We start from the raw sequence: 72089 nt of genomic DNA, 5'->3' as shown, positions 1-72089 counted from the left end.
ACTGACCGTCAAATAGAGCTAGAGTGAACTTTCTGCATGGCTTGGTGACAATGTGGAAATAAGGACAGATTGATGGGCTATGAGTTGCTTTTGACAGCTATATATTTTCTGCTTGTGAAGTGCTGAGAAAGGCTTGAGAGGACAATCTCAAAGAGCAATAACAAGTAATAATATGGATAATTATTTCAGATGGGAATGGGATAATATGAAGGCACAGGTGATAGTCTTCCAAGATCAGCACATGCTGCACCGTTTGACTTCAATATATCAGAAAATGGTTCATGGGACTAGTTGGAGAACTTCCAAGCAAGTAGTTTGTGAAAATTCAGAAAAGAGAGAGAATGACTCAAAGGGAAAGGAAGGCAAGAATACTATCTTATTGGATTAAGCTTGGAGAACCCATTACAGCCATATGGACAATTGTGGCTATTTAACTGTAGGGGGAAAGACTGGGGAAGGCATTGTTACTGTACCTGCTGATGAAGAAAGTGTGGTTACATGTGGTGAAAAGCCGAGGGGTGCAGCATGTAGACATGTTTGTTTTCATGTCTGAGCAAAATCTGGCCAAGCTACATGCTCACAGAGTTGGGGGTGGAGAGGATCCTTGAGAAATCAGTCAGACCAATACTCCATCTCATTTCAGAATTATTGCGCCTCCTCCCTTTTCAGAAACATTACTTGATACATTATTCATTAATTTTCATTGATTGTGTTCCTGACTGTTTGAGCTGTTTAGCAGTGAAGCAGAATGCCTCAGACTGTGATGGACTCTTATTTAAGCTGAGGCTGGATGGCCACCTATCCGGGATGCTGTAGCAGTGGGCTTCCTCCATCAACAGGGGTACTGCCCTGATAGACACAGGGCTGTCATCTCAGGCATCCATTCCTGGGGTTAGTGGAAATCCTTTCAATTCTTCATGTCTGAAGGGGCAACAGAACTTTCACAGTTCAACATATTCTGTCCCATGTGTACGGTGTTCTGTGTTGGAAAGCCAGTCTCTTTGATAAGGTAAATGACTTGTTCTTAGTTTTGACCATTAGGGACAAAGTTAATGTGACATCATTCATGTATTTGCTCCCAATGTGCTTGCTGTATACAAATAGCCAGTGGGAAGTGTGTGGGGGAGGGAGCCAGCTCAGGACTATGGTGTGGGGTGCTTTAACCTTTGTTCCCGATCAAAATCCCCCCTGTGTCCGCTGTTCACAATGGAAGGACCGGAACCATAAATATTAGTAAGAATAAATTAAAATGTATTATTTTGGGGAAATTGCTTTCAAAGATGTGAATTATACAGCCATGAGAGTGGCTGTACACTATAACCAGCATGGAATTTTCACATTCTGCCATGTTAAATTGAAAATACCCCTCATGCCATTCTGCTGCTTCCCATAAACTCATTTCAAAACAAAATCTTAGGAAACATATAGTCCTGAACTCAGAAACACTTGCTTAACAACCCTCTACGTTTTCATGATGATACACAAAACACTCAGAGACAATCTAGAGTTCAAAGTGTAAAACAAGAGAAAAAAATCCAGTCCACTGTTGGATTTTTTCTGTCAGTGGTCTTATAATTTGAAATTAATTAAAAATCAGCCATGTTCAAAGAGTACCTGTAATCCTATTACTGGCTTTGCCCCATACTCTGACCATCATCTTCTGCAGTTTAAAAGTTTTTTAAAAAGAAATGCTTGGCTGATTTTTAATTAATTTAAGAAATTTAACACTGGAGTCTATGATAGCACAGGCATTTTCAGCAAGAACCTACTGTCAGTGTTCTAAAAGCCAGACTCACAGCTGTTTGGCTTGACTAATCGGGGCCACACCCACACCAGACATTTTAAACAGTCCTGGCTTCTCACAGAGCATCCTGGAAAGTGTGGTTTGTGAAGGGTGCTGTGCTGTTAGGAGACTCCTATTCCCCTGACAGAGCTCCAGTGGCCAGAGAGGTTTAACAGTCGGCCCCTCTTCCCAGAGAATTCTGGGGATTGTAGCTCTGTGAGGGGAATAGGGTGTCTCCTAACAATTCACAGCACTCTTCACAAACTACACTTCCCAGGATTCTTTGGGGGGAAGCCATGACTGTTTAAAGTGGAAAGAATGTCTGGCGTGGAAGTGGCCAGGGATAGCTTTGGTTTAAATTTGGGTGGGAGAGTACATGTGTCTGCTGTAAAATAAAAAGGTGGGGGAAATCCTGAAAAATAATGATACTGTTAACAATCATGTTTTCCTTTTGGCAAGGAAATGAGCTTTCCATCTGCCCAGTGCCCACCCACTCAATCTCCTCCCTCCCGCTGCCTCCCTCTCCTTTTCTCCCTCCCTCCCCCTTCCCCAGGTCATTTTCACCTATCCTAAGCATGATTACACAGGAGTAAATCCCATTGAACTCAATAAGCATGCAAATGATCAGATCTGCCTTTCCCCTCCCTCTCCCCTGCCCCTCTCCTCTCCCTTCTTCCTCTTCTCCCCCTTCTTCCTCCTTCCTCCTCTCCTGCTCACTCCAGCTCTCCCTCCCTCTTCCCCCTTCTTCTCCTCCTCCGTGATCACTTTCATCTATCTTAAGCATGATTGCATGGGAGTAAATCCCACTAAACTCAAAAAGCATGCAAATTATCAAACCTGCCCTCCTGCTTGCTCCCATCCCCCTCCTCTCCTCTATCCTTCTTCCTCCCCTCCATCGCTCTCCCTCCTCTTCCCCCATTGTCAGTTTCATCTATCCTAAGCATGATTTCAGGGGAGTAAATCTCATTGAATTCAATAAGTATGCAGATGAGCAATTCATTCTCAGCAAACTTGCACAGGATCCCATTTCTTACCTCCAAGATTAAAAAGCAGAGAAATTCACAGTAAAAAAAAAAACCTTGTGGTTTAAAAACGTACCTATAGCCAACAGATATTTCTATCAAACCTTAAAAAGCAGGGAAATTGGGCAGCTATAGTGAATGCACCAGGGGAGCGGGAGACCTGACCTCCTCTCTGAGATATTGTACTGCCCTAGAAATCTGTAAAAATGCAAACACAATTTGGCTTGGTCTTTCACAGTCCAATCCACTTCCTGTGTAACTTGGAAGAATTTGGTAACGTGCCTCTGAGTTTTTTTTGCCTGTTAGTGAATATTAGTCAAAATTGCGTAGAAAAATGTGTTTATTAGGAAAAATGCACACTAAAATGCCAATGAATTTTCATGAGGATTTAAATCATTATCATCATCATCACAAATCATTGCAGAGATGTGGAGAACTGAATTTAAGATTGGGAAAATAAGAAACCTAGAGAATGGAAACTGACAGATTTGTCCATGGAGGATGTGAGGTCCCACTATCTATGACTTTGGCTCTGTATGTGGATGTCAATGTCTGAATGGGTGGCGGAATCCAGATACTGACTTGCCATTGGAGTGCAATTTTGCTCTATGTTTACAATGTTAACAGAACATAAAATGCTGTATGACTTTTGCTTATGCCTGCACAGCTTGGTAGCAGGTATGTACTTATTTACAACCATAGTCTACTGCTCTGAAATGAACAAGAAATTGCTACAGGTTTGGTGTATTAACTTCCGTTAAGAGGCTGTAGTGCAGGATGACAGCATGAGGCCCTCAGTAGGTGGCATTCCATTGAATACCAATTGCTGGGGGTCCAGGGAGATCATGGCCTTCACACCCTGTTTATGGGCCTCCCAGAGGCATCATGGTGACTGCTGCGAGCAGCAGGATGCCTGACTAGATGGTCTTTTGGTCTGATCCAGTAGGACTCTTCTTATGTGCTTAAGGGTGCAATTGTTTACACACATACCTGGGAGTAATCCTCACTGCAGTCAGTGTGGCTTATTTCTAAGGAGACATGTATAGGATTGTACTGTGTGTTTTTAGTAAGCTGAAGGCCACCTTAGTTTAGATAGGTGAGCATATCTACAGAAGGGAAAGAGGAGTTTAGTCTAACATCAATTAAATACATATAAAGAGCTTCAGCAAACACCACCCTCCAGACTATTCTGTCCTCAACTGTGATTTAGCATGAGACGTCAGCATACTCCTTTATTTTAGCTATAAAGATGTAAACTGAGAATTTGTCCAGATTGCCAGGAATTGAGAATTTGATGAATGGACATTTGCTGAACACAGTAAATTCCCAGATAATTGAAAGCAGAGAACAAAAGTTCTGCACCCACCTTAGAAAAATATTGCTTTCTTAATAAATAACTGAAAATGGCAAACTCTTGACATATGAACTAAAAAAAACCCTTGTATAAATCTAGAAGTAATTCCTGTCATCCACATTAGACTGCGGTAAGCAGTTGTACTACATGGGAAGGGTAGAGGTCATAACTCATTGTGGATCACATTTGTAGACACCATAATATCAAAATAGAGTACAAGGGACCATGATATTATTGGTGCCTTGCTACTATTCCCTTTCTGTTTGATGTGTCTTTGAAATGTCATCACAGAAGGAAACATGGAATTGGTAATTCTCATTTGGTGCTAGTAGCAGACAGTAAATACAAATGAATACAAATTTAAATTGTATATTTGTTTTAATGTTTTTGATTGCTGTAAACCACCCAGAGAGCTTCGACTATGGGGCGGTATACAAGTGCAATAAAATAAACAAACAAATAAATAAATAAATAAATAAATGGATACAGAGATAAAACCCTGATTCAAACTTTTTTTCTCAGAGCTGTAATATTTTCATGAAAGACTAGCACATGGAAAGCATTCCACCAAATGTTGGTGGTACAGACATTCTCAATGAGCAAGACAGAGATAGGTCAATGGATAAAAAATCAGTCCTTTTAAACATTTCATTATCTCCTCAGATCCATGGCCATATATGAAGACTACAACATATTGTACAACCAACAATAATTCACAATGCAATCCTGTACATGTCAGCTCAGAAGTAAAATCGCATTGGGTTCAGTAGATTTACTGTCAGGTATGTAGGTATAGGATTGCAGCCCCAGTGTCCTCAGTATGGAGTCAGAACAGGGGTTGTCAACCTATGGCCCGCTACATGTTGGACTTTAGCTCAGTCTTCTCCTAAAAGAGAGTCTTTGGCCCTTCTGGCAAACATGAAGTTGAAGGGCAGGATTGCAGCTTGAGATTGATAGACAAATAGTCAAGGAATACCTAATCACTTTGAAGGAGTTCAGATCTCCAGGGCCTGATGAACTGCATTGTAAAGTATTGAAGGAACTGGCTGAAGAATTCTCAGAACCACTGTCCATTATCTCTGCAAAATTGTGGAGTATGGGTGAAGTGCCAGATGACTGGAAAAGGGCTAATGTTGTCCCTATCATCAAAAAGGGCAAAAAGGAGGAACCTGGGAACTACAGACCAGACAGCCTGACATCAATCCCTGGGAAAATTCTGGAGCAGATTATAAAGTGATCAGTCTGTAGGCACCTTGAAAACAATGCAGTGATATCTAGAAGCCAACATGGATTTGTCAAGAACAAGTCCTGCCAGACTAATCTTATCTCATTCTTTAATTGGGTAACCTTTCTGGTAGACTGTGGAAATGCTGTGGACATAATATATCTTGACTTCAGCAAAGCTTTTGACAAAATGCCCCATGTTATTCTGATTAGCAAGCTATCTACTTGTGAGCTGGATGGAACAACTATCAAGTGGATCCACAGTTGGCTACAGAATCGTCTCAAAGGGTGCTTATTGACAGTTCCTTCTCAAAGTGAGCGGAGGTAATGAGCAGGGTACCACAGGGCTCAGTCCTGGGCCCAGTGCTCTTCAACATTTTTATTAATGACTTGGATTAGAAGGTGCAGGGGACACTTATCAAATTTGCAAATAATACAAAATTGGGAGGGATAGCTAATACCCTGGAAGACAGAAACAAAATTCAAAGTGATCTTGACAGGCTGGAGCATTGGGCTGAAAACAACAGAATGAAATCTAACAGGGATAAGTGCAAAGTTCTACACCTAGGAAAAAGACACCAAGTTGCACAATTATAACATGGGGATGCCTGGCTCAGCCATACTACATGTGAGAAGGATCTTGGAATTGTTGATCACAAGCCTAATATGAGCCAACAGGGCGATGTGGCTGCAAAACAGGCAAATGCTATTTTAGGCTGCATTATCAGAAGTATAGTTTCCAAATCACGTGAAGTATGAGTTCCCCCTATTTTTGGTACTTGTTAGGCCTCATCTTGAGTACCATGTCCAGTCCTGGACACTGCACTTTGAGAAGGATGCAGAGAAACTGGAACAGGTTCAGAGGAGGGCAACAAGGATGATCAGGGGATGGTAAACAAAGCCCCATGAGGAGACACTGAAAGAAGTGGGCATATTTAGCTTTGACAAGAGAAGACTGAGGGGAGATATGATAGCATTCTTCAAGTACTTGAAAGGTTGTCACACAGAGAAGGACCAGGATCTCTTCTTGATCATCCCAGAGTGCTGAAGTTATGGAATAATGGGCTCAAGTTACAAGAAGGCAGATTTTGGCTGAACATCAGGAAAAAAGCCTTAACTGTTAGAGCAATATGCCAATGGAACCAATTATCTAGGGAGGTGGTGGGCTCTCCAACACTGCAGGCATTCATGAGGCAGCTGAAGAGCCACCTGTCGGGTATGCTTTAAGTTGGATTTCTGCATTGAGCAAGGGGTTGGACTCAATGGCCTTATAGGCCCCTTCTAACTCTACGATTCTATGATTGAAATTCCCATCAGCCGAAGCCAGCATGGCCAATGGTAAGGAATGGTGGAGTTGGAGTCAAATAACATCTGGAGGGTATCTTGTTGGATACCTCTGAGTTAAAGAATGGTTCAAAGGTTGCACTCCTGCAATGAGTCACACTGGTTTCCAACACAAAGCTTAGATTATGACCAGCTGCTCTTACAGATCTAAACTGCAGCTCTTACTTCATTAAGGATGCAAACTTGTTCACTCTTGCTTGGGAACAAGCCCCACTAGACACAATAGGACTTGCTTGTGGGAGGGCTGGACAAATCTGGCAGTTTCAGTTTCACCCAGTGTCTCATGTTTCCAGTCTTAAATTCAGTTCTCCACATTTCTGTATCAGTTTGTGGGTTTTTTTAAAGTCCACATGAAAATTCATCAGAATATTAGTGCAAATTTCTCCTAATATATCCATTTTTTCAAGAAATATTATTTTCACTTTTCCCTAACAGATCCATTTCTGTACACATTTTTGGTTGAAGAAATGCATAACATAATTCAGAGAAGTGTGAATTTTGAAGGATAGCTGTGTTTTGGTTTGCATATTGTTTTGGAAAGTGCAAATTAGGTAGGTTCACATTAAAAGCAGAACCGCACCAAATTTCACCTCTGTCTCTACTTATGAGTAAGCATGTATGGGATTGTATTGTAAGTGTTCATGCAGATTTAAGAGAGCCTATATCATAGGAGTATATATATTTATATATACATACTGAAATTTTATTTTCTTCCAAAATGAAACCAATTGCCAAATAATTGTCCCTTCCCTTGATTATTGCATTCTAGCCATTCTTGACTGACAACCTCTGCACAGCCTACCTTCTCTTAAATGTCACTGGTTCATGAAGCATGAGGTGGGTCTTCAGTAAGCCAGATTGTCCAGTAAAAAACAGGTTCAAAGTGGCTTGTAAATCTTGAAGATAACCCCACAATTTATAGAGAACCTAAGGATACTAATTCTTGCATATTTGTCATTCCAGAGCATGACTTGGTAGTTAGCATTTCCCCCCCACCCCAAGCATCTGCATCAAGAGAGATAATTTTCCAGGCTGAATTGGGGAGTGAGAGAGTTAAATAGGGAGGAACATCAGAACCACTTTCTCATTTCCCATCCTTTGGCCCTCTAACACCATCATCATCAATCAAACAAGAGTTTTGTTTTATTTTTGGCTAGGATCCTAAGTATACTTTTAAAGAAACAAACCCCATGGAAATCAATGAGATTTACTTTCAAATAAAAGGATTTGGTTTTGAACCTCCAGATGCAGAAAGACATTGCAAAATATCCGCTTGCACAGGAGGAAAGTCCTGTCACTTTTAAGTTAGATGTTAACTTCATAGTGCAATCCAATGTATATCTACTCAGAAGTAAGTTTCATTGTGGCATCAGGCCTAGGAAATCGTGTTAACACCCCTGAGTGCTAGTACTACTCAGAGTAGACCCATTCAAGTTAACAGACATAACAGGTTCATTAATTTAAATGGGTCTATTCTGAGTAGGATTTAGTTGAATACAACTCATTGATAATACCTAATAGATAAACTGATAAAGTCAACATGTAATTTCGGTTTTGTATATCTCTAGCTCTGTCATGACCTTGAGGAGTCTATCTAGTATTTTTTTTATAACAGCAATATCCATACAAAAGACAGAATCACATTTAATTCTGGATAACTTGCTGGATCCAATAAATTTGCAACCGCAGGCAAAGCAATAAGGCTATAATCCCATACCCACACTTACCTAGGAGGAAGTCTCATTGAACTTAATTCTGAATGGACATGTGTATGATAGACATGAATAAGCCAAGACATGAATACAAATTTGCCTTCATTCACTGATGCTTTAGGCTTAATCTCATATCATTAATACAAGCAGACTGGGTATCATTTAACCTTGCTGTCTTTGAAAATGGGCATGGGAACTTCCTTAGTGAAAGGGCTGAAAAATGCCAGCTTATGGATTCTTTTCATCCTTGTGGATGGACAGCAACCTAAATAAATTACAGAGATCTGGAGGGGAAGGTAGCAGTCTCATAAATTGGTTTGGCTTAAGCTCTTTAGCTATCATTTATTGCCTTGGATGCATTTCAGGAAAAGAAGGAATACAATTCTTCAAATATTAAAAACATGTCAATCAGGAGACCAATTTTGCACCCACACAGTTTTGATTGCACTGGTAGCGTCTCTAAAGTGTGTATAAGATGTGGTGCTCCAGTTACTTTTAGGAATGTGCCTGCATCCTGCATGAAGCAAACAAAAATGCTATCTTTGTTTATAAATGGTTTTCTATGCTTTCATATGCATGCCTTCCTCTAATCCTCTCCATATGCCAATAGTACATCAGCCAACTTCTTCCACTTGTTAGGTTTTGATGACCTCTGCTTCTCAAAAGACAGCAATGTGTTGTGCTTCCTATTTATTTCTCTATCTTACTCTGTAAACACACTCTTCATTGCATTTCTGAGGATGTGTTCACACGTGTGTGCTTTTGCAGATGACTTCTCTTTGTGAATCAGCCACTGACAGTCATGGACAGATGAAGATTTCATATCAACTCAAGCACAATAGCTTTTAATGGAAGCCATTCACAAACCTGCAAATAAGAGAATCATGAGTAATTGAACAATGTGGGTTTAAGTGACGTATATGTATGTCTTCTTGTGTCAGCTCAGCCTCATCTTTCCTTTTCCTTTCAAATTTCCTTCTCTTTCACATCTCTCCTTTCTTCAGCTTTCCCTCCATCTACCCTTACTTCACGTTCTGTTCTCAGTCCATTGCATAAACTGCACTCTTTCTTTAGCTACCTTGCCTCCCCAGACTCTTTGCCCCTTAGCTTATCCTCTGGGATCTCTACAAGTCCTACACCCTGCACTTCTCCCTCAAACCTGTGTGATGCTTTGATCTAAGCCAAATGGCTAATTTCCCCTTCTCTCCCAGCAGTTTGGATTGTTAGCAGCTTTGTTATCTAAACAGCTGGAATATTCATGAATATTCTGTGTCATCACACCAGCCCATTCCAAGGCTTTACTGCCACATGCACAGTATAGCATGGGTTAACTTTAATTTCAATCATCAAGTGAGGAACATGTGTGTGATTACCTGCAATTTCCTCACCTTGTACTGCAAAGTATAATAAAAACATTAAAGCAAAACTCTGAATATTGTTATATAGTGAGAATTTTGACATTCATTTGTGGGTTTTATGTTTATATTTTAAATTTTTAGAAGTCCAGAACTGTAATGTGAATGAAGACATCACACCCCCTACGTATAGCAAGAAGTTATTGTGTCATTATGACAACAGAGGCGAATTCAGAAATAATGAGAAATGGTAAGGGTATCACAGTTTCATTATCACATAGTAAATATATGTCTGGCCAAAATCAGACCAGTATTATAAAATGTTGTAGGTTAAACATACTAGGCATCAAGACCCACTGAACACAGTGGTACTTCCTTCGGAGCAAACATGCATAGGATTGCACTGTGAATTATCGTTTGGAAATATTCTCCCATTTCAATAATGCTTCCATTGATTTAAAAGTCATCATGCATTTCTGTAGTGAATGAGGGAGAAGATGCTTACCCCAATTGCCTACCCCAGATGCTGGGCCATAGAACTCAGTAAATAATCCTGGATCCGATTCCATAATATTGTTATGTGCTTGAAACTCTGCCTTTACATATTACCTACCCACTTAGCCCCTAGCAGAGCAAAGCAATTGCTTTTTATGATACAAGACAAGCATTCTTGTCAATTATTCTTCTATAGTATGTTGCCAGTTTGTGTATTTTTTAATACAGCCACAAGAGTGACCAGCATGGATTTTTTGCATCCACCATGTTAAATTTAAAATACCCCATGCCATTCTGCTGCTTCCCATAAGCTCATTTCAAAACAAAACCTTACAAAACTTATCGTCCTTAACTCAGAAACGCTTGCTTAACAACCCTCTACGTTTTCATGGTGATACACAAAACACTCAGAGAGAATTTAGGGTTCAAAGTGTAAAACAAGAGAAAAAAAATCCAGACCCTTGTTGGACGTTTTTGTCAGTGATCTCATAATTTGTTGAAATTAATTAAAAATCAGCCATGTTCACAGAGTACCTGGTATTGACCTTGCCCCATACTCTAACCTTCATCGTCTGCAGTTTAAAACTTAAAAAAACGCATGGCATTAATTTAAGAAATTTAACATTGAAATCTATTATAGTGCCAGGCATGCTCAGTAAGAACCAACTTCTCAATGTTCTAAAAGCCAGACTCACAGCTGTTTGGCTTGACTAATCAGGGGGCCATACCCACACCAGACCTTTATTTCACTTTAGACAGTCATGGCTTCCTGCAAAGAATCCTGGGAAGTGTAGTTTGTGAAGGGTGCTAAGAGTTGCTAGGAGACTCTTATTCCTCTAACAGAGCTTCAGTGGCCAGAGGGGTTTAACATTCAGCCCCTCTTCTGTGGATCGTAGCTCTGCGGGGAGAATAGGATGTCTCCTAGTAACTCTCAGCACCCTTCACAAACTACACTTCCCAGGATTCTTTGGGAGAAACCACGACTGTCTAAAGTAAAATAAAGGTCTGGTGTGGATGTGGCCAGAGACAGCTTTGGTTTAAATTTGGGTGGGAGACTACATGTGCCTGCTATAGAATAAAAAGGTGGGGAAAACCCTGAAAAATAATGATACTGTTCATAAAGTTTTCCTTTTGGAAAGGAAAGGGGCTTTGGCCAGTAACCATTCACCCAATCTCCCTCCCTCCCTCATCCTCCCTACCCCTCCCCTTCCTCCCCTTTTCTCCCCCTTCCCCCTCCCCCAGGTCATTTTCACCTATCCTAAGCATGATTGTACAGAAATAAATCCCACTGAACTCAAAAGCATGCAAGCAATCAAACCTGCTCTTCCCTCCTTTCCGTTCTCTCCATTCCTCGTCCTTTCTTCCTTCCCTCCCCTCTTCCTTCTCCACTGCCCACCCCACCCTCCCTCCCCCTTCTCCTGCTCCCCGATGGTCAGTTTCACCTATGCTAAGCATGATTGCAAAGGAGTAAATCTCATTGAATTCAATAAGCATGCAAATGATCAATCCATTCTCAGCAATCTTCCACAGGATCCCATTTCTTACCTCCCAGATGAAAAAGCAGAGAAATTCACTAATAGGAAAAAAAACCTTACAGTTTAAGAACATATCTATAGCCAACAGATATTTCTGTCAGACCTGTTTATTCACAGGTAAGTGAGTTTAGGATTGCAGCCTAAGTAATATTTTTCAGACCAATACAGTTGTGTGTTCTAACTGGGTGATGTGTAATGAGAGATTCTGAGAATGAATTCCCGCAGTGAGCTATATACACTTCCTAGATGTCTTAGGATCCTTCAGGGCATTTCAGCAACAATAACACCTGTGAAGTTTTCACTATCTGTAGATAGATATCTTTTGCCTTTTAGCATAAAATAAATAACACCAAAAAATCTCTGTTTCCTCTTACAGATTTCTATTATTTATTTCTGTGATCCCTTGTTTTAAAAATACACTGGATTTTGTATCAAAAGCTTTTATTTTTGCCTTGCTTATTTTTAATATTTTTATTTTTAGCATGCAATGTCCCATCCTGTCCAGAGGCCACTGTTAGCAACAATGTGGAATGCATGGAGTATTTTCCAATAGTCTATGTTTACATGCTTCGTCTTATCCTAATCAGTTCACCACTTTGGCACTTTGATGACAATCTCAAAAATTATATTGAATTTCAAGATGAGCTTTGTACTCACATTCCACTTCGACAGTTTACACACCAATAATACTCATCTCATTGCTAGCTATTTGTGTTTTCAGCAAGTTGCTAAACTGTTTGTTCGGTATCAGATCACCTAGTTTCCCGTATTTGTTTCATTAACTCACTTACCTCCTGCCAAAAAAACATATGCTTCAAATTATAGTGGGCAATAAGTACGGGAAAACCTGGCTGAGCCCCATTGGTTGTATTATATCACCTGCATGTAAATTATGCTTGGAACCAATATTCCTGGGATTGTAAGTGCCTACTACTCACAGTGTCACTGTGGCCCACTCCATAGATTACTGAAGAGGAGTGGAATGACCTGCTTTCCTATGGCCTGCTTCCATACTGCTCCACTACCCTTTGTAGAAAGAAACTGTGTGGGTTGGTCAATGACATGTTGCCTTCCTAGGCTTTTGTCACACTTCCCTGGGAGCCAGCTATATTGGTGTGGGAAGGAATCTTGTTGGCCAGACACCACACATGATTCCTCTGTACATATGTTTCACGAGCAGCAGGGACCAGGCTATAAGAAAGTATTTCTCACACCATTGTGGTAATGCAAGGGCAGGAGAACTTTTGCTACCCGTGGGCTGCATTGCCTTCTGGGAAATCTTCTGGGAGCCACATGCCAATGGTGGGCATGGCCAGAAGCAAAAGTGGGTGGAGCAACTAATGTAAATATTACCTTTGTACAGTAGGCTGGGTTCTATACACATTCGCACTTTCCTCTCTGTCCTCCATCCAGTCAAGGAAGAAGCATGAACTGTGTTCAAGGGCAGGTTCTAGCTAGGCAAAAACACTCAAGGAGAGTGCAAAGCAGGGCTGGCAAGAGGTGTGATCTGGGGAGAAGGTGTGACTTGGAGAGGGGCCTGAGGGCCATGTAGAGAGGCCTGGAGGACTGAGATTCCCCATCACTGCAGTAAAATGTCTACTGAACCTTTGACCCATACCATTGGGCAGAGCTTGGAAAAGTTACTTTTTTGAACTACAACTCCCATCAGCCCAATTCAGTGGCCATGCTGACTGAGGCTGATGGGAGTTGTAGTTCAAAAAAGTAACTTTTCCAAGCTCTGCCATTGGGACTGAAGAAGAGTACAGGTCACCTCAATAACATCTTTGTTCTGTAATTTTTCATATTATTTTTATGCTGAATTTTTTCCCTTCTTGGTTTTTCTTTCATTATCTATTTCTGGGTGAACCAACCTCACACTATTGTAACTATTACTGGTGTGAGCATGCAGAGCTGGTTTGGCACCCTTTCCCCCTACCTTTAACTTCAGAAGGTGGTGGGAATGAATCTGTGGTAATGAAGTATGAGTCTCCATTTAGTCTTGATGAATGGACAGTCATCACAATTTGGGGGGTGCTACTTTTCAATTCACAGGTAGACAACTGTGATTATTTTGCAAGCCCTTTCCCCCAAGCTCACTTTCAGTGGAGTGTGTGGTGGGAGAGAGTTACACTTATGACAGTGGGAAGGACATGATTGTGGTGGGAATATGGATCCCCAGAAATACCTGGACGGAAACTCACCTCCACCACCAAGGGCTCCTTTGTGGGGGGTGAACTTCTGTTCTGCCCTCCACCATTTCTTGAGATCCAACCTCTTCTTTCTCTCACCATTAATTTTCATTGAGAGGAGGGACGGGGGAGAAGTTCGATTCAGTTCACATTTAAAGCCAAATATAAGAAACCTGCACTTTCCAAAACGTTACGATAACCAAAACATAGCTGTTCTTTGAAATTCACAAATATCCAAATGCTGTAATGCAGTTTGGAGTGTTTGAATTTGGATCCTTGCCTTATGCCAGGGCAACCCTGCGTACCTGGTGTAAGCAGTAAAAGTTGTGACCTATTTTAATCCATACACTGGCCTGAGTTGCCTCATTTCCTCGTTGCTCCTGGGGCTGTTGCACCCTTGCATATTCAGCACAAATGTTACCTGCTCAGCAAGGACTTTTGAGGTAACAGGGTCCTTGCTGGGGAAGTGTGAGATTTTTCCCTGCTCAGCTGTTCCTGGGGATCCATCTTCTACTTTTTCTCTTCCCCTGTGCAAACGGATGGAGACCGGGCTGTTAGCATTAGCTTGCATGAACTGTCTGGGCATTTACAGAGGTTGGGAGGTGCTCCTGCATGAAGGTGATTTTTTAAAAGAGGTGACCTTTCAAGCACTACCCACTTCCCACACTACCTGATAAAGGAAGCCTCTCCCACTGTCTATTGCACTTCACAGTGGAATGTAGCACGGAATGCCATTTTGAACAACAGAGGAACAAAGGAATCCGTTTTATACTGAGTCAGGCCATTGGCCATCTAGCACAGTATTGCCTACACTGACTGGCAGCAGTTCTGCAGGGTTTCAGATGGGTCTTTTCCAGGCTGCCTGAAGATGCCCGGGGTTGATGCAGCATTGTATTCCACACAGGGCACACAATATTCCATACGGGGTAGGAAATCTTTTTCAGCCCAAGGGCCACATTCCCTTCTGGGCAGCCTTCCAGGGGCCACATACTAGTGGTGGGCAGGGCCAAAGGTGAAAGTAGATGGAGAAACAAGCAAAAGGCATGATCAGAGTGCAAGGATACATTCCAGCCAGGCAAAAACACTAAAGACGGATGTGAATCAGGGTCAGTGAGGGGTCAGCGGTGTATCTGGGTGGGGAGAGGTTGTGGCTTGGCAAGAACCTCAAGGGCCAGACAGACAGACTCAGAGGGCCACATCTGCCTTACAGCGAGAGATACAATGTGTCCCATGAGCAGTAAATGCATTTGCAAAAAATAGCAGTACAGCACTGACTCACAAACTAAAGGGTCTTCATTGTGGGTTGTACCTGTGAGACTACCCTCAGGAATTTAATAACATCAGTAGTAGCGACTAGTCATTCCTGTCTCTTCCAGGATGCAAACTATCAGAACCTAATTTTCTCTTCAACAAGTACTCCCCTTCCCATTTGGTGGACTTCCTGTCATTTGGCATGTCGTGGGAACCTATTGGCTAGTGCCCAAACATCACTAGTATCTAGAGCAGGAATGGGGACCACAAGTTCACAGACCAAATGTGGCCATACAGGCCTCTTTATCTGGCCCTTGAGACTTTCTCGAAGCGACACCCCCCAATGCCTCTCCCCGCACCACACCACTTACTGGCCCTCCCTTGCAGCCTCTTTGAGTTTGTCCCTGGCTGGAATGAATTTTTGAACTCCAGTCGTGCTTCTTGTTTGGTTAGAGGGAGGATCGAGAGGGTGTGTGAGCATGCCTACATACAAACAATTTACATTTGTTGTTCTGTTCACTTTTGCTTCTGGACCTGCCCACCACTGACATGTGGCCCCCAGAGGTTTGCCCAGAAGGGAACGTGGGCCTTGCGCTGAAAAAGATTCCCTACCCATGATCTAGAGAAACAACCCTCATGGCCATTCCACTTTAAAATTTCATTTTAAAAAAAATTACATTTCTGAAAGCTGTGTGCTTTCTGTTGGTCAACTCTGGCAAGAATACTACAGTATCCATTCAGCATTTTAGGAAGGGCAGGATATACATTTAATAAATAATAATATGTATTGGAATAGTTTTTAGATGTTTTCATTGTTTTATCACTTATATGTTTGCCGCCCTGGGCTCCTTTGGGAGGAAGGGCAGGTTATAAATTTAGTAAAAATAAATAAGATTTTTGAAAATAAAACCAACAAACTGGCAAACAGCAGCAAGAATTTATCTTCTCTTGCTACAGAATTCCATTTTCTTCATCTTGCTACAGAAATCCATTTTCTTGATTAGGAGCAGGGAATTTCTGTGGAAAAGTCACCTGTTAACATTTTGGCTGGTTTTGTGGCCCCTTCATTATTGCCAGTGTCTGACTTCTACTAAAGGCTTGTTTCCATGCATGCATGCTTTCCTCACAGTCAGAGCACACTATGGGTTTTGTAGTCTAGTGAGTGGGTTTGTTCTTCTCTGCTGCTCTGTATTTTCATTTTTCATTTTAATTTAGTTATGTTTTTAACTGCCTACTACTTTTTTAAAAAAAACTTTATCTGCTCTCATCTGATTTCCATACGGTTTTGTTGTGTTATTCTTTGTATGCTACATGGATTGGTTGTTTTCTATTATGGATTTATTATTGTTGTTAATTGCACTGGACTCTGTGTGTGAGTGTGTGTATAAATATAAATATAACAATAAATGTATAAGTAAAGAACATTCTCCCCAACTGTCGCATAGTGTCAGCCATTCCATTAGGCTGCAGAACGGATGGAGAGAAGAGAAACAGTTCTATTCCATTGCATCTACTGAGATACCAGCTGCCTTTGGCCCTCCCTCAGCTGTCATCTGGCATGAGCCATTCCATCATGCTACCCAAACTGGTTGCATCCCACGTGGTCACAATAAGAGTTGTAACTTTAAGAACTGGTGCGTGAGCTCATTTTTTCCTCCTCCCTCCATTCTTCCTTGTGTATCATGTCTCATACACTGTAAGCCTAAGAGCAGGTACTGATCTTTGTAAACTGCTCTAGGAGCCTCTCAGAGGAAAGAGTGAGATGAATGCTTTAAAAATATAAATAATGCTTGCATGTTTGATTTGTAAGAATAAGAGAAACAGTGAGAGTGTTTTGGCACAATGAAAATGTTTTGGCACAAAAGAGAATATCACAAGAATGAAAAAGGTTTACATATCACAAGAATACAGACATATTGTCACGCATAACGGAATACAATGAGAATGTGTGTTTTATGTGAATACATGATGGTAATGTCATGCCATAAATACATTTGTTGAAAGCCTGGCAGGTTTTTGGAATGGTCACTGAGATGTTCTTATCAAGATTCAGCAGTGACAGGATCACAATACATTGGTCCAGAATTCTCATTTTACTGAATTTTGAAAATCCAGAGATAAAAGCTGTACAAACCTAATAGCAGAGCCCAAAGCAAGTACATCCAATGGTGCTGAAGAAATAAGGTTCATTTTAAAAGGCCAATGTCTTCCTTTGGATCTGTCAGAGGAGGGTAGTCTTTCTTTCTTTCTTTCTTTCTTTCTTTCTTTCTTTCTTTCTTTCTTTCTTTCTTTCTTTCTTTCTTTCTTTCTTTCTTTCTTTCTTTCTTTCTTTCTTTCTTTCAGTGTACTTATTATCTCTCGGACAAATGTGCTAACAATGTGTCAGTCATTTTAAGAATAAAAGCACTTTCTACAGTATGTTTGGATATAATTCCACTGGGTTTTGGCACTGGATTTTGGCAACAAGTCTACCTGGCAAGCCAGTTGTATGTGCAGTGGGCCAGATATGATTTATGCGCAAGTTTCCTGAGGAGCAGAGTTCATCTATATAGTAAGTCCCTGCAAAAGGATCATTATCTGAAGGCATCTCTGGACACCTCCAGACTGTCAATCCTTTTGGATGGGATTCAGTCACATACTGGCAAATCCAGGTTGTGGCATTAAAGATGATTTGGTGCTCTTGCACAATAAATCCTCCCCTTCCCATTGAGCTTTTTGTAGTAAGGAAAATACACTGGAAATTGTGAGATAATAAGTGCTTGATATAGCATCATCTAACCTCCCCACAAAGGAATCAAAAGGAATGTTAAATAAATAGTCTAATCTCCATGCAAACTTCATGCAATCAAAATGGGATGAATGCTCAATAAACAGGGCTTCTGGAAGTGGCCTCAATGTGAGGAGCATGCCGATCCAGGTGCTAGACTCCTTTTCAAATTTCCCCACAACTCAGCATGAGGTAGCCATTATGTCACCACATGACAAGGGCCATCTTTTTTTCACTTGACTGCTAGCCTCCTGTATGAGGAGGAGCAGAATTACTGTCATGTTTATAGTGCATGGTGGGTTTTGTGGGATAGAAGGAAAAACATGATCAGGAGAGGGAGTATCATTTAGGCCACAGAGTTGTGGAGACCTGCAGTGTGGGTTAACAGAGATCCTCTCCCCCTCCATTTTTACACAGCATTTGCACTTGTGAAAATTCAAGTAAAAGGCTCTATTATTTGTCTTGGAATGGGCACTTTGAAATCCCTATCAGGAACTGGCCCTCTGGCAAGAACTTCATACACAATTCTATACTCAGAAGTAAGTCCCACAGAGTTTTACTGCTTTTACTCCCAGGTGAGTGCAGCTAGATGTCTCCTATGAAGATGCATACCTGCTCTATGGCTTTTGAAGTTGTTGCTCAGAAGATAGCCCTCAGCTAAGCTAAGCTCTTATTTTGCAGTAAATCTGTGTGTAACCAGATTCAACAGGAGATGTCAGGGCTCCTTTAATAATTCTGCAGAAGAGGCAGTATATAAGTCTTTTAAATAAATAAATACAAGTAAAATTTCAACAGGAACAGTTTTCTTCTTGCCTGGTATACTCTGTAACACAATAACAAGCAGAAACGACTTATCTGCACAATGACTGAAAGTACAGAGACCTAACCTCTATTGCAGGGGTGGGAAAACTTTTTTAGCCCAAGGGCCACATTCTCTTCTGGGCAACTTTCCAGGGGCCACATTCTAGCGGTGGGCAGAGCCAGAATCAAAACGTGGGCAGAGCAATGAATGCAAATTGCACCTTGGTACAGGAGGCTACCTTCCTAGGGTTGCCAGGTTCAGGGCCTGAGACTGATCCTGTATCTTTAGGAGAGGAGAAAGTCAGCCAAGTGTAGGTGTTCTTGCAACATTATAATGGGGAAAACCACAAGGTGGAATTCTCCCTTCCCCCTGCACAACTTTTAAAGATACAGAAGACCTCTTGGAGGCTGGGCCTGGCAACTAAGAGGTCTTCTGTATCTTTAAAAGCTTTGCAGGGGGAAGGGAAAATTCCACCTTGTGGTTTTTCCCATTACAGAGTTGCAAGAACACCTGCACTTGGCTGACTTTCTCTTCTCCTAAAGATACAGGATCAGGATCAGGCCCTGAACCTGGCAACCCTATTCCACACACCCTCACATACCCCTCTTTGTCTTCCATCCAGATAAGCAAGAAGCATTGTTAGAGTTGAAGCACACAGTCCAAACAGGCAAAAACACTCAAGGAGGATGTGAAGCAAGACCAGTGAGGTTGTGTGGCCTAGGGAGAGAGGGTGTGGCTGAGAAGGGTTGTGTGGCCTGGGGAGAGTCCTAAGGGCCAGAGAGGGAGATCTGGAGGGCCACATTTGGTCCCAAGACCTGAGGATCTCCACCCCTGCTCCGTTGCATCAGGGCATCCTCGTCATCTCTTCTATTCTGCTTTAAAACATCATAAAAATAGATCTTAAAATACATTAAAACAAGACAGTGTTAAAAACATTAAAAAACAACTTTAAAAAAGGGCTAAAAACATAATTAAAAAACATATTAAGCAATTCTAACACAGAGGCAGACTGGGATAGGTCTCAACTTAAAAGGCTTGTTGGAAGAAGAAAGTCTTCAAAAGACACCGAAAAGATAGCAGAGATGGCGCCTGCCTAATATTCAAGGGAAGGGAATTCCACAGGGTAGGTGCCACCACACTAAAGGTCCATTTCCTATATTGTGCAGAACGAACCTCCTGATAAGATGGTATCTGTAGAAGGCCCTCACCTGCAGAGCGCAGTGATCGACTGGGCATATAAGGGGTAAGACGGTCTTTCAGGTATCCTGGTCCCGAGCTAAATAGGGCTTTGTACACCAAAACTAGAACCTTGAACTTGGCCCAGCAGCAAATGGGCAGCCAGTGCAGTTCTTTCAGCAGCAGGGTGACATGTTGGCGATACCCTGCCCCAGTGAGCAGTCTCGCCGCTGCATTTTGCACCAGCTGCAGCTTCTGGACCAACCTCAAGGGCAGCCCCATATAGAGAACATTACAGTAATCCAGCCTTGAGGTTACCAGTGCATGGACAACAGTGGTCAGGCTATCCCGGTCCAGAAACGGCCGCAGCTGTCTCACCAGTTGAAGCTGGTAAAAGGCACTCCTAGCCACAGAGGTCACCTGGGCCTCTAGCGACAAAGCGGATCCAGGAGCACCCCAGGCTACTGACCTGCTCTTTCAGAGGGAGTACGACCCCATCCAAAGCAGGCAACTGACCAATTATCTGAACTCGGGAACCACCAACCCACAGCGCCTCCGTCTTGCTAGGATTCAGACTCAGTTTATTGGCCCTCATCCAGCCCACCACCGAGTCCAGGCAGTGGTCCAGGGCTTGCATGGCCTCTCCCGATTCAGATGTTATGGAGAAATAGAGCTGGGTATCATCAGCATACTGCTGACACCTCACCCCAAAGCTCCTGATGACTGCTTTCAAGGGCTTCATATAGATGCTAAATAGCATGGGGGACAAGATGGTACCCTGCGGCACCCCACAGCACAGCTGCCAGGGGGCCGAAAGCCAGTCACCCAACGCTATTCTCTGAGAGCTACCTTGGAGATAGGATCGGAACCACTGTAAAACAGTGCCTCCAATACCCATCTCACCAAGTCAACCCAGAAGGATACCATGGTCAATGGTATCAAAAGCCGCTGAGAGATCAAGTAAGAATAACAGGGTCACACTTCCCCTGTCCTTCTCCCGATAAAGGTCATCCATCAGGGCGACCAAGGCCAATTCAGTCCCATAACCAGGCCTGAACCTAGACTGGGATGGGTCAAGATAATCTGTTTTCATCCAAGAGTACTTGCAGTTGTGGCGCCACAACCCTCTAATAACCTTCCCTAAGAAGGGATTATTTGCAACTGGTCAGTAGTTGTCACAAACCAATGGGTCCAGGGTGGGCTTTTTCAGGAGTGGTTGGATCACCACCTCTTTCAAGGCATCTGGAACCGCTCCCTACCGCAATGATGTGTTGACCACACCCTGAATCCACTCAGTCAGACCCCCTTGGCAAATGTCAGTTGCTGGAAACCACAGGAGGGGAGAGTGCCCTTGCACTCACGTCCTGCTTGTGGGTTTCCCATGGACAACTGGCTGGCCACTGTGAGAATAGGATGCTGGACTAGATGGGCCATTGGCCTGATCCAGCAGGTTCTTCTTATGTTCATATGTATACATTCTGTTGAACTCCATGAGACTTACCTCTGAATAGACATCTATAGGACTGCACTGTTAAAGACTTTACTGCAGTAAGGTCACCCTATGGCTGAGATAAAAGAATCTAAGAAATGGGCTCTGTGGCTAAACGTCCTCCTTTATCATCACATGTAGATGTTTTAATATGAATCAGAATTTATGTGAATAAATTCCTGTGCAAATAGTACTGACTTAGAGGCTCCGTACACCAACATTTTATTCTAGAATCAATGGAGGCTTAGTACTGGGGAGGGGGGATCTATATAGTCTACACACATTCTAGATGTGTTGCATATTTTTTGCCCCTGAAAAGTGCTTACTGAGAAACTGGTTTCATTCCGAAAATAAAAGCTTAGTGCAGATTGATTCTGCATTACCCCACAGTGTGTCTATTTGAAAACAGATGTAGATAGGCCTGGCAGTGGTGCATGTATCCACACCTGCCCAATGACATTATGGATAGGTGTATATCAAGATCACAATCATCACTTTGTTCTTCGTTCACCTGGGACATTATGCAGGGAGGAAAAGGTGTGGATAACCTAATCAAAGGAAGGGGTTTCAAACGTGTATCAGTCAAATAACCACACCCACCCTTGTGGACAGCAGGATCTAGAATCAATTTAGACTGAAAGCAGAATGTTGAGGATGAGCACAAACAATTCCAGATTGAGAAAAACTACATTTTTGTGCTACAAATGGGTTAGTGTGTAGTGTACACAGTCATAGTGTATGGGTGCTTCACTATGTGGGGCTTAATATTGCAAATGGGCCACTCAGATATCGCAAACAGGTCACTGGCCACAGATTTTTTGAAAAATGCAAATCTATATTAAATGGAAAATAATATGGGCTGGCATTTTGTGCCAAAGACATTGGACTCTAGGAAAAACCACTCATTCCACAATATACAACTATTAGAACCACTTTAAGTGGGACTATCTCAAACCACAGACAACCAAATGGAGTTCTTGTTCTTCTCCACAGGTCGGGATTGCTGTGTTACAATACACAGGCCTAAGACTAGAGGAAACTGATTCTCAATCAGATTCTGGGATTTGACTGTAAACTCTGACTTCAGGCCTCTGATGCAATTGAATAATAATGAAAAATCAAACGGTGGCAATTACTCTCATTCTACAAAGAACATCAGTCTACTGGGAACCTTTTCAGCCTAGTGGGCAGGATTCTTATCTCTAGTACCCCTGGCAGGCCACTCACCTGCCACTCACCTGATATCCTCATGACATCAGGTGACCCATTTTTCCTTTGCAGCATGGCTTGAACTCAAGCCGTACTGCAAAGGAAAATCCCAGCTGATCCAAGCAAAGCTGAAGTCACCGCCAATCAATTGCCAGTGACTTCAAGCCGTGCTTTTGGCAGGGTGTGATTTCACTTGGAAGCTCCAATTGGGAGCTCCAGAGTGAAACCAAAATCAACCAAGCTTGAATTTGGTGCCAAATATAAAAGATAGTGTATGGAAGCTCTGCTTGCAAAGGTAAACTGGGGAATGCATTTTAAGGTTCCCAATTGTTCTTTTGCAACTGCATCTTCTCCTGCCCTACACTTGATGTAATATAGTATGTCAGACATGAGGTGGGTGGATGTGGCTTGGGGAAAATGGCCTTGCAGACCAAATTAAGACCCCTGCCAGGCCTAATTAGGCGCACAGGCCAGAGATTCCTCACCGTTGCAGTACAAGAACATGATTTTTTTTTAAATTTAATTATAAAAATGTAGAACACCACAAAGACTTGGGCAAAATATTACAAAATTATCTGTACTTAGTTCACTTGCTTTGGGGTTTATGGTCTTAGTTAGGGCAGACTCATGCTTCATTGATCCGAGATCTGGCATGAGTGCCAAGAGGTAAGCCATTCTACTCAGGCCATAAGCCTCCATTGTACATGGTTGTTGTGGCTGCATCTTCTCCAGCCAGCAGAATATCACCAGCAAGACAGTAGAGGGTTAGCACACTAATTCTGGAACTGAGAAGTATGTGAGTTTGCTGCTTGGCAGTGCCTACTACCAGGGTAGTTATCTGAGTCATCCCTAAGTGACAGTTTTCCCATGAATCTTTCTGGCAAATGGGATGGTGACTGGGATTTGGAGCAAAAGCCGTGGCTTAATGCCTCCTGGGAGGTGCTGCACCAATTTTAGCTTTTATTTGATGCAACTGAACCGGCTCCATAAAAAGACACGCACTCACGAAGGAGGGGAATAAAAAAGAAAACGCTATCTTTTTTTAAAATAGCAGTATGGCATTGTTTTAAAGAGGAAGGCTGATTTCGTTTTGAAGTTCAAAGATGCTCCAGTTTTTATAACATCTTGGATCTTTAGTCTGTTCTTTCCATAACTCCTTTATCTGATTTATGTCTGAAGTTTGAGGGATGCATCATATATTTTTTTTTAAAGTTCTTTTTTCTTTGAAGAACTTTGTAAAAATTGCTCAAGAGGCCAAAACAAATGGTGCTCACTTGAGCCAGAACAATGACTCCTACTTAATTCATTATTTTAGGTTTCTGCTATACCGCACAGTAATTAAACTCATCAGGTTATGATGACAATATAAACTGGAAGACAGAGGAAAACACAGCTTCCCAATGTTAGGAGAAAGGTTTATGAATTTGGTCTGCTCTCGAGCAATTACTGGAAGAGAGGAGGATACAAAGCATGTCTGGTAAATGAAAGCAGAGGGAGGAAGAGGAGGAGAATGTCTGAAAAAATCAAACTCCCTTAAATACTCCAACCCCCCCCCTCCAGCCTATGACTGATAGTTATTGGAACCACTATGCATAAACAGGTATTCCACACTTATTAGGACTATCTGGAATGCTGACAGCTCTAGAGGGTAAAGCACAGTCAGAACTACAAATCAAGGATTTGCCAATGAAAGACAAACTGGCATTGGAGTCAAGCCCTGCTTACCTGGATAGGAGAAGGAATCTAGCAGGCTCCCAAAGAAAAGAAAAGCAGAAGCCAGACAGTTGGGGGAACACTCGCAGAAGGCAAGGTCAAAAGCAGGAGCAAGGATGGGTCAAGGTGAGAGCACAAACTGGTCTGGCATCTGAGTAGCAAACAAAAGCAGCTGTCATGTTGCTTAACTTTTTTTTTTTTTTTGCTTTCTATGTGCCGTTCTATAGCCTCGGGCAACCAATGGGGAACCATGAAGTGCTGATCCGTCATGGTGTGAGGATGTTGTGTGCAGTTGCTAAGGCTATTTGGCCTTAGCAGAACAAAACAGTCAGTGAAGGAGATTTTGGTGATGGCATGTCATGGTTGCAAAGTCTGACCAGGCTCGTCCTCATGGGAATCCAGTAGCAAAGCTTTCACTGATTTTACACTTCTGTGCAAAATCACAGGGAGGATTTCTGCAACATTATCTCACTCAAGCTTTGGACGCAGATATAAGGGGCTTATATTTGAGGAGGAAATGTGCACAAAGGAGAGCACAAATAGAAGAAATGCTATGCAAATGTCTGTCAACCTATCCTGGCACTGAAACAGGTTAAAGGTGCATTATTTCTTTTCCAGAACTAAAAGGAAATGTGACGTTATACCATACCCCAAGTTATTTATTTATTATAAGGCATTTCAATGTGTAAAATGCTATACTGTCATATACAGAATATCTAGACCATACATCATTCTCTTCCCAGCCCTGTTGTGACTTACAGTGTAATCCTATGCATGTCTATTCAAGAGGAAGCACTATTGAGTTCAATGGGGCTTACTCCCAGGTAAGTGTACAACATTGTAGACTCCCTAAGTTGCCATTATGCTGATGCAGAATTAACACTGAGGTCCAATGTTAATTAATTGGAATTAACATGGCAAGGTGTTAAGTTACCTTCCCATGGGGTAGCATCTCTTTCAACCACACCATTGCAAAGATCCTGGGAAAAGGCTAAGGAAACCTTAATCTGTGGAAATCAGTTGGGTTTCCAGAATCACTCACACCTAGAAGCAATCAAACAAAGATAAAACATGTGGTTCATTGTGGTTAGTTCTTCATCTGAGGAGAGTTATCAAAGTCAATACTGGTCTGAAAGTACAAAGAGTGAGATTCATTTTCACCTGGCTAGCAGGGATCAATGGTGTTTTCGGGAAAGAGACAGGAAAGGTGTATGAGGAAAGTGGAGATTGCCAGATAATGTTTGTTCTTTGGAACTCCCTCCCTCTTGAAATATGTCAGGCTGCAATGATTGCGGCCTTTCAGCATATGCTGAAAACTTTTTTCTTCACTCAGGCTTTTTAGTGTTGTTAATCTGTCCACTACCAGTGTTTTGAATATTTTTGAATATGTCTGAAATCTGTTTTATTATGCTGTTCTGTTTTGTTGCTTATAGGATATTTCTTTATTTATTTCTTTGTACGCTGCTTAGACAGTTTTGTGTTTAGCAGCCTGAAATGTTTGCAAAAGAAATAAAATGTATAATAACCACCATCTGGAGCTGTAGGTCAGAAAAACCAGGAGGTCAAAAGAAGAGATTTGAAGTTTTGAGGTCTGTATGGGCATGGGATAACACAGGGCTCCCCCTGTCTCCTGGCACCATGCAAATAGCTCTAGAGAAACTGACAGAGCAAACACACTGACTCCTTGATGGTGCACTGGGGGTGGTCCGGTTCCTTGTCCAACCTGTCTTACAGCCCGGAGCAGATGGTAACGGCCAATCACATATCAGAACATCTGATGTAAAGCCATCCCACAGATTTCCACTGGTGCAAATATAGAGATAGTTTCTTAACTAACTAACTATCTACTACTACCACTATGGATTGTTATCATCATCATCATCATCTCTAGGTGACTTTCAATCCACTTTAAAAACTTTTCAAATTCCATCAAGGGCCCTAGTGAAGAGGAAAGTCTTAACTTGGTGCTGAAATGATGTCAGCGTTGGTGCCAGGAGGGACTCAGGAGAGCATTCCACAGTTAGTTAGGGCAGGAGCAGAACCGAAAAGGCCCTCTCACTTGTAGCCACCTTCTGAGGCTTACTTGGAGGAGGCACACAGAGAAGGGCCTCAGATGACGCTAGTGTAGTCTGGTTACATTCTTGCTAGGAGAGGTAGACAGTCAGGTACTGCAACTTTGAGCCGTACGATTATGATTCATAATATGTTGTGCACAGGTGTTGTATGCACAACTGGCGAAGCCATCAGCTGTATTTGATAGGCCAACATTTAGACATTTGCTTTGTCTTTTTGCTGTTAATGTCATATTAATATATTTCAATATCTGTACCTTTTGGTCTAAATATCCACAAAGCAGCTAGCAAAATCCTTAACATCTGCAAAACATATTTAAAACAGCATCAACAAAGCAAAATTAGGCAATAGCTAATCAAGCAAGAAATGCCAGCAGTCCCGTTGATGGACTGGTAACTCAACCAGAGGCAAATGCTTAACAAGCTAAGGCTACAATCCTATACACACTAACCTGAGTTAGTGCAAGCCTCACTGAATTCAATAGGATTTACTTCTGAGTAGACCTGGATAGACTTTTAAAAACATTTTAAAATGATACAGTTTTAACATTTCATTTATAAATTTAATTATGTGTTCCGAGCTCCAGAAGGGCTCCAAATAGGCAATGACCTTCTATACATAATAATTTGGTCATGTATAGTCCATGATTCTGAGAGAGAGAGAGAGAGAGAGAGAGTATTTTTCTAGGGGAGGGATAAAGAGAGGATAGACCCTTCCTGGCAGTTAATAGTAATGGATTCCAGTGCTGCTGTTGTTTTAATGACACCTCCTCACTTACATTGGCAAAATTGCCCTTGCAGCCATTTGTGAAGGCTGGGCAATAGCCAGGCAGTGGAAGACAGGAGTGAGAACCTGGATCCAGGAGTCATGCCAGTAATCCAAGCCAAGAGGGTCAAGCCAGAAGTAAGAACCAGAAAACAAGCCAAGTGCCCAAAGAAGCCCACAGCCAGGAAAGACTATCCTTGCCCAGGCACAGTTCCAGCCTGAATAGGAAGCCTTTATGGCCATTCCTGTTGTGCAGAACCAATGGCCAGTCTGGATGCCAGCAGAACCTGGAAACATCTTCTTCACTGCCTAGCGAGATGCTCCTCTCTCTAGTGTTGATGGCTCACTGCCTAGGCTAGCTATGCCCTGAGTCATAGGTTCCCTCATCTGGCCCCAGCAGCTTCCGACACAATCCTGGGCACAGATAATGGGCTGCAGATCCTCCAGTAAAGGAGTGGAGCTGTTCCATCCCATTTTCCTTCCAATGCTGCAGCTCTCTTCAAAATTATATCCCATAATTTTGTGTATATTTATGCACAAAATCACAAGTGGGAAAGCAGCAGCCACTGTAACATGCCCCCCTTCAAAATATAGAATTAGTAGGGACTGATGGCATGTACCACAACAGAAATGAACAGGAGGTCTGCAGTCCTGTGCACGCTTATTTGAGAATAAGTGCCACTGGACACAATGGAAATTGCTTCTGAGTAGTTATGTACAGGATTTCACTGTTGATTCTTTGCTACTGGCAGCATTGGTTCTCTCCCCGCCCCCTCGCCATCCCTCATTTTCACTCCCATGCTATCATCTCAACATAGCATAAATATGCATATCATTTTCATGGAACTAGATGGTAACATTGCTGTTGCTCAGATATGCAAGATGCATTGCACTGAGTGTATTTATTGCAAAGATTATGGATACCTCATAGGTTCTTGTTATGAAATATTATATTCATGTAATATTTAAACAACACATTTTCCATGAGTGGGAAGCCCTGTCTAGAGCTTCCATTTTCATACCTGAAGGGGGTTTGGTCCTCAAAACATATTATTATAAGTCAATTCATCGATCTCTAGATTTATTTCAAGTACACTCTTGTAGACTGTAGGATAAGGGCCACTCCTGACTCGTGTTTTATTATAGGTGTATTCTGCAACATGTTGTTGACACAATAATAGAAGATTAGTAGTGGGTTTGTTCTGCTTCATTAGAGTTGTTCTGCAATGCTTCCCCAATGGTAACATTGCTGTCTGGAGGAGCTATAGTGCAACAAAATCAGGACAAAAAATAATAATCACGCAGTACATTTGTGGGATGGATAGTTATGAGATTTCAGCAGCAAGTTACAGAATAGGCACTGGTTGGAAACAAAGTAGTATGACCACCCCAAAACGTTTGCAAGCAGGATCGCGTATGACTGCCCTAATAGCATCATAAGCACAAATCATCACAAATACAAAGGATGTCTGGAAGGACCCTTCATTTAAGAAAATTCTGACTGCATTCAGAGGAGTTATTGACAAGTGGCTTAAAATTGGTGTGACCTTTTCTTAATTTACAGTGCAATCTTAACAATGTCTACTCAAAGGTATGTCCTGTTGAATTCAGTGGGGCTTGCTACCAGGTAAGTGGGCTTAGGATTGCAGCCTAAGAGTCTTATTTTATGTAGACCACAGTTCTACATAGTATAGGGTGAAACGATAATGACTCTAGCTAGAGATTGTGGCGGGTGACTTCTTCTTTTTTACCACCTCCCCATTCCTGACGCCTTTTGTCAGTGACCGTGGAAAGGTGGATCCCAGATTTATCACAAAGGCATTAATGAAGAGTCACTGCAGAAAAAAGGACAAATTAATCATTTAATGAGGGGCTGAGGGGGATGGGAGAAATGGCTCAAACTCAAACTAAGCCCATCTAAAACCAAAGTGCCCCCCTTGCTTTCCATCCAGCCAAATCTGACTGTACAGATCAAGCCAAAGAATGTTTCCTTTGTTGTGTTCATGATGCTTACTCATCTACAAGCCATTCCCCTTTTAGAGGAGACTATTTTTACAGCATAATTTCCATCTGTCTTTTGATCTTTTACCACATAAGAGGCTTGGATATTCACAACACCCAGCCTGCCTGAACCTAAAGAGACTGTGACAGCATTGACTCAGGAGGACGCCTGCCCATTTGGGGGGTCCGGTCTCCTGCTCAGATAGCACTTGTAAATGGCAAAATGTGTTCTGTCTGCACTCTTCAGCCCTGAGCACAAGCCTTTATTTTTAATCAGCTCAATGGCTTTGTTGTTGTTTGTGCACTGATATTAATCCTTCAAACACTACAGAAATATATTGTGGAATTGATAAGGTCTGTGGCAGTAGAGCAAATTATATTTCATTTCTTGTAAGCCTAGTGGGACATGGTTTTAGTGTTCCTGTATAATTTGAGAAATATGAAGGGGAGTCAGCTTAGCATCTGTTGTATGGTGCTTTTTCTGTGGTTTAGTTCCATCTTAAGCATCACTAAAGTGGATTGTTAACATTGTCCTCCTGACACATAGAGCTTAAGTGAAAAAAAGTTTAAAAGAATGAACAAAGTTTTAAAATTCAGAGGGGGGAAATGATGGAAACGTTTGCAAGTATGCATTGACTTTGGATGAGTTAATCCTGTCTTTCTGGTCATTAATATGTTAGTCCTGGAGAATGCTTGCTGAATGCAGACTCAAACTAGCAGGGAGAAGCATTTTACAAAGATGCAAATGCATGCCTGTTCATTCAGTTTAATGATGGGCAATACAATGTGCCCTGTGTTTGATCGACTGCAATAAGTCAGTGCATCTCTTACATCTAGGATTCTCAAATAATAAATCTAGCATAAATAGCTTGAGTCACTCTTCATACAAAACCTTACTTGCCTAATCAATGTGAATAATCTGTACATGAAAGAAGTCGCACTTGGTATAGAGAATTTTCCTGAAATGTATTTCTCCCCCCCCTTTTGAAATAGGAAATGGTTAGCAGAGGTTTACATGAGCTTGTCTCTGATCGAGTGATCTGGCAAATGGTCCATTTATTTATGATAGAATTAAGTTTGTACCTGAACACTCCAGCCTTGTATGCCATCACATGAGACATCCTGAGATTTCACTGTATTTGCATCGTTTTTCAGTTCTCCAATGAGAAGTCTCTGCAGAAGGCAGCTTGACTGGTGGTGTTTAGTGATTTCTCAGATAACAAGCGCTTCACATTTCTGTGGAATTCCCATTTGCTTGTTGTGAGCTGCTGCCGCCGCTCGCCTGATTGATATATGACTGCAATGGCACTTTTCCATTTGACATTCTCTCTCTCTCTCTCTCTCTCTCTCTCTCTCTCTCTCTTTTAAACAACAGCCCTAACTTTTTTGTGTTGCAAATATAAAAGGCAAGCCATGTGACAGGGGGACAGAAGAACAAAAGCATTTGGAAGTAACAAGACCTCTTTTTCTGCTCTGAGTTTCAGGAGTCCAAAAGAAGATAGGAGCAACGCATTTTGCAAAGGTAAGCAGGCATGTAACGGAGAGCTTTGTTCCGAAAGTCAAAGATTTCATGTACCTAATGTGAACAATTTGCCTTTTGACAGCCCTGTGTCCTTTCAAGATCCTTTTTATTGTTCACAAAGCCAGGTTTAGTTAATGATTCCCTAAAGTTTCGTTGCCTACCTCTTTTGATTGCCAGGGTGTCTTTAATTATGTTATCTTCTGAGGATGCCAGTATGCAGTCAATGGGAAACCAAGAGAGAGACTTTCTGGAGATAAAATGACTGCAGCATTAAATTCATGTCTTCCTCATGCAGAGCTTCTCTTTTGTGGCTTTGCACTGACCCTCATTTATACAAGGCTTAACTGGAAGGGGGGAACATGTAGGAGTGTGATGTGAGTTCAGAAAGGGGCTAGGGGTATCTTCAGCGGTCTTTGTCCCGTTACAATGGGACTTCCTGAACACAGGCAAAGCTTCTGGTTGAAAAACGGAGATGTTTACTTTTATTACAACTAATGTATGCTGATCCTCTGCCAGTCATCTGCTGGAGTGCTTGGAATAATTTGGAACAATAGGCAATATTTATTTCTAGGGTTGGGTATCATCCTTTACAAGGTTTTTAGGTTTTGTTCAGGATTTTCCTTCCTTTTTTTTCTTTTTCTGTTTCTTTTTCCTTTGGTATTTATCCAAACTTCTGGGAAGTTTTGCTATGGAGACCACAGCACTGGTTATGGATTAGGATGGATTTAATATGTGTGTTTGATTGGTTAAAAACAGTGAGGAAATCCACAGTGTTTGTCTTGGCTGCAGAACAGAGGAGATATATCGAGCAGTTGGCTTACCCCCTCAGCCCAACCATTAAGGCAATGTGGATAGTTGTTCGGCAGATCAAACCCAAGGATGCTCATGCAGGCAGAGCCTCCAGAAAATAATTTGCCAGCCCTAGAGTACCTGCTACAGAAAGATGTTTCTGCTACCCTGGAATAACTGGGTGATACAGCTCACTAAATCATATTCAGAGTAGACTTCTTGAAATCTGTGGGCTTAAGTTAAGTCCATTGATTTCAGTGAATTATTCAGACTAACATTGAATGTCATCCATTTTGGGTGGTGGGGGTGGGGGAGAGGTTCTCATTTCAAGCATCATAAAAAATATAACAGGATTTTAACAAGGGTATAATTGTAAACGTGAATGTTAAGGTGTGAGAAGTGTAACAGGAGTGCCTATGTGGAGGAAATCTATTGTACATATCCCTGAACAAACCTTTATTGACAAGAAATGGCATCATTTGAGCTCAGTGAAACAGTGCTACTACAAGGGGTTGCAAGCATGATCGCAGCATAAAGAAGACGGTGGACACTCTCTAAAGGCTGCTTTCAAAGGTGTCCTGCTGGCTAGTCTAAGATTCAGAAGAAAAAAATAATCTTGTTTCAGAAAGTGAGTGAACTTATCTGGCTTAATATCTTCCCCTGAAGAAATAGGCATAGCAGAATAAATTTACTGCAAGTGACAGAAGATCATTTTTAAAGACAACATTTCCCCACCTCTATATGAAATGTGAGGCTTGCAATGAAAAGGTGTGAGCCCTAGCAAGGCAAACAAACACAGTAGAAAGAGTATACCAGAAAATAACTTTAGGAAAGATGCTTTAAATCTGCAGCTGAGAAGCCATCTTCATTAATGCTGGCTCCATAATAGGGGCAATCAACCCAACTGCACAGAAATATTGTGTAACATAGCAATAAAAGATGCAGTGCAGTTGTATGATTTCATTTTTTACAGGATCTCCTACTCTTTCTTTTTGTCCCAGAACATTAGAGAAGAATACCACCCACTGATCCAGATTAAATGAGTGATGTGATCAAGATGGGTGAACAAAAAATAAGCATTTGGATTTAAGTGAAAGTATGCTCTCCAGTTTCAGTTAAAGTCATGTAGCCTGAACCTCCCCTTTGCACGTACTTTGAATGGCAGGGGGTGGCAACCATTATCGCTATCACTGTATACTTGGAGGAAGCAAATGCATCAGATCCAAGGGGCTGGAGGGCAGAGAGACAAAGTACTAGATCCTCTCTCTTAGGAAAGTTGTGTTATACTGAATTCATACATATTTATTATTACATTTTATCCCACCTTTCTTCCAAAGAGTGCAAGGTGGTGTACAAACATGATTTTTTAAAAATCCTCACAACAATCCTATGAGGTAGGTTAAGCTGAGAAACAGTGACTGGCCCAAGGTCAATCAGTGAGCTTCATGGCCAAGCAGGGATTTGAACTCTGATCTCCCGGGTTCCAGTACGACACTCTAACCACTTCACCACACTGGCTCTCATTAGAGTTGGAGCACTGGACCATCTAGCTCAGTATTGTCTACACTGACTGAGAACAACTCTCCAGGATTTCATACAAGGATCTCTCCCAGCCCTGCCTGGAGAAGGTAGGGATTGAAGCTGGCACTGTCGGTGCAAAGCATGTGCTCTACCACACAGCTATGGCCTGTGTGCTGAAGAACCTATTTAGTGTTTATTGTAGCTTAGCTCTGCTTGGGCAGCTGAGGAATAACCACGCAATATCTTTCTCAAGTTGCCTGAAGCTGGCTGTTCCACTGTTTAAATGTTGACAGTTCCATACATGCGTCACAGTGGTTATGAAAGCAACTATGTATGCCACATAAGCTATGTGAAATTTTAAAAGGATTATTTGGGAAGGCTAGGGAACAAACTCCTGTTAAGCTTCTCCTGTTAAGTGTTGCTCACAGTGAATAATTTCTAAAGAACTCATAGTGTTCAGGATATATTTGTGGTTCAAAAGGCTTAAAAGCACGTGGGTGTAGATTCTGTGCAATCCTCTCGTGCAGGCACAGGACAGTGCTATGGTGCAGAATTCAGTATTCTGAGGATCTCAGGTTTTTAAAACATGCTTTTAGTTCTTATTGTTGAAAAGATAAGTATGCAAGTATGTGGGCAATATAAGGTGACATTTTAGAAATCAAAGTGGAGCTGAGCAGATTTCGAGTGGGTATGGGGAAACCACTTTGTCCGTTCCTGACAAAGCTTTTTGCCTATTGCCATGCATAGCAGAAGCAGAATAAATTGTACAAAATAAGCAGATTTCCTTAATTAACATAGTTTAGGTTGCAGAATTCCACTTGACACTGACTTCCTCAGGCTGAACCATGATTTCAGTACAGCACAAAATATGCCCGGATGTGCTTCAAAGTCTGATGACACTCTGACTTTAGGTACCATAACCACCATGTTGGAGTGCTAATGCAAAGCTACCCAAGTTGACTGCCCCTAATACAATCCAATTTGCACATTGTCAGGGTGGGGACAGCTGCCTCTAAGGTATTAGAAACACAACCGCTCAAGTTAGGATCTGGCGTGTTGACTGTCCAGACTTTTGATCCCACCACTATCAGCAAAGACAATGATGTAACAGTGGAAAGAAAGTACTGTCTCTTCTCACATCTCCTCATGTATCTGTCTGCTTGGTGTAGATTCCTCAGAACGTTGTGAGATTCAGTGTTTCTCCAGATATCCTCTTTATTATGCATTCATGATGATTTGTGTTCATTATGGTATCAGGACAATTGTATGTGATCCTGCTTTCAATACTGTTTGTGCCTGCAAAGTTTTGGGGTAGTTATACTGTTTCATTTCAATCAGTGTGCATCCCATAGCTTCCTGCTGAAATCCTGTAACTTGGGGGAGGGTTGTCTTGCTTTTGTTGCACTATAGTGAAAGAACACCCCTCCAAATGCCAATAATGCAGTAACATGGGGAAAATATCACAGAACAGCTAATTAAGTGGAATAATGTGTAGATGGTCCAGTATAAATCCACCACTAATGCACTGTTTTTGTGTCAATGTCATACTGCAGAATACACTTGCAAAAAAACTCCACCAGTCTGGAGGGGCTCTCAGAATTTAAGACATCCTTTATCTTTTTAGCGTCCTACAAACTGAGCAGCAAATGTGGGCTAGGATAAACTGGTAACATTTGTCTTCTTCTGCACAGAGAAGGGAACTTGTTACTCTTCTTGAACCCTGGTGAGCATTAACCATGCTAGCACCTCTGGAAGCCCTCCTGCTGCTTCTACAGGTACCAAATGAATGATACTGGGTAGTGATTGCCCACCTGGACTGAATTTCTGCCCTTGTCATTGGAGGGCATGATTCTCTTACACACCTCAGATAAGGAGGGAGATAAGTTGTCCTTCATGCTTTTCAAGTCCATGTATTTCTGAAGATACTAGAAAACAATGTGTGACGGGATGTGGGAGAAGGCAGCCTTTCTTCTTCTGAAGATTGATTTGTCATCCCATACACTGCAAAACGCATAGGTAGGAGAAGAATCCAGTAAAATAGCTAAGAACAGCATCTTGCACTTACACGCAAGGGAAGCAACAAGGGCAGACCATACCAGAGGGTTGCAGTGTAACATAATAAGGAGAAAGGACCCTAGCTCAGCAAGAGAACATACATTCTCCAGTGCAATCCCTGGGAACTCCAGTTAAAAGGATTAGATTGCAAGTCATAAGTTAAAGACCTTTGCCTGAGACCATCAAGAGTAGATATTCCTGGCCTAGATGCATGAATAGTCTGTCTAGGTGCAAGACTTTAGAATGTAAGGAGTGTCCTTTACATAAGAATATAGGAAGAGTCTGCGGGATCAGGCCAGTGTCCATCTAGTCCAGCATCCTGTTCTCACCGTGGCCAACCAGATGCCCATGGAAAGCCTGTAAGCAGGACATAAGTACAAGAACACTCTGTCCTCCTGCGGTTTCAAGCAATTGGTATTCAGAACATTCAAACGTGGAGGCAGAGTGGAACCATCACAACTAGTCTTTCTTGTTTAGCATCCTGTTTCCCATAGTGGTCTGTGGGAAGCCCACAAGAAGGACTTGAGTGCAAGAGCACCCTCCCATTCATGGTTCCCGGAAACTGGTATTCAGAGGCATGGAGCCTCCGATTCTGGAGGTAGGGATTGGATACAGCCATTACGCGTGATAGTCATGGATAGCCTTATCCTCCATTAATGTGTTTAATCCCTCTTTAAAACTGTCCAAATTAGTGGTCATTACCACATCTTGTGATAGCAAATTCCATCAATTAGAGATGTGCTTTATTTGTCTGTCCTGAATTTCCCACCATTCAACTTCATGGGACAAAGCCAGCTTCTAGCATTATGAGAGAGGGAGAAAAACGTCTCTCTATCCGCATTCCAGCCAGGCCAAAAACATTCAGAGAGTTCACAAAGCAGGCCTGGGGAGAGTCCCAAGGGCCAGGCTGGGAGGTCTGGAGGGCTGCATTCAGCCTTCTGGCCTGAGGGCCCTCATCCCCGCTGTACACTGTGCATCATTTTATACACCTCTATCATGTCGTCCCCCCTTACTTGTTCCAAATGTTCTAGGGAGGTTCCTCCTGACCCTTGCTCATTTTGGTTGTCCTTTTCTTCACCATTTCCAGTTCTGCAATATCTTTTATGATAGGCAGCTTCATATGCGCCAAGTAAGGACAGAGAGGGTGACATATGGTGTGGTGGGATTATATACAGCTCAGTCAGGGGGCCAGATATTCTAGGACCAAGTAACTTGATTTTTCTTCCCTGAAAGAACACAAAAGAGAGTCCTCTCGGATGCTAGCTAAAGTATCTCTTTCATAGCAGATAGTCAAATTTTATTCATTTATTACATTTATATTCCACCTCTCCTCCAAGGAGCTCAAGGTGGCATACAAACATGGCTCTCTCTTTCCCAATCTTATCCACACAACAGCCCTAGGTAAGGCTGAGAGACAGTGATGGGCCCAAGGTCACCCAGGGAGCTGTCATCATATCTTAGGTAGAACGGAGCTACCAATGCAGTATACCACCTGGGGAGAGGGACAGCACACCTATAACTTATGTAATCCACTACAATGAGATGTGATGATGGTGAGAAACTTAGATGGCTTTTTAATGTGGTTAGACAAACTCATGGGGGAATGGGCATTTATTAGCCATGCTGGCTAAATAGAACTTCCATGGCCAGAGATAGTATAACTTTGAAGATCAGTTGCTGGATATAAACAAGAGGGAAGGGCTGCTGCCTATCAGGCTTCCCAAAAAAATCTGGGTGGCCGCTGCTGGCCACATGATACTGAATATCTATGCCTGATCAAACAGGGCTCCCTTTTCTCCCCTTATTTTTCCAGTAACAATAACTTCATTCATTCATATATATATTTATTTATATCTCACCTTTTGTCCAAGGAGCTCAAGGTGCCCGCCCCAATTGTTTCCTCACAACAACCCACTGAAGTAGGTTAGGCTCAGAGAAAGTGACTGGCCCAGGATCATTGCTGATCAGGGATTCGAACTTATGGCTTCTTGGTCCTAGTCCAACACTATAGTAGTAGTTCTGTGCCTCCTTGTGAGAAAGCCCTCACAAGGTGGCTTATATGCACAGTGAAAACTTAAAATATACAGAAAATCAATTCATTAAGGTTGCAATCCCACGCCTACTTTCTTGGGAATAAGTTCCACTGAACTTAGTGGGACTTACTTCTGCATAGTAGACATATATAGGATCACTGTAAGACTATAAAACAAAAGCAGCAGCATAAAGCAGTCTCGTCTAGCACAGGAAATGCAGTGAAATAATTTAAAAAATGAGACATCAACAGTGTAAACAACAAACATCTGACATAACATCTTTAACTAAAGCAGAGTGAACAAAAAGGTTTCATGGCCCATTTAAAAGCTGAAAAGGCCCTGACTCTGTGGGATCCATGTATCCAAGCAGGATATATATGAAAAATGGAAATGGACTGCCTTCAAGTCGATCCCTACTTATGGCTACCCTATGAATAGGGTTTTCATGGTAAGTGGTATTCAGAAGGGGTTTACCATTGCCTTCCTCTGAGGCTAGTCCTCTCCAGCCGGCTAGGGCCTGCTCAGCTTGCCACAGCTGCACAAGCTAGCCCCTTCCTTGTCTGCAATTGCCAGCTGGGGGGGCAACTGGGCTCCTTGGGACTATGCAGCTTGCCCACGGCTGCAGAGGTGGCAGGGCACGTAACCCCTGAGCCACTCCTTGTGGGGGTGATCTTTAGCTGGCCCTTGACACCCAGGAGACACGAGCAGGGATTTGAACTCACAGACTCTGGACTCCCAGCCAGGCTCTCCTCCCCACTGTGCTATTCAAAACCTTTCAAACAAGTGGTGCATGGCTAATAGAGTCAAATAGTCTGACCTTATATAAAAGCCACCTTGAAAATCACATAGTTGAAAGTTAGGCTCTCAATCAGACAGACAGACAGATACCTCTTAAGGTCACATCCATACCATGCATTTAAAGCACATGGCTTCCCTCAAAGACTCATGAAAACTGTAGTTTACACCTCATGGAGCTACAGTTCTCAGCACCTTAAACTACAGTTCCCAATATTATTTGGAGAAAGGCATGTGCTGTTAAAGTGCTTTAATCTTCTAGTGAAAATCTGTTTTTTTGTTCTGAACCACAAACTCCTAGGTAATATCTTTTCAAATGCTTCAGCGTTGGGCTCCTTTGTATTTATTGATTTGATTTTAATATTTGATTTGATTTATACTATCCATAGGGCACTCACCATCTTTTCAAATTCTGCTAAGCTGTTGCTTTAAGAAAAAATCTTGTGACAGCGAGTTCCATATGGTTATTTGCACAGAAAAAGTAATTCTTCATAGTACCGTCCATTTTCAATTGACTGCCTCTCCATGACATTGGCTATTGCCTTGTTCTTGTAACCTGAGAAAGTGAGACTGCAAAGCTTTGATCTTGCATGCCTCTGCAATTCATTACTTGATATGTCTTTGTGGGTGGTTGCTGGTGGAACTGGTATTGTACATGTTAACTTCCATAACAAAACATAGACGTGATTTTATGACTTTGTCTGATTCTCCACAGGCTAGGATGTGTAATGCACTGAGGCCCCACAATTCTGGAGGACCCACATTTCTGCTCCCACATTGGGAGGGGGGAGAGAGAGAGAGAGAGAGAGAGAGAGAGAGAGAGAGAGAGAGAGAGATGCTGTCGCCTGGTCTGACTTATGATCAGCTGTTATTTCCTTTTTATATGTGTCAGTGTGGAACATATTAAAATTTCTCAGTAACGGTATGCATGGAATCCCTCTGATGCCCCACCTCTAACTTAGCAGAACAATAAAAGCAAGGTTGTAGTAAGCCTTTGAGCAGCTGGTAGTCTATATATTCTCTCTTTTTTCACATAATCTAATTCAGAATAGAATCTAGGTTGCACTGGCACTACCACTTCCAAGTTCCACCGACTCTCATTCTGTTTGCTGGAATTTCAAGATGTAGCTCATCTGATCGCAGCACTTATAAATGGCAGACAATGTATTCTTTCTTCTGAATATTCTTACCATTTGTCCAAATGCTCAAGCCAGCTGATACCGAGTGGATGCTGAGCCACCAGGAATTCTGCTATATCAATATTATTTTAAAGACCCGAAACAAAATAAAAAACCAACCTAATCTCAGTTAGGGAGCCTGCTGATAAGGTTTTCATGCTTATTATAACTGAGCTGTAATCCACTTTGGTGTGGTAATTTCAAGGGAGGCAGGGTTATGTTGCCCTTTAGGCCATGCAAGTTGAGGATTTGAGTTTATGCTCAGAGTGTGGTTTGGCAAAGGTTAAGCATACCATGACAGTGACCTGAACGTGACTGCCATAGCACTCAGACACAGGCTGAATGGGAGCTCAGAGGATGCTGCTAGCCTTGTTAAATGGAACTCTGTGGGTCTTCCATCTGTTTTTGTCCAGTCCTTCCTTCATGGGAATGACAAGTTTGACGGAATAAATCCAAAAGAAAGACTTTAACTCTTGACAGGGTACACTGGTGGTGGGCTCTTTAATTATTATTTGTTATTTGGTGAAACTTCCAGGTGATCTCCTCAAGAGAAAAAAATCATATCTCCAGCAATAATGAATTAATGGCCAATGATTAATAATGTAGACGCTGGCACTGCTGCTATTTATAAGTCCCTGGAAAGTTTTAAAAAATAAATTAGATCAGAACTTTTAAAATGGAAATATTATGGAATAAATAAAATATATGAAAAATCATAACATCTGGCTGACTCTTCTTTCCCCTCACATGCCCCTCCATACTCACTGTTAAGAGGCAGACTTCACCAACCTGGTGCCCTCCAGATATTTTGGACTACAACGCCCATCAGTCCTGGCCTACAAGTTGTGCCTCTTTCTTTTTGCATACAGCTGCTTGAATATTTGGGACCTGATCAGATTATATGTGCATGATGAATATGCCATACAGTGGTTCAAGAGAGATTGACATTAAAAAGGTCAGTCAGGTTTGAAGAAAGGCCCCAAGAAGTTTGTATGAAGAGGTCCTCAATCATACTTGATTTCAGTCCTCTCAAGCTTGAAATAAGCTTTTATATAAGCTATTTCTTAAAACCTGGGAGTTTGCTTAATCATTGAACTCTTTACACTAATATTAGTACTTGCTAATGGCACTGTCAAAAACCTCTGTCAGCTCCTAGGCTCTAACTAAAATTTGTCTATATAGGTCACCTAGATGCCTATTCTTAGATTTCTGGCAGTATGCTAAGAGACAGTGCCTGCTTCAGGTGTTGGAAGGCCCTTGAGCAAGAAACCCTCCACAATCCCCTTTCCTCTGTGAGTCTGCCTCCTCACCACCATTATTAACAGCTGTTCCTCTTCTTTCTCATAATTGCTGCCACCTGCTTGCTTGCCAGGCAGAGAGCCAATGAACAAGCAGGGAGTAGCATCTATTGCTCCTCCTTCTCACCACCACCATTGACTGGACCAGACTGAGAGGTGAACAAACAGGTTGCAAAGGTGAAGGGGAGAAGCATGCGTAGGAGGTCTCTTGTCAGTGTGTCATCTGCTGGGATGTGGCAGATGACTGACCGTGTCGATGCGTGACACCAGTCCTGCTGCGACAGTGTAAAAAACATAGCTACCCTGTGGTCCACAAATGGTTTCCTTGGAGGGGGTTTCAAACCCATTCTGTCTTCTATCACGACCAACCCAAACATCACTAAGCAGCAATAGCGGACAGCATGATGAGGCGCTGCCACTCACCTGACCTCTGGTTGGTTGCTTTGCTGCTGTTTGTTGGGACGTAGAGGGAGAGCTTGGCAGCGAGGTTGGGATGGTACAAATGCACCAGTGGAGCCAATCCAGTGCTCCCAGCAGTGCATTTTCACCACGCTGACTTTGTTGCCACTTCAGTTCTCCCCTACTACCTCCTGATAAGAGACAGTGACACAGTCGACCAGACAGCTAAAGACTACCGCCCCACCATGCTGTCTGCTACTTCTAAGTAGTGACCAAGCTTTCGAGTTCTCCAGACCTTTTCTTCAGGCTAGTTGTTAGCAAAATGGTGAAGGTGGGAGAGAGCTAGACATGATGTTTTGAAACCCAGAAGTCTGCGTATAGTGACGGTTGTAAGATGGAGTGCAGGACATGATAGGCAGACTTAATTTGATGTGTCTCCACTAGAGATTTCTGAAATCCAAAAACAGACTTCAGGTTGCACCAAAGTCTTTTGTGACAAAGAAACAATAATGAATGAATGGTTCCCCATTTTTGTGTGTGAAAAGTACAACATAGAGCAGTGCCTCAGACCTGTGTCCAGCACTAGCCAGAACCCCTCAGTGAAGCAGAGAAATAAAGAGAAACTGGTGGTATTGGTAGTGCCACCCTGGGCTCCCTTTGGGAGGAAGGGGGGTTATAAATGTAACACATAATAACAATAAGAATATATTAGCAGAACTGGAGATTAATTTTGGGTTTTCACTAAGAGTCAATAGAAATAAAACTGAGGGCCCCTCCAGACTGGTGATTTAATGCAGATCTGCCACATGTTTTTTACCCAATACTACATTAGCAGTAGATTTATTCTGCTTTATTAGTTGTTCTACTATGCTTCCTCAGTACTACCACATGACTGCTGCCCAGAGGGGCTATAGTACAACAAAAGCAGGACAACCCACCCACCCCCGTACATTTATGATATGAAAAGTTATGGGATTTCAGCAGGAAGTCATGGGATAGGCACTGATTGGAAATGAAGCTGTATGACCACCACAAAACTTTTGCAGGTGCAAACAGTATTGAAAGTGGGATCATGTATGACCATCCCAATAGCATCTTGAACATAAATCATCATGAATGTGTAATAAAAAGCATGTCTGGAGATGAAGGGGCCCTGGGTAGTATTAATCAAAATAGAAAAGGCATGTGTTCCCTTCAAATCACACAAAAATCATAGGTAGCTATTTTGGTCTCTTAAGATAAAAAATCCAAAAGCCACAGTAGGATTTTATGAGGGTGCAAATGTAGGAAAGTAGTGAGCTAGTGTTTTGAGTTCTCTAGGATTCTTCCTTCCAGCCTGTAGAAGAGTTCTGGAGATCTTGAAAGTTGCTTTCTACTTTGTGTCATCTTAGTTGGTCCAAATAAAGCTTTTTCCATACATTGGCTTTCAGATCTTGTTGAATAAACCAACAAGGCTGCCTTCATTTTTTTCCTGTCTTCTGGGTCTCTTCACCAGACATGTGCCAAACAATAGTACCCCACTTTGCATTACCATTTTAAGGCTACACTCACAAATCTTTGTTGCCAGGCCAGCTGACAGATTCTGATGGAGAAGGGGTCTGTAGGAAGGGAGAGAAGAAATGCTAAGTGTGCCTTTCAACTGTGGGGATGAGAAGAGGACAACTCTTGCCCAAACTATCACTCAAATTTACATCGGCTCTTTTCATTGAAATTAGTGATCTTTCTCTTTTATGAATATGAATATATTACTATTATGCACAATTCCATGATTAGAATTCATGATTCTATCTCTGCTCTTTGCAGTGCAAAATTATTGTCCCACAATACCCACAATGATGTTACCAGCTAGCTAACTATTTGTAACTCATGTCAGTTGCATTGTTGGTAGACTGAAAAAGCCTTCAGCTACAGCTAGAAAACAAAATGTACAGAAAACTCCTTGGATCAGTAAGCTTTTGACAGTGTTATCCTACACATTTCTACTTAGCAGTATGTCCCATTGAGTTCAATAAGATTTACTCCCAAGTAAGTGTGTATAGGATTGCAGCCTGTATTGATTTTTGTTTAGTTGCAGAATCTATCCTCCTAGGTTTGGCTTCCAGTGTACAGCCAACCAGTGCTTGTCTTTTTATTTATTTATTTATTATTATTATTATTATTATTATTATTTTATTTAAAAGGTAGTTAATGTATATTTTAGGATAGAATTCTATCAATTCTAGTGAGACACTGAACTATTTGTTTGATTTATTTATTTATTTATTTATTTTATTTTATTTATATACCGCCCTAAGCCCGAAGGCTCTCTGGGTGGTGTACAAAAAGATAAAAAACAAGCAATATATAAATACAATAAATACAATAAATCAAGAAAACAAAACAAACAATAAAAGAACCAAACAACATCCAAAAATACAAATAATGATGAAAATACCAAGGTACAGAATACTAATAACACTTAAGCACACTCTGTGTGCACTTGAAATGTTATTGGTTGGCAACCTCATGGAAATGCTAGGCTGGGCATTTTCATGCTGGTTCCCTGCACCACTACAGGGTTGATAAGAACATTGGGGGGCAGCATGAACTGTGAATTCTGTATAGTCTCCATCCCAGTATTGACAACATGGCCTTTGGGGTGAAAGATGCTGCCTTTTCTAATAGCATTACTGTGTCCAGCTCAACAGAGGCAGGAGTCATATGAATATGCTCCATGGAGGTGAGCAGAATCTCTGGAGGAGGATCCCATCTAGAGACTGGAGGGTCAATTTCAGTTATCTCAGTTTCTCATTTTTCCAATCTTAAATTCAGTCCTCCACATTTCTGCAGCAATTTGTGAATTTTGTTTTTATAAATCCTCATGAAAATTCTTTAACACTTTAGTGTGAATTTCTCCTAATAAACACATTTTTATATGCAGCTTTGACATGTTTTGCAAGGATTTTCCCCACTATATTGCACATGTATGTTACTTCCACCAATATATTCATTTTTATGCACACTTTCCCCTAATACATGCATTATTATAAATATTAGTTGGTTGGAGAATTGCATCACAAAATTTTGGGTAAATGTGTTTCGGTTCCCATATTGTTTCAATTATTTTGGAAAGTGTGAATTTGATAGATTTGGCTGTAAATGCGAACCAAATTAAATTTCTCCCCCATCCCTAGTCCCAACCAACCAAGTATCCCCTCTCCCTGTTCCTTTCTTGATCAGTGCAAATGGCTGCTTTTGTGCTCCCTCGGAGCTGATTTGCACATTGCCAAGCAATTTCCCGCAGGAAAGGTGCTACTCTACAGGAGCAAATATGAAACCTGCATGTAGGCCATAATTTGCAGTTATCTTGCATACAAGTTTCTCGCCGCATCTATGGCTGATGTGCATGTCAGACCACATTCCAGCTGAGTCTGACATACAGGCTTCCTGCAAATTTCCACACAGAAGAGCTTTCCATAGAAACAGAGCTTGGAAGTAACTAGTTATAAGTAACGAATTACTTGTAATTCATTACTTTTTTGAGTAACGAGTGGGTAATTCATTTACATTTTGATTCTAATAGAACTAGGAGTAATTTTACTACTTTTGTGGAGTAACGTTTCCAGAATTACTTTTGGGCATTACTTTTTTTGGGGGGGAGCAGGGGAAGTCTTCTGCTCCTCTGATTTGTGGGTGAAAATCATGTGCCTCAAACTGGGCTTCTGTGCAGTGTCGCTCTTTCCTCATGCTCTGTGGATGGGCAGGAGGCAATGAGGGAGGAGGTAGAGAGTGAGACGGGGTGGAGTGGAGAAAAGAATTATTTTAAAAAACAGATAGTGGTGGTGAAGAATAGAGTGGAGGGGAAAAGGATCTGGAGGTCAAGAACATGGATAAAGGAGGAGAAGGAGGCAGCAGCAGAATGGAGAGAAAGAACTGTGGAGGTGAAATATGACAATGTACGTGTGTGTGTGTGTGTGTGTGAGAGAGAGAGAGAGAGAGAGAGAGAGAGAGAGAGAGAATACTGTGTTTGCACTTGGCACACAAAGTGGCCTCCACCACCCTCTCTGGCTACTGTGCTGCATTTGCAATATTTTAACTTTTTTGCATCTCAGAGGAAAATGTTTGCTTGAGTGAGTGTCCCTTAGTTGGTGGCAGGGCAGGGTCAGGGAGGTGGGTAAGTGAGAGAGATTATGCTGGCTGGCTCAGTGGGGGGGTTGCACTTGGTTTGACATGCAAAGATCTGAGTAGTGGCCTCAGCCTCCCTCCCCACCACCCTTACCAGTGGAGAGACCACCATTGCTATCTTATGAATAAAAATAATTATTCTACTACCTCTGTATGTGTGTGTTTATTTTTAATGTTGTTTCAGGCTACTTAGATGTGCAGCAGCCAAGGCCAGCACCTTGTAAGTGTTTTTTTAAAGTAACTGAAATGTAATTGTAGTGATTACTTTGGAGGAAAAGTAAAGTAATCAGTTACTTTCAGAGCAATTGCAATTGTAACAGTAATTACTACATTTTTGGGCCATGTAACTGTAATTTATTACTTTTTAAAAGTAATCTTCCAAGCTCTGCATAGAAATTGGATCATGGGTCTGGCTTTGTTGGTACGAGTCAGTTTCCTACTTACATGCTAAAACCCTGACATGTAGCATAAGATGCCGCCCTCGTTGTGCTGAATAATGGTAGAGGGGGACAAAAACACATTGATTGTTCTCCAGCATCTTTTGCTTCATTGGGATTCCTCTGTTCAGAGATCTTTGCCTATCCTCACCTTGATTTCTCTCATCTCTTCCTACTGATCTGAACTGGCTGGTCCTGTGATTCAAGGAAGAATGACCGTTGCTGGTAGTGGGATCATCTTTATTTTATTTATTAGACTTTTATGCTGCCCTTTTCCCAGGGGCGTCACTAGGGCGGTGCGGTGGGTGCGGGCCGCACCGGGTGACACCATGAGATGGGGGTGACACCCAGAGCCGCCCCCCACCCTAGGCACTGCCGCCGGGAAGTGGCAGGCGTGGCCAAGGAGGAGAGAGAGAGATCGAGATCAGGAGCGGGCGTGGCGACTGCCCTCTTCCCTCAGTGCCTGCCCTGTTGCCTCACAGGCTGGCTCCTTCGCATTTCCTCGCAGCTCGCTCCTGCACACTCTTTCTCTCCCGCCTCCTTCCATCTCACATGCGCACTCCCACAAGTTAGCTAACCACTTCGGGCAAAGTAGGCATGGTTTAACCTGCGCAAAATCCCCAGAATTCTGGTTGAAAGTGCGCTGGGCTGTACAGATCGGGGGTTCAGCTTGATGCTTCTGAAGGGCAATCTCCCCCCTCCTGTGTCATCCTTCTCTTACGCCCCAATCTTAAGCTTGGGAGGAAGTCCAATTTCTTTTGAGAGCGCTGGCTGTTGTGCTTGGTTATTGAGGGGGCAGGTAGTTCCGGAGCTCCTCGTCGGGCTTCAGCTCAAATGCACATTTGCATCTCGGCTCATGCCAGAACCAAGGTGTAAAAAGAAACTCTACGGGAAGGCTGAAGTGGGCCTGCTCTTTCTGAAATATAGGTAGGGAAAGGTGCGCGTATCAAAAGACTCACTCTTTCTGTGGCGTTCCTTCAATAAATCATGTGGGGGCTTGTTTTGTTTTACATTGTAGGAATAGTCTGTGACCAACCTGGCCTGTTGCTTTTGCTTTTCATTTGGGCCCAACAGAAAGTATTGAAAATGAAGGCTGCAATCCTAAGGTCAGTTAGGAGTAAGCCTGCCTGAATTCACTAGGACTTACTTCTGCGTAAACATGGTTAGGATTGCACTGCGAGATATCATTAGTCCTTCACGGCAAATGCAAGCTGCAGCCCGGAGGCCACGGTCCTACATGGAAATAACTTCCACTGTACTCGGGGGAAAAGTTTCCTGAGTGGGGGTGATCATCAGAACTTATCCTGGATCACTGGTGGCTCCAATCTTTGTTGCATCTGCTTTGCCGGCTCTAATCTGGCGTTATGGCTATAAGCATCCTCACTCAGAAACAAACCCTGTTGCAATCAAAGAGCCTTGCTTCCGAACAAATGTGTGTGGAAACAGGGTTGGAGTGTCATGCTTTCCTTCCAAATGCAGGGATGCGGAATTAAACCCATTCACCGGTATTGCAAATTTTGCCATTCACATTGCTCATATACAAAAATGTATCTGAGTGGTCTTTTTCATTTTAGTCCCTCCAATAGATAAGCTAAGGATCAGAGTACTCAAAGGGGCAAAGCCATTCTCCTCTCCATTCTCTTCTAAAATCTTGGTGTTTGGAGGATCAGGTCACTTTTGAGCAAAGAGGGATCCCATGCCACCAGTCATGCCTCAGAGCAGTTACTGCAAACTGGCCATTTAAAAGTCCAGCAAAAACACGGGTCTGTATTGCAGGAACAGGTTTACCTTGTGTTTCCCATTGGATTTTGTCTGTGGATCAGCCCAGTGAAGTTTACATTGCAATCAGGGGCATCATTAGGGCGGTGTGGTGGGTGTGGGCCGCACCAGGTGACACCAACCCTAGTGACGCCACTGCCTTTTCCCAAGAAGCTCCAGATGGCGCATAGATCTAACCTTGCTTTATATCTTCACTACAGCCCTGCAAGATAACTTAGGCTGAGAAAAAGCAGAAGCAGCTGGCATAGAGGGGCAGCCTCACTGCCGCTTACTGGGATGGTGCAGGGGCAGGGTGGCAGCAAGGTCAGGGCTATGGAAGAGGGTCCATTGGCAGGAGCAGTGGATTGCCTGCATAGCCCTGACTTTGTCAGCATACTGTCTTGCCCTCAGAGCATCCCAGCAAGCAGCAGCGACACCATTGTTGGGAGGGTGTCTGTGCCACTCCTGAGAGATAGTGACTTGCCCAAGGTCACTTAATGAACTTGATGGATGAATAGGAATTGGTCCCTGGGTATGGTCTGAAGGTACTTGCAGCCACCACCTTGCTGAAGCTAAGCAGGTCTGGGGCTGTTCAGTGCCAGGATGGGTCACAGCCTGGAAACAGCATGTATAACAACTTGGGTTTCATTATGAAAGGAAGGTGGGATATAAATGTAATGAAATCTGGAACTTTGGCGTCCCTAGTCCTAGTGTGGCATGATAACCGTTATGATATACTAGCTCTTCTGAATTTGCCACTGTGCTACTGCACTGGGCATGAAAGAACAGGATTGTCTGGTTGTATGCCTTTCTTTTACACCAACAAATCTATATAACGAAGATTGCACAGAGCATATGGGTTTTCAAAAAATAAAATTGCAATTGTTTTGAATTAAGCCCATTTTTAAGCCACTCCCTCAGAGAAAAAGAGCTTAAAGTGACAGTAAATTACAGCGTAGGACCAAGTAAAGTGGTTTCCAGGGAAATGAAGTTATACTGTCTGACATCTTTCTCAAAATTACAGGGTCATGCTGAAGAACTGACTGCACAGGTGGATTCTGTCTCTGTATTGGAACTCCTCAACAGTCAAAACAGGGGCGTCATAGAAGACACAAGGGCCAGGAGTTAGCAGACCCACCCTTAACTTTTGGACATTCTGACCCAAACCCCTGCTTGCTCTTGTCCAGAATGTTGTTTATACAATATTGGATTAGTGTGCGTAAATGGCAGGCCAGAGCTTCAACAGATGTAGATCAGTTCAATTTCTACTGTAGCCAGTGTTGCTCTTCCCATTTATATCAGGCAGGATCTAGCCCCAAATGTTTAAATTTGGTATCTGTACAAAATTGAGGGGGGGGGGGTGAGGGGGAGCAATCTTTCTAATATGTTTGGAAATATATTTTATGCGGTTTCAGTCCTCTATTTTCATCTCTTTCCCTCTGAGTGGATCACAGCTGCTTTATGACTTCATCCGGCATTTTTAAGTTGGACTACAATGTAGGATGAGGGTTTCAAATGCTCTCACATCATTGCCTGCCTGCCCAGTCATCAGCAGTGCAGAAATGCTTAAATAAGGAAACATGGAGAAGGGGGAGGGAAACAAACCCACCACAGCACAAATATTTATTTACAGACAGGTGAAGGGCATGATCTACTGGGCACTTCTCCTCTCCATGCCACATAGAAGCAAAGGGGGAGATGATCAAAAGCTGGGGCTAGAAAGGTCTGTCAGTTTCAGTCCTCTCAGTTTCTCATTTTCCAGTCTTCAGTTCTCTACATTTCTGCAGCAATTTGTGATTTAAAAAAAAAATCCTCATGAAAATACGAGTACATTTTAGTGCGAATTTCTCCAACTATACACATTTTGTAGGCAGTTTTGACTAACCTACACAGTTTTGCTAGTCATTTCCCATTGTGTAATGCATTTTAGCATGTTATTTTTACTCATATATTTGTTGTTATGCACATTTTCCCCTAATAAATGCATTTTTGTAAACATTGGTTGGTTGGTGAACTGCATTGCAAAATTCAAGTAAGTGTGCATTTTGAAGGATGGTTGTGTTTCAGTTCTCATATTGCTTCAGAAAGTGCGAATTTGATAGATTCAACTTGAAATGCGAACGGAATCAAAGTTCTCACCCATCCCTAGCCCAAGCACACCTTTTATTGTGCTAAGTCCTTCCCTTTCATATTGTGGTGCCCAGTGTATGCTGATTCTGCATAAAGAAACATTAGGGTGAAGCAAGGCTGAATGTTCTACTGAATGAGCACTTGATAGATTGCATCAAAGTTTTGTTACTCAAGAGGCAAATTTTGCCATAATTTAAATTTTGGAGCTTGGGAGTACATACCATTTAATCAGTATCACTATAATGACACTGATGGATATTAGAAAAGAGAATATTCAATACCATCACCTGATATTCTTTATAGAAATTGTTAAGGTACAACCCCCTATTTTCCATCTAATGTTCTCTTCCAGGCATACATACAGAATGGTGCATAACCCAGCCAAGACCTGCATGTGTTTTATATGAAGACAATTCTTTAGTTTTGGGATATTTGTAACAATGATTTGACCTCTTATGTGCTGATTAAGTTTAATTTTGCTTGGAGGACTAACATAAATGTTATGGTTTCACATAGAGTTTGGAAAAAAGCATTTCCATGTGGTGGCAACCTGTTCATGGATTCCATAATATTTGAATTGACCATAAGAGACTATAAGGGCTCAGCAGAAAAGCACATTATGCTTTGTGCACTAGAGGCTCCAGGTGTGATTCCAATAAGGCAGGAGTGGGGAACCTTTTTCAGCCTGAGGACCACATATCCTCATGGGCAACCTTCTATGGGCCACATGCCCGTCATGGGTGGGGCCGGAGCAGGGCTGGCACCAGCCCACCATGAGCCCTAAGGCATCAGCTTGCTGCAGGCCCCTGCCTCCCCCTTATATGTGTGCATGCACACGTGTGCACATGCATTTAAATATGTACAGTAGAGCCACCACATGCATCAACATACGTCTGCCATCACCCAAGATAGTGGCGGGGGCATGTTGGGTGATGGCAGGCAGGCATGCTGATGCACAAGGTGGTGCAACTGGGCATATTTAAATGGCCACCGCCTGCGTGCATGCATGTGGAGGTGATGTCAGATGGGCAAGTGGAGCTGGTGGGGATTGCAGAGTGGGAGTTCCACCCTCCTAGCTCCAGTGGCCCTCAGCTGGCTGCAGGTGCCCTCGACCAGTGCCCGACCTGGCCAGCCACTGGCACTGGGCTTGGGCTAGAGGCAAAAGTGGATGGAGCATAAAAGTGGATGTGGATTTGTACAGGAGGTGATATTCCACTCTTGCAAAAGTCAGAGGTTCTGACTTCTGACAGAAACTTCTAGCACCCACACACACTTCTCCATCCTGCATCCAGGCATACTAGAGGCATTATTGCAATTCAATGAACATTCCTGCCAGGCAAAGACAGTTAAAGAGGGCCTGGAGCAGCGCTGGTGAGAGTGGCCTGGCCTGGTGAGAGTCTCAAGAGCCAGATAGAGGCCTGAAGGGCAGGCCTGAGGACCCCACAACCATTCTATAAGGATATGGGATTTTATCGAGCAAGGGTGCGAACTACCTCTGCCTGAAACTTAGTAGAGCTAATGGGTTCAAATCTTTCTGCTGTTCAAGTTTAACAGTACTGAGATGCATGGTCTGAGTTAATAGGAGATACCTCCGAAAGATAGAAAGAAAGAAAGAAAGAAAGAAAGAAAGAAAGAAAGAAAGAAAGAAAGAAAGAAAGAAAAAGACCACAATCTCACAATGATGTCAGAAGGTAAATATATCTAGTGATGCTTTTCTCTCATGCACTGAAGATAACACTGGGAAAATGTTGCACTGGGCTGTCAGACTCACACACTCCAGCTGATCGTGCCAGAGGAGAGGAAGATCAGCTGTAGCATGCTGATCTTATCCTCCTTGGGGGCGGTCAGACTCCTGCACTCCAGCTGATCACGCCGGAGGAGGGGAAGATCTGATCTTCTCCTCCTCTGGTGCTATCAGCGGGTTAGGTTCCAGATCCCCGAGCTACAGGTGACCCGCTTTTTGGTGGTTTTCGCTTTCCAGTAGGGATCTGGAACCTAACCTGCCGTATGAGTGGGACCCTACTGTACACAGCCTTTTACACACACTGCCGGATGGAGCACCTGGCCTCACAAGACACCCCACCCCTGCTTACCTGTGCCATTTAAAATGATTTGCCAATCACTACCACACTTCCAGCAGGTAGGGAAGGATCATTGCCTTGGTCACTTGTAATAAATGAGGGGAAAACAGGACCATGCTTGCTGGCAACAACTCGTGCAGTATAATGCAGGCTGAGCTGAGTTACCATTCATGTGGAGGATGAGCCCTACGTGCATACAGCTGTATGTTCATAGATCCCTTTGCTCTCACACCCCAAATCTGCAGCTACCAGGAAGGAGCATGGCCACCAGATATGATCTCACTTCCTCTTCATGAGGTTACAAATGAACATTTCCCCTGAAGCTAGTAGCACCAGTAATCAGTTGCTATTTTTATCTACTCACTCTGCTAGTGGTTTTATTTTTGTATTATACTGCACTGCAAGTTGTGCTGAGGGTGTTTGTGTTGAAAGGCAGGGTATAAATCAAACCAGCAAATAGCATTGAATTAGTGCTGTAGTGAGTTTGGACTGCTTCATGTACATTATCTTGTTGAACTCCTTACAATCACCCTGTTGTGGTAGCCCCCCTTGCTAATGACTGGTGTGTGTGTGCGCGCAGAGGCTGAGCGAGAGAGTGTTTTGCCTAGGACTACATAGTGATTGCATGGCAAAAGTGAGCAAAGTGCTTAGAAAAAGAAGTGTTGTACCCCCGGCTAATGAAGAATGTCTGGGAGAAGTCCGTACACTTGTGGCTGTCAAGTTGTTTATATGCCTGCATGCAGGCGCAACTCCACGCACACAGGCCGTGCAGGGATTAGAGGGAACGAACTTGCTGAGAGCAGAGTATGGCTGCCATTTGCTTGCACAGCAACCTGCTCCTTGAATTTTATGCCTATTATTATATCTAAACCTGGTACCAGGTTAGCAGGCTTCATGGCAAGAGCAGCAAAGCAAGCAAGCAAACAAGGAAAAACTCTTCCAAACAAAAAGAGCGGTCTGGTGATGGCAGAGCAGTGTCGTAAGCAGAGATGAAGTTGAGTTGATTATCCCCATGGCACCTCACCCTGCCCTCCCAATTGTTACACTTTTCATTGTAAAGCATGAACTTACTCATCCTTCCTATATTCTGATGTTAGTAGGAAGCTTTCCCCCCACAGAGTCAAGTATGTGCAGAGCACCCCAAATTAGGGTTGCCAGGTGAGAAGCATCCCAATCCCTGAGATTTCGGGGGCGGGCCCTAGTGATGTCATGGGGTGGGCCGAAGTGATATTATGCATGATACATTAAGCATCAAACACAGTTGCTTGGAGCATACAATTAAAACAAAAACATTTCTCTGATTGGAAATTAAGATAGAAATCTTAGCTAAAAGATCGAGTTTAGCTAGGGAACATTTAATCTAGCCTACTTGCTTTTGGCAAGAAGGGGTTAAGTGCCTTCAGGCCAGGCCAGTCATCAGAAGGCTATTGTAGGAGGAAAGGAGCCTAGTTTTGTGGAGATGTTAGATGGGAACACTCAGGGATAAAGATGGATGCCCCTGAAGGCTGCAATTCTAAACACACTTACTATGGGACTAAGCCCCATAGAACTCAATAGGATTTACTTCTCAGTAGATATAGTTTGGATTGTGCTGTTGTTAAAGCTTGACTAGGGATCCTCTGCCAAGATATCCATATCCAAGCAAGGTGGGCAACCCCCTGCCTGGAATGCCCTGCCCCTATGTTTTAACATGGCTGCTCCAAACATTTTTACAGATTTAACTCTTCAGTTCAGAAAGAGGTCTGAAAAATGAGTAAGAGTAAGAAGATTCTCTACCCTTTCTGTCTGCCCTGTGGGCTGCTATAAACACCCTTTGACAGCCAACCCAATTCCAGTGAGTAATAATTGACAGAGAGAAAATACACATGGTTTGCTCTACCTTCACAGGCAGCAGCTTGGGAACAATTGCAGCCACACTTCCAAATATGTGAATTCTCTTTTACCACTATTGAACAAGAAATACATGGTCATATATATATGTCTTTATTGTTACGGTCGGTGACCAGCATAAAACACAAGGTCATGCAATCAACAAGGTGCATCATCAATGGGTTTAAGGGGGTTGAGCTGAGCGCATGGAACCACTGTTGTTGCTTCTATGGATGTAAACAAGTGAGGTTAAAGACAAGTGAAATGCAAACACAGAAGAAAAACAGAAGAGAGTTTGCAGATGATTTCCTAAATGCAATACCATACCAACCACAAGATTCCTATGAGTAAGGCAGACAATTCAGCATCCCACAACCCATCAGGATTCATAACCAAAAACCAAAACTAAAAAAAATCATGGCAACCAGTCAGCCAAGGTCACAGAAATCCCAATGCAGCACAACCTGACCCGGGGGCTACAGTTAATGCAGAATGCTGTGGCACGATTGCTGACATGAGTCAGATCATATCTGCACATAATACCTCTACTCTGAAATCTGCATTGATTGCTGATTTGCTACCAGGCCAAGTTCAAGGTGTGCTTTCCATGTTAAGGGGGGCACATAGCACTTGTTCTGCTCTTGTAAGAAATCGGTTCATTAATGTGGCAGCACCTATGCTTTGGAACTCCCTGCCTATTGACATTAGGGAGATGCCTCTTTTCAGCACCTGCTAAAATCATTTTTGTTTAGGCAAGCCTACCCAGGCATGTAGAAGCTATTGTGTTTTTAAATCTGTTTTTAACTCATTGTTGGTTTTATTATTTTGAATGTTTTTAAATATCTGTCTTCAACTGTTTTTGCCAATAATTTTATTGTTTTAATTCTTTCTGTAAACCGCTTTGAGATTTTTTTTACAGTAAAGAGGTATATAAATGTTGTAAATAAAATACATAAATAAATTTTGGAGTCACTGTGGCCTTTGAGTCTCTTCCCACTTTTAGGAACAATACTGACTCAGGCCATTTGGTACCATCTAGCTCAGTACTGATGACATGGACTAGCACTGGCTCTCTAGGATTCAGGCAACAGCCTTTTCCAGAAATTGAATTTTGGAACTTTGCATGCAAAGCATATGCCCTACCAATGAGCTACAACCGTTTCCCTGATTTAAAAAAGTATCTTTTAAAATTGTTATTTTCAATTCACTCTTGAACGCACATCATACCTAGGGCAGATCCACACCATTCACACATTCAACACCCATTTGAAGCGCATGAATACACCATAGAATCATGGAAACTGTAGTTTGTTAAGGGTGGTGAGAACTATATCTGTAAAGGGGAAACTACACTTCCCATGATTCTTTAGGGGAAGTCACGCACTTTAAATGTGAGTTGGATGTGCTTTAAATGTATTGTGTGGATCAACTTAATAAACTTTGTCTGTATGTGAATTGTTTTAATTAATTTTTCAGAATGGAAATGAGCTATAAAGTATACTGGGTGACCATGGGCTACTCATCATCTCTCAGCCTATCTGCCCCCCAAGATGAAAACAACAGAGAGAGACCATGACCACCCCGAGGAAGAAGAGCAAAATGTAGAGGAAGTTTTGTACAACCATAGTGTGAAATCGGATTAGGGATGCCAGGTTCAGGGCCTGAGACTGAGGTCTTCTGTATCTTTAAAAGTTGTGCAGGGGGGAGGGAGAATTCCACCTTGTGGTTTTCCCATTACAGAGTTGCAAGAACACCTGCACTTGGCTGACTTTCTCTTCTAAAGATACAGGATCAATCTCAGGCCAGGAACTTGGCAACCCTAAATCGGATACTTATTGGGACACAGTATGAAGAAATATTTATATAAGCATGACTATCAAATATATTTATTATTTACACAACCTGTAAAGATATTTTCAGTGCAATCCTATGTTTGTTTACTCAGAAGCAAGTCCCAATGTATTCAATGGGGCTTACTCAAACAGGGAAGTGTGCAGAGAACTGCAGCCTCAAGTGATAAGGAACTTGTTCTTTCAACAAGCCTTTTAAGCTGAGACCTTATCCCAGTCTGCATCTGTTAGAATTGCTTTTTAATATGTTTTTTAACCTTTCCTTTTAAAAAAAGATGTTTTTAAAGCTTTTAAAAAATGTTTTCAAATATGTTTTGTTTCAATATATTTTAAAGTCTGTTTTTATCATGTTTTAAAGTGTTTTTAGTGCTTTTGTTTGCCTCCCTGGGCTCCTACTGGGAGGAAGGATGATATATAAATCAAATAATAAATAAATAAACTTCATTCACCTAACCCAAAATTCAGAATCATGACACTTTAAGCTGTTTTGCAACTGTTTATACTTGTTTTATGGTTATTGGATTTTAAAGGAACTGCCTTGGTTTCCAAACACCAACCCTACCTCACAGGCTTGTTAGAAAGACTCCATACACACACACACACACACACACACACACACACACACACACACACACACACACACACACACACAGTAGATGTAAAAATACACACACCAGGCCCAGCCTCCAAGAGGTGTATCTTTAAAAGTTGTGCAGGGGGAAGGGAGAATTCCACCTTGTGGTTTTTCCCATTACAGGGTTGCAAGAACACCTGCACTTGGCTGACTTTCTCTTCTTCTGAAGATACAGGATCAGTCTCAGGCCAGGAACCTGGCAACCCTACACCCCATATAATAGTTTATTGTCAAACCAGTTGGTCATTGCAAAACATTTTTTTAAAAATCAGTATTAGTTTCCTACATAATAAAAACTGTGATACCTAAGTAAGCCCTGCCTAACTGCTTTAAAAATAGGATTGGAGGAGAGAAAGATTCACAACACACAGTTCTTTGCTATGTTCACTCAAAAGTTCCATTAATTTTACAGCACAATCCTAACCATGTCTACTCAAAAGTAAGTCCTATTGAATTCAATGGGGTTTACTCTGGGTAGGTGGGATTAGCATTGTACCTTTACTCCCAGAAAAGTGAGTATTTGATTAAATCTTCATATTGGGAAGGTTTTCAAACCAGTGCCCTCTTCAACAGCCCAGGGTTTGACTCCTGCACACAAGAGAAAAAACCCCTGAAAGCTATATACTTAATTTATCAGATTTTCAGATAATAGGAAAAAACCAACCATTTTCTGACTTTGCAATGAGGTCTAGGCACTGCCTGGAGGTCAACAAATCACAACCCTGACTTCACTTATTGGCTACCAACCTGAAAGGGCGGGGTTAGAGCAGCCAGTCAACAGATCATTTCATGGAATGTGTGTGTGTGTGTGGGCTGACATTTTGGTGTATATCTTGTGAACCAGACCACCTAGAAACTTTTTTTTAAGTTAAAGCTGAGAGTCCAGAGATTAAGGTGTCTCACCCAGAGGACCCCCAAAAGCCAGAGAGGACCCCCAAAAGCCAGAATATCTAGCCAGAGGACCCCCAAAAGCCAGAGAGGACCCCCAAAAGCCAGAATATCTAGCCAGAAACTGGACACCTGGTAACCCTACCCCAAATGCTTGACAATGTTTCTGTGGGATAAGATGAACTTGTGTGCTCTTTAACAGGAGACAGTTTGAATGGCATCCAGTGTAAGTCCAGTTTAAAGATAAAGAGCCCTGAGAAGGGAGAGCAGCGGCCTTGAAGTTGCCCATCAAGAGTTAGTTCCTCAATAGCAAACTGAGCAGGCACACAAGTCTCCTGGTCACCATCTGTGGTGAGCTGTATTGTATTCAGCTGTGGTGATGGCAACGTTGTATGCCTGGCTTCCCAATGCCGAGTGTTGCTGCTGTTTACCAAGAGGGAGAATCTGACACTCATGCCACCGCACCTGCACTGCACTGAGCTTGCTGTGCCTTGCCCCTCCCACTCCTCTTGAGAAGCCAGGCATGCAATGCTGCCCTGCCTGCTGATGGCATTTCTATTTAAATTAATGTAATTACATCTACATTTGCACCAACACATACAAATCAGCACATGCAAATGTTATGCACACCGGTACCGTCTTTGCTCTCTTTTGTAGTGATGTGTACGTGGCCCTCCTACTGTAGGACAATTAGTTTTCTGTCTTCCTCTGTTGCCACAATATTGCATCCCTGCACTTGCAGAGAACTGAGTACTGAGTGGCTTCCATAGAGTTGTGGTGGATCCCTCTCCTTTGACTCTTGTGAAGAGCTTACCCTAAAAGGGCCTGGCAGTTCATGTTAAGCGGAAGCCCTCCTGTACCTTACCTAGCAGCATCAGTTTGTTCTGCCCCAGGGACCTCGCAGTCCTGAGAAACAGAAGCAGAGCTGTGGCCTGGATGAGCTGCTGGATGTTTTACATCAACTGCCTGGCTGCGTTGGCAATGTACACCCATCACAGCAGCAGCAGGTCTAGGGAAGTGGCAACTTAGCAGAGGAGGGGGAATGTATGGTAAGCCTCTATGGGAGCCACTGCTCACCCTGCTCATACACATGGAGCCCATGACCACAACCTCCACTTTCTTCCCACATTTATTGTAAACCTATGCAATTACATTTATTACGGTGTCTGTAATTTCTGATCTCTTTTTTGTAACAGCTCATTTGGAGCTAGTTCTGCAGGGGCCACCACTAAATCTCGCAGCTGTAAGGGAGGTTCTGTAGGATTCTCTGCTCAACCATGCAACACCCCATGCAATCACCGGCCTTTCTAAGTGCCACCATGAAACCCGCATCTCCCCAATTCAGTCCACCACCAGGAAGGGCTTGTTCTCCAGTGGTGCTGGGTAGGGATGGAGAGGAAATTGGATCCAGTTCACATTTAAAGGGGAATCTATCTAATTCATACTTTCTGGAAAAAAAAGAACTGTGCTATCCTTCATGAGCACTTCTCTGAATTTTGCAAGGCAGTTTGCTGGCCGAGTTATGTATACAAAATGCCTATGCTAATGGTAAAGTGTACATGTAAATGCATATCTTAGTGAAAATAGCATGCAAAAATGCAACATATTCAGGGAAATTGCTTTGCAAGCATGTGTTTATTAGGCAATATTGCATGCAAAATGTGTACATTAGGAGAAAATTGCACTAAAATGCTAATGAATTTTCATGAGGACTTTAAAAAAAATCAAATTCACAAACTGATGTGGAAATGTGAAGAACTGAATTTAAGAGTGAAAAAGATGAGAAACAGAGAAAACGAAATGGACAGATTTGTTCATTCCTACTGTTGGGTAACCCTCTTCCTTTTGTTGTTATATGCCTTTAGGTCGATTACAACTTATGACAACCCTATGAAGATTCATAGGGTTTTCATGGTAAGAGGTGTTCAGAGGTGGTTTCCCTCTGTCTTTATAAAGCCTTAATCCTGATACAAAGAGAAATGGTAGAGAGGAGCCTCTGGGTAGGGGGTGGCTTAGCAGTACCTTGGCCCAAGCAGGTGCACATTAGCCCAAGCAGGTCTTAGGAAGCACAGGTGGAAGCCAGATGCCAAGACCTAGGGGTGCCAAGTTTAGGGCCACAATAATGTGGTCTTTGTCATGTAGTTTGCCCTTGCGTAACTGTTTTTTCTTTTGGAAATAATAAGCAGGTGTGTGTGTGAGCCAGATTGAGGCCATAGTGGGGGAGGGGGGAATGTAACCCTTTGCCCATGCAGCAGCCCTAATTGAAATCCCAGCCACTGTGCCTGCCATTGGTGGCAATGGGAGCTTTCTGTCCATTGCAAGTAATAGGTCTAGGATAGACATTCCAAGAGGATTTGCAGCAGGAGCAAAGGGTTAAAACCCCTCCTTCTCCCATGCTGTGGTCCCAGTCTGGCTCCCCCACAATTATGTGACAAATGCCACATCTCAATTTTGGGCTCTGTTTTGGAAATAAAATCCATTTTCTCAGCATCTTGAGATATGTTCTCCCTTGTTTTTGACGTCTTACTTTGACCCTAATGAGTGGTTTGGGCTGATGTTAGTGACTCTAGGATTGGCATTTTAGAGATATATCCTTTCAGAGATATATTAAAAAGAAAAGACTTGAAGTAAATAAATAAATGATAGCACTGTACTACCCCCTTTTGCTTATGGATCCATCCACCACTGACATGCAGCCCCTGGAAGGTCACCAACAAGGTAGGTTCTCAGACTGAAAAAGGTTCCCCACCCCTGCTGCCATTATACAATTGCATCATAGTTTGACTTAAAGCAATATCATGTGGCTTTTGAGGTTATTTGTGATCTCTCTCTCTCTCTCTCTCTCTCTCTCTCTCTCTCTCTCTCTCTCTCTCTCTCTCTCTGTGTGTGTGTGTGTGTGTGTGTGTTGCTTAATGAATGTAAATGAACATTTGCATATATTTGAACAAATGAACATACTCAAACAAACAGTGGCTCCCACTTCTTTGAGATGGAAAAAATCCACATCTTACCATGTGTCTTTCATATGAACTTAATATGACCATAGAACCTATTAACAGTAAAATGTCATTCAGATTTCATTTTAGATAAGGATTTGTGAAAAATGGGTGCCCTCCCACTTAGGAAGGCAAGATAATATTTTAATTTCCTCTAGCACTGGACACTCATATCCCTCTCTCATACACACACATACAGAGCTTGGCAGTAATTCGTTATAAAAAAAGAATTACTTGTAATTTATTACTTTTTTGAGGAACAAGTGGCTAATTTCTTTACATTTTGATTGTAATATGAATGAATGAATTTATTCTTATGTTCAGAGACCAATATAAAACATCAAAAAACAATATTAGTACAACATAGGTTAAAACAAGGACGAGGAGTAATTTGATTACTTTTGAAGAGTAATTGTAATGTTTCCAGCATTACTTTTGGGTACTACTGGGGGGGGGAAGCAGGGGAAGTCTTCTGCTCCTCTGATTTGTGGATGAAAATCATGTGTAAACTGGGCTTCTGTGCAGCATCGCTCTTCCCTCGTGCTCTGTGGGTGGGTAGGAGGCGACGAGGGAGGAGGTGGAGAGTGAGACAGAGAGGCCCTCTAGGTTTAGAGGCCCTCTAGGTTTTTTAAACTAACTTAAGTGTAATTGTAGTGATTACTTTTGCGTAACGGTAAAGTAATCAATTCCTTTCAGAATAATTGCAACTGTAATGGCAATTTATTCCTTTTTGGGGCCATGTAAAAGTAACTGTAATTTATTCCTTTTTTAAAGTAATCTTCCAAGCTCTGCACACACATCTCTGTGTGTGCTCACACACACCGTTTATTGTGTAGGCAAGATCTACTTTACTTTTTGCTAGCAGCAAAACCATGCACAGTTATTTCCACATATGTTGCATATATTTCAGTGGGAACAGCTATTTATGAGACTGCAGTGCATAAAAGCAAGTGTGTAGCAGGGTCAGTCACTGGTTTGAACTCGCTGAACAGATCTCTGGGGAAAGGTATGAGCCCAATGAATTCATTTTCACCTTCTTACTTTAATGTAACTGTTTAATCCTCTGGAAGAAGCCTTTCTGTTTTTCATGTGAAAAACGCAGCCTTTTTAATGTTCAGAAATCCTCAGGTACATTGCTAAATAATTGACACTGAACAGGATCCATGGGAGACTTTATCACTTAAAAATATTTCTTGCAATATTAAACATCCTTATTATTGAAACACTGATATAGAGTCTTTCAATATTGCAATCTACTGCATCTACTGTGGGATGATGTTTGCTCAGTCAGTATTTCTTGGCTAACATCAGTCTTTTGAGCTTTATTATTATTTATGCCTATTATACTCTAGAGGCCATTTTGTTGTTGTTCAGGATCTTAATTTATTTATTTTCTATCCCAGCCATGCAGGAGATGTTTTAATGGATGATATCTTCAACAAATGCCTAACTTAAAGCCAGCAATGATCACCCAGAGACTTAAAGCACAGCTTTCACTTTCTGCAAAAGGGACTAGGCCTCAGTCTTTAGAGTGCTTTTGATGCTCTACCTCCCTCTACTGTATTTCCTGAGAAGTTCTCCAATGATGGGAAATCATGTATTAGCCGCTTCGATTTCCATGCTGTCCCTTCTGGCAATAATGGGAGACACAGACAGTAAAACGGATGGTACCTTCATGATTGAATCAGACCCAGACCGTTGCATGAGGCATCATTACGTTGATTCTATCAGCCACCCTTTATACAAGTGCAGTTCAAAGGTAAGTGCGACCATTTGCCTCTCGACCTTTGTTACAAGCAAGAACCATTTTAAAAAGCACCATAAAAGAAGGCAATGTAGTTTTGTAAATCATATCAAGGGTTAGCTTAATTTTGGAAGCTTCACATTTTGTTGCTGTCTCAGATCATTACCTTGTGGTAAATCCCTTACAGCAGGGATTCCTAAGCTGCGGTCCACAGACCATCCGTGGTCCATGAGCGTCATGCAGGAGGTCTGAAGCGTGTCTGTAGATTTGTGGCTGAAGATGGGAAATGGCACATCCATCACATTGACTGTTCATGTTGATTTTAATTGTATTTTTATTGCTTCTTTTTTCTTATATTGTATTTTATCGTATTACAGTTTGAATTCTATGGAATTTAAATTGTAGTACAAAAATACAAAATATAGGAAATAAAAGAAGCGATAACAATACAGTTAAACTCATACAACATCTAGCGCAGTGCACTGCAATTGCTCCAATAGGCAGAAGAATCATTAAATGGTCTGCCAAGACCCTTAGCCATTTTCAAATGGTCTGTAGGTAAAAAAGGTGGAGAGCCACTGCCTTAGAAGTGTTTTGGTTGATATTTCTTCAGCACTTGGGGGCAGCACCAACACCAAATCACAAGTATGTGGCCATATATACTTCCAGGCATGATGAAAAGCCATAGAATTGTGTATGGTTTCTATTATATTTTAACAAAAGGCAAGACAAATTAGACCCTTTTGGTCTGCATGAACAGGAATGAGACCCAGAGCTGAAGTCTGATACTATGATCAACCTCAGGACCAGCTCTACCATTAGGCAGAGCGAGGCAGCTACCTCCGGCAGCTGATTTTGAATGTCATGAAAGGGCAGCACCTTGCTAGTTATTTAATTTATTATTATTGTATTTTTACTGCTAGGAAGGAAGAGAGGGTTTTATGCCTCAGATACTAAAATAACTTGGCTGACTTTGGGTGTTGTGCATTTTGACTTGAGGTGGATTGTGGGGTGCCATTTGCTGTTCCACCTCAGGCAGCAAAATGTCTTGAGCTGACTCTGGTAAACCTCTCTTCATGTTCCTCAGATTTTTTTTCCCTATTAAATACCTTGTTCTGCATATCAGTAAGAGAGAGTGTCATGTCTAAACCAGCTAGGAATTTGCAGCAGAGTAAATAGGGCATGAGGTCAAAGAAAGGACATTCAAAAATGTACGTGGAAAATGGAAGACAGACTTCTTTGTGTTTTACAACATAATCCTGTATGTATTTTCTTAGAAGTATGCCCCATTGAACTCAGCTTAGTGGGCACAGGTTTGCAGCCTTCATGATCTTCTTCAGCCATCACTGATTGTATCTGAATTAAGGGAAATATGGCATCATGAAAATCAAGCTGACAGATTCAGTCTCAGTAGCTTGTAGCAACTCTATTGGTATGCCATCTGTTTCTGGTGATTTGTTTCTTCCAAGTATTAGCTTTCACTTCACATTCGAAAATTTCTAATTCTTCCATGAATGAATCTGGCATCTCTTTTATAGAGTTCTTCAGTGTATTGCTTCCATCTTCCTTTTATTTCATCTCGGTCAGTCAGTGTATTTCCCTGTTAATTATTCAACATCCCTACTCTTGGTTTAAGTTTCCCTTTCATTTCTTTAACCTTTTGGAATAGGGCTCTTGTTCTTCTCTTTTTGTTGTCCTCTTCTATTTCAATAGAATCACTAATAGTTCTCTTTGTCCCTATGTACTAGTCGCTGTATTGTTGCATTTAGGGTTCTGACCGTGTTTCTATCTCCTCTTGCTTTTGCTTTCCTTCTCTCTTTAATCATTTTAAGAGTTTCTTCAGTCATCCACTGAGGTTTTTCTCTTTTTAACTAGAGGTATTGTCTTTTTGCATTCTTCCCTGATAATGTGTCTGACTTCACTCCATAGTTCTTCTGGTTCTCTGTCAACTGAGTTTAAGGCCTCAAACCTGTTCCTTATTTGATCTTTATATTCTTCTGGGATGTTATTTAAATTGTATTTTGGTATTATGATTGCTTTGTTTTTCTTCTTTAGCTTTACTCTGATTTTTGATACAACCAGTTCATGATCTGTATCGCAGTCTGCTCCTGGTCTTGTTTTTGCAGAAAGTATGGAACTTCTCCATCTTCTGCTACCAATTATATAATCAATTTGATTCCTGTGTTGACCATTTGGTGATGTCCACGTGTACAGTCGTCTTTTCAGTTGCTCAAAAAATGTGTTTGCAAGAAACAAATTATTGGCTTCACAGAATTCAATAAGTCTTTCTCCTGCTTCATTTCTGTCTTCTAAGCCCCAGTTTCCCACAATTCCTAGTTCTTCTCAGAACATCTTGTTTTGGTGTGTGATCAATTTCTTCCTGTACTTTTGTGTAAAATCTCTCCAATTCCTGTTCTTCTGCGTTTGCTGTTGGAGCATAGACTTGGATGGTGGTTATGCTAATAGGTTTCCTGTTTAATCTCATTGATATCACTTGCTCAGATCTTGCGTTGTAGCTCCTAATTGCTTTTGCTGCATCATTTCTTACTATTAAAGCAACCCCATTTCTTCTTAATTTCTCATTTAACATGCAGTTAAAGTAGGGAAATTAGCCACAGTCTTTGAGATGATATTTTCCAAAGTGCTGTTAAATGAGTTGCTGCATTCACTGAAAAGACACAACATAGGCTAGGGAGTTCATTTTTTGCTGTGTGGAAATCTTCCTGAATTGTCTCAGCGTTCAAGATTGTAGCCCTCACTCAGGTTATTTTAAAGTCCAGGAGTTTCCAAACTCCCCCCCCCGCGGACTACTTGAAAATTGCAAAGGGGCTTGGTGGACCACTGAGTGATTTTTCTGCCTGTTGTAGCAATTATTATGTTAGATGCTGTATGATTTGTAACTGTATTTTTATGGCTTCTTTTGTTTCTTATATTTTATTGTATTACAATTTGAATTCCATAGAATTCAGATTATAATACAACAGAATACAGTATAAAAAATAAAAGAAGCCATAAAAATACAGTTACAAATCAATATGAACATTTAATACAGATATGCCTCACGGGCCACTGGTGGTCCATGGACCACAGTTTGTGAACCCAATTTTGTCATTCCCCTCTTAGTCAACTTCATTTGCTACAGACTTCCTGATATGCTTCATATTGTGAAGGAATTAAGTGGAAAGTTTGACCATGTAGACACCCTTTCCTTCTACATGATGGTGGTGCCATATTTTAAAGTGTGGCTTCTAAGAAATAATGGAAGAGCAATGATTTCCTCATAACAATCAGAAACGTCTCTAGCCCTCCTGCCAGGCCTATATGTATTTTAGTGTCTGTGAATTAGGAAGAGGAGGAGGAAGAAGCAAAGAAGAAGAAGATGAAGAAGTGTTGCCTCAAAAATGTTTTGAAAAAATCAGATTATATAGAATAGGAAGATGTCATTAGAAAATTGTTAAAACATTTCAAATGGGCACAAGAATACAGTTTTCCCAGTATAGCATTCCTATTATTCCTATTTAGAGACCCAGTTTGATGTAGTGGTTAGAGTGTTGGACTATGACCTGGGAGGCCAGGGTTTGAATCCCCACACAGCCATGAAGCTCACTGGGTGACCTTGGGCCAGTCACTGCCTCTGAGCCTCTGAGGAAAGCAATGGTAAACCCCCTCTGAAAAAAAGAAAACCTCATGTTAATAATGCAATAACCATCAATGCATCCAGATTAATTTAAATATATAAATGGATATAAGTCATCAAAATGTCCGAATAGGTATCCACACAAAATTGACATTTGTAAGACGTGTTCAAATGTAGAAAGGGCACCGAGAACCTCAGACCATTATGTAATAGACTTAAAAGCCTTGAGGGCTTGAAGTGGAAGTCTCTTGGTGACCCACAAAAATCTGCTTTTGTCCTGCCATTAATCTCCATACTACAGGAATATACTTTAAAAATACATGGACATCTGCAATTATCAAGGATTTCGCCAATACAACACTGATACAATAATTTCAAACCAAAAAGAATGTATCTCTGGACATGTCCATGTTATATGCCTCAGCGAGGTATTCTCAGCACTACACCTCCAATCTCTCTCAGTATGTGCAATGCCTTCCTGAAAAGACACTGTGGAGTCAAATACAGTAGTAACAATAATCTTGAAAAATCCACAGGTGGAAACTTGGATGGCCAAAACTGGCCAAATGAGATGGCTGTAGTCTGGAGCACTACCACATTTGGGAGACATCAGCTGCTATGGTTTTTTAAAGGCAGAAATCTTTTTGCTCTAAAAAGAACCTCATTACAGTTTATTTTTAAATGCTTAGGTGGAATGAAGATTCATAGCAAGGTTCAGTCTATATCTTGGATATATTCAAGATGAAATAGCAAAAAATCGGTGTATTTGTTGTGGCTATTGTCTTGCAGACCTCATCCTGATGAGACATAAAAGTGCTCCTGAGAAATAATAACATGTGAATTGAAACTCAGAGTGCGGAAGGGTGGACTGCCCACTATGTAAATGGGGACGGGCATAGCTCAGTGGTAGAGCATCTGCTTGGCATGCAAAAGGTCCCAAGTTAAGTCCCTGGCATCTCCAACAAGGGCTGGGAAAGGAGTCCTGTCTGAAACCCCGGGGAACCACACTGCGAGTCAGGGAAGACAATTCTGAGCTAGAAGGACCAGTGATCTGACTCGGGATAAGACAACGTTTTATGTTCTTACTGAAGTTAGTAGCAAAATCCAGGTAAAAACATGCCATTTGTATTTCTCAAGGGATATGAAGTTCATTCATATCCACACACATCCATCATTCATGACAGCTTCAGACCTAGTTTTCTTCTGAGCCAAATGCAGTAAATGTGGCTTACATATGGTTTCAAGTGATTTTTGGCCAACCTTTTGTTTTCATTTACAAACATGAGAAAATGCCAAGAAAGTCTTTTTGCTTGAAATGTTGTGCTTGGAAAAATTCAGTATGGCTTAATAGCAGCTGTTGAGTTTTCTTCTGTGTTCTGTTCAATGAAAGTGAGAAAGTGAGAGAGCACCATCGATTGGAGCTCTAACACCTGCTGCTGGTGCTGGCTATTTTGTCCCATGCCTTTGTTTTCTCTGCAAAAGGTAGCTTAAGAATCTATACTGAGACTTGATCCCCAGTATTCTTTTAAAAAAACCAAATTATCTTTCTCTGTTTGGCCTAAAGTAAAAACGAAAACAACAAACAACTGATGCCAGTATCATTTACAGTATTTTAAGAATGTATAATATAAAATAATATGAATTATACAGCCACGAGAGTGGCTATATACTATTGTCAGCATGGATTTTTCGTATTCTGCAACGTTAAATTGAAAATACCCCCATGCCATTCTGATGTTTCCTATAAGCTCATTTCAAAACAAAACCTTGCAAATCTTATAGACCTGAACTCAGAAATGCTTGCTTAACAACCCTTTAAATTTTCATGGTGATACACAAAACAGTCAGAGAGAATCGAGAGTTCAAATATAAAAAGAGAGAGAAAAACCAGACCACTTTTGGACTTTTTTCTATGAGTTCTCATAATCTGTTGAAATTTATTAAAAAATCAGCCATGTTCACAGAGTACCTGTAATCCTATTACTGACTTTGCCCCATACACTGACCTTCATAGTCTGCAGTTTAAAAGTTAAAAAAATACCTGACTGATTTTAATTAATGTAAGAAATTTAGCAGTGAACTGAATGATAATGTTGGGCATGCTCAGTAAGAACCAACTGTCTGTTCTAAAAGCCTGACTCCCAGCTGTTTGGCTTGCCTAATCGGGGCCACACCCACACCAGACCTTTATTTCACTTTAGACAGTCATGGCTTCCCCCAAAGAATCCTGGGAAGTGTAATTTGTGAAGGGTGCTGAGAGGAGATTCCTATTTTCCGGATAGAGCTCCAGCGGCCAGAGGGGTTTTAACAGTCAGTCGCTCTGACTGAAGCTCTGTGAGGGGAACAGAGCATCTCCTAGCAACTCTCAGCACCCTTCACTACTTCCCAGGATTCTTTGGCAGAAGCCATGACTAAAGGGAAATAAAGGTCTGGTGTGGCTGTGGCCAGGGCCAGCTTTGGTTTAAATTTGGGTGGGAGGCTACATGTGTCTGCTGTAGAATAAAAAGGGGGGAACCCTGAAAAAGAATGGTACTGTTCACAATGTGTTCCTTTTGGAAAGGAAAGGGGCTTTCCCTCTGCTCAGTGCCCAATCATCCAATCTTCTCCCCTCCCCTTCCTCCCTCCCCCTTCCTGCCCTCCTCCTCCCCTCCCTGCCCCTCTCCCAGGTCAGTTTCAGAAGAGCATCTCACTGTGACGTGTTGCTTTGTAATTATATAGCAGAATGTTATTTATTTATTCAATTTGTTACCCACCCGCCAGCATAAGATCCCAGGATAGGCTACAAATTACAGTCACAAAAATAGGGTGGGTCCTAAAAATACATACCACAAGTGTCAAAGACCAGGGTAACGAGCTGTGTCTTCAGCCTATGACAGAAATTGCATAATGAAGAAACTATACAATGAAGATGCCAGACACAACTCTGTGAGGAAGGAATTCCACAACATAGGGCTGCCACATAGAATCCTGGGTGACCATCCTAAATTTCCGAGAGTAATGGAACTCTCAAGAGGACCCCCTCTGCTGATTATAACACCTTTCATCTTGCTCTGACCCTTCTAATTTATTTCCCAGTTCAGTTTCCTCTTTAAGCCTTGAGCGTTGGTCAAGGGTAGAGACTTCTGGGTCCTCCACCAAAGCATTAAAAAAAAGCAAATATACTTACTTAATATATACGAAATGCAGCTTATGCGATACAAAACTTTTCTTTTGTTAGTGCAGAGTATATAATTATATTATTAACATGAAGCAATGAGGCTTAACTGGTTTATGAATGGGGCTGCTTAACAGGAACCAGATAGTTACGAATTATACATTTTTCTGCTGGTGTCACAAACCTGCACTGCTCTAAGGCTAGATGTCCTCATTCCTTTTGTCTCCCTCCTTTACAGATGGTGCTGCTGGCTCGCTGTGAGGGACGCTGCACTCAGACATCACGCTCTGAACCAATGGTGTCCTTCAGTACAGTGCTGAAACAGCCTTTCCGCTCCACATGCCATTGCTGCCGGCCACAGACTTCCAAGCTGAAGGCCATGCGCTTGCGCTGCTCAGGTGGCATGAGGCTCACTGCCACCTACCGTTACATCCTCTCGTGCCACTGTGAGGAGTGCAACTCCTAGAAGCAGAAAAAATGGGACGGACATGTGCTCTATAACAGGATTCCCAGAAGCAGCAACAGCCAAGGGTGGCTTTTTTGCCAACATGCTATTACACGTCTGACACAAGCAAGGCTGATTAAACATGGATTTCATTTTCAGAACTACAGAAAGCAAATCATGATGTTGCTTGGGATTGTGCCAAATCATGAAACAGACATCAGAATGTATTTCTATACCGAAGAAGAAAACTCTTATGATGGTGATGGACTGGTTTTCAGAAACTTTTATTGGAAAGATACTAGGGGTAGTTTTTTCTGGTTCAGTAATTCTTTATCCCTGATTAAGGGATGAACTATGACTCTTCATTTTGAGTGTCCTGCCAGTAAAAGTAAAAAATGAAAGAGATTATAGAGTATGTACATTGGATGTCATTATGTGGGAAATGTTTTATTTTAGAAGAGAAAGACTCCATCCCTGTATACAGAAGCCTGTTGTATCTTTTAAATATGTCCCTTAGTTTATATTGGCCTTGAAAATAGACTGTATTGATGATAAAAGTTGTATTTTATCTGTTCTGGCAGCCATGTGCTGGACAATTTATTGTGATTTAGGTGCAGTTAAAAAATAAATAACAAAATTTATTGAACTACTATTGCAACTTCTCCAGTATTGAGAAGGCATATTTACAGTCAAGGGCAGAAGCTTTGCAAAGAGCCATCTACAATTGGGCCTGTTTGTTACTATATTAAATTATAACATGCATGGGCCAGAGCTTGAATGAACACATGAGTATTCATCACTAAGTGTATCATCAAGTGATTACTTACATGGGTGAAACAGTGCAGACTGGTTTTTTTGCACTTTCATGCCATCTGACATCACCTTAAGCACAATATGTTGCAGTGGAGACTGAAATATTGTAATGTACATGTATGTGTAAATGAGCTGTGGCTATGATATGCACTACTGAAATGATCAGTTCCAGACGAGTAGCCTTGTTACAGAGCAATGCATCTTGTTGGAGGCCAGCAGAAGTGGAGCCGGTGAAGCCGGAGCTAGCAGAAGGGGCCACCACATCCAGCTGCCGTTTGGAGGCCTCTGGGAGGGAAGGATGTTGGCTGCATTGGCAGGGCATGGAAGGAAACAAACTACATGTTTCTTTCCACCACCCCTTGTCCTGGAGTCCCAGCTGGCAGGACAGAGGGCAGCAGGAGGGAGCCAAACGGGACTTGAATATAGTGTAAGCCCCCCCTTGGCCCCTCCCCAACACACCCCTCTTTGGGTCCTTGCACCAGCTTCTGCTGGCTTCCCTATGCTGGGCTGGGCTTCCCCAGCAGATCCCTGGTTGAGTCAGGTTGGGCTGGCTGCCCCATGGTTGTGCTGCGGCTTTGCCGGAAGGGAGGCTTCTGCCAGTATAGCCTATCTGAGCCGGGACCCGGCAGGCTCAGCCAGGGATCCATGGTATCCACCTCCCCTCAGCCTGGCATATATACAACTTGGATATAGAGTCTTTGACTCTAGTCCACAATTAAGACAAGTGTTTTGGCCCCACAAAAACTAACCATTGCGGCCTTTGTAATCAACAGCCTGCCTTCATCAGATAGAAAACAATGACAAGGGAGGCTTATTTTAAGTCATGAAGCTTTGCTTCAGATATATTTCAAATATGAAGAAACAGTGGCACAGAAAAGGATTATACCTAGAAATATGTTAGAGTCTGAATTAATCGCAAAGTTTATTAGATAGTTCTTGCTGTAAGAGTAGGAACAGGCAGGCCATTGCAATTATAGATTTCTATGCCTAGCTTTCAGTGATTAATACGGAATGGCACCTAGGATGGCAATGTATTCTTCCAAACAATTAATCACTTCCAGAAGCAATTTTCCTTTGTAGAAACCCACATAGATCTACCATATGAAGAAATAATGTTTGCCCTGAATTCTTTTACTCCCAACCCAATCCCCCAGTCACTTGTATTAAGATCTAAGAATTGCAGTCATTCTAATTTTGTTAGAGCAGTTTTACGGCACTGCCCTGAATATGAAAAAAGTAAAGATGGGGGCCAGAAGTAAGCAGGCAAGCAGCCCATCTGTTCTATGTCATCTAATCTGTCTGGAATAATTGCCATATTTAGCAACCAGGATTTTGACAATTACATCACAGAGATTCCATTAAACACACTGAAGGAGTCCCCAGTGTCTCTTGGGGAATGGTTGCCTGGCTAATGAAAACAACAAATGTAATGGCCCTCTGAATTTGTAGCCAAGTAGCTTTATGACCTACATGCCCATAATTGTGATCATCCAGGGAACACCAAAGTTCTTTGCTATTGGCTTTCCATCAATAATCTAAAGAAAATGGAGATTAATGGCAGGTGTGAGCTGCTTTCTGTAGCTAAATTCATAGACAGGATATCATTCGTGGCAGAAATGTGAAGAACATGATGGCATCATAGATAGATAGATATTGCTTCATGTTGACTGATATTTCTTTCATCCCTGTGAAATTATCTTGAACACATGAGGGATGGAACCAGGAGAGTTTAAAAACAAACTTCTCCTAAAACGTTACTTTTGTATTTCTTTTACTTGTGGTGTAATGTCTATATACGTCTACTCAGATATAAACCTTATTGAGTTCAGTGAGATTTACTCCCAGCTAAGTGTGCATAGGATCGCAGCATTATTGTTTTATTTATGCTATGGGTATAGCTACCAAAAATTAATGTTTATGGGCTTCTCAATCTTCTATGCCTTCACATAAAACCTGTATCATGGAGAAGTACTGTATTGCTGCTTCTGTGAACAGAAAGGAAAAGGCAGAGCAAGGGTGAAATGGAAATTGACTTCCTTCAAGCCGATTCCGATTTATGGCGACTCTATGAATAGGGTTTTCATAGTAAGTGGTATTCAGAGGGGGTTTACCATTGCCTCCCTCTGAGGCTGAGAGGCAGTGACTGGCCCAAGGTCACCCAGTGAGCTTCATGGCTGTGTGGGGATTCGAACCCTGGTCTCCGTTCTCGTAAGCCAACACCTTAACCACTACACCACACTGCCTGTAAATGGCTCACATTTTATTTGACATGCTTCTTTTCCTTCCTACAAGTGATAAGAGACTTCTGATTTTTTTCCCCAAACAACCAAACTGTCACCTGAGAACCATTGTTATCACATCTGGAAAAAGACATCTAAACCAGCCTTTCCCAATCTTTGCATCCCCAGATGTTGCTGAACTACAGTTCCCATCATTCCTAAAATTGGCCATGCTGGCTGGGGTTGATGGAAGCTGTAATTCAATAACATCTGGGGACCCAAAGGGTGGGAAAGGCTGATCTAAATCCAAGTTGTTAACTAGCCAGGCTAGTCAGAATATAATAGTCAGTTGGCTCTATTTGGCTATTGTTATTGGGTCATAGAATCATAGAATCATAGAGTTGGAAGGGGCCTTGTAGGC

At 42.0% G+C, this 72089-nt stretch overlaps 1 protein-coding gene and 1 long non-coding RNA gene across 5 annotated transcripts; one reads left to right on the top strand and one right to left on the bottom strand.

Annotated features, from left to right (window-relative positions):
* Positions 1 to 24417: 24417 nt before the first annotated feature.
* On the top strand, positions 24418 to 69244 carry NDP (norrin cystine knot growth factor NDP). Of its 4 annotated transcripts, XM_061627494.1 has the most exons (4): positions 24418 to 24546; positions 30744 to 30781; positions 61060 to 61415; positions 68430 to 69244. In XM_061627494.1, the coding sequence occupies exons 3-4, from the start codon at positions 61197 to 61199 to the stop codon at positions 68655 to 68657; spliced, it is 447 nt and encodes a 148-aa protein (XP_061483478.1). In that variant the 5' UTR covers positions 24418 to 24546; positions 30744 to 30781; positions 61060 to 61196; the 3' UTR covers positions 68658 to 69244. The 4 variants fall into 4 exon arrangements, with proteins under 4 accessions (XP_061483478.1, XP_061483477.1, XP_061483479.1 ...); XM_061627493.1 differs by lacking the exon at positions 24418 to 24546 and having other exon boundaries at positions 30514 to 30781; XM_061627495.1 differs by lacking the exons at positions 24418 to 24546; positions 30744 to 30781 and adding an exon at positions 58357 to 59378.
* Positions 64418 to 68647, bottom strand: LOC133385120 (uncharacterized). Its single transcript, XR_009762779.1, has 3 exons — positions 68376 to 68647; positions 67864 to 67904; positions 64418 to 65068 (listed from the first exon to the last, which is right to left on the bottom strand). It is a non-coding gene; the product is annotated as an uncharacterized LOC133385120 (long non-coding RNA).
* Positions 69245 to 72089: the final 2845 nt, after the last annotated feature.

This window comes from Rhineura floridana, chromosome 5 (genome assembly GCF_030035675.1).
Source record: "Rhineura floridana isolate rRhiFlo1 chromosome 5, rRhiFlo1.hap2, whole genome shotgun sequence".
NCBI lineage: Eukaryota > Metazoa > Chordata > Lepidosauria > Squamata > Rhineuridae > Rhineura > Rhineura floridana.
Note: the sequence above shows the minus strand (reverse complement) of the source record. Positions and strands in the feature narration are given on the sequence as shown.

Bases quoted from the DNA above. Each gene is read 5' to 3' on its own strand.
- NDP (XM_061627494.1), top strand. From the start codon at position 61,197: ATGCTCTACCTCCCTCTACTGTATTTCCTGAGAAGTTCTCCAATGATG. The intron at 61,416-68,429 runs GTAAGTGCGACC...CCTCCTTTACAG, and splicing joins TATACAAGTGCAGTTCAAAG to ATGGTGCTGCTGGCTCGCTG.